The sequence below is a fragment of the Cryptomeria japonica genome, chromosome 2 (assembly GCF_030272615.1).
Source record: "Cryptomeria japonica chromosome 2, Sugi_1.0, whole genome shotgun sequence".
In the NCBI taxonomy this organism is placed as follows: Eukaryota; Viridiplantae; Streptophyta; class Pinopsida; order Cupressales; family Cupressaceae; genus Cryptomeria; species Cryptomeria japonica.
In genome coordinates, this window is record NC_081406.1 from 568355141 (window position 1) to 568427229 (window position 72089).

The window sequence follows — 72089 nt, forward strand, 5'->3', positions numbered from 1 at the left end:
ACTCATCAACCTTATAAACAAATCAATTAGGTTGATAACACAACAAAAACCTAATTCTCTCATAGAGATTACAAACAAGTCGGTTTAGGTATGACCGTTGGATTACATAATCTCTACACATCATTCAAGAAAGCCTTGACCACTCCTTGATCACCACTTCATCGAACTTAGTAACTCATCACGCGCTTTGCATTACATGCAATATACTTGCTCATTCCCAAGATTAAAAAACATTAACTCAATGTGCCAAAAACACTTTGAAGCTCTCTTCATACAATATACATACGTGTCATAATCATTACCGCTCATCATCATATCATAAACCAATATAACAAATTCACCAGACTTAATCAGTTAGGGTTTATCAAAACAACAGGTAGGGTTTACCAATTCAACTCTCCAACACTTAGCAATACCGGTTCACTCCACAAACTTACCGATCGGTTACAATTCCCTTCACTTATCTCTTCCTACCAGTTACAAAACAACATTATAACAATAACATTACCGGTTAATTGACATAAATGACAACATAACAAATCATTAATGCAATTTTTTATGCAAATTCCAACATACTCCCCCTAATGTATACAACTCCCTTTTCTTTTTCACATCAATATCTCTCCCCCTTGGACATCAATTCCATCAAAAATTCCAAAAATAATACCAAAAGATGGGATGAAGAATAGAAAATAATATACAATGAATATCCCAAAAATACCTTACCGAAGCTAGATGTATTTAAAACTATTTGGATAAGCCTTCTCCAATAGCTCAAGATAGGTATACCAACTTGATTTGAAAGTACCAGAAATAGATACAAGTCCATTTAGCATATGGGAAAATGACTCTTTCTCATTGAGCTCTGTCGGTGTGGGCTTACCAACCATATCTATACACTCCTTCTTATGTACACTAAATGAATCCAACTGGGGACTCACCAAACCTCTAAGACTTCTAGCTCTTCTTATGATTTTGTCTTTTTCCCTCTCAAGAGCTAAAACTTGAGATTCCAAAACCAAAATCTAACCATCAATAGATGTAGTCAAAGAAAATGAACCATCAAAAGAATTGACTATACCTACAATTTTCTCCTGATTTTCCTTAATCCTCTTATCCAAATCAATTGTCAGTAAACCTATGTTACAACATACTCTATAGATATTTGTACACAACCTTAAAGAATTATCTATCAATTTCAACTTATCATTGATTTCCTTTCTTTTAGATTCAATCATTTGATCAAATGTAGTCCTCTTTTCTTGTGTGAATCTCTCCAGTGCTTGTCGGTTTGATATCTGCTGCAAGGACTGAAAATCCTTTGAAATGTGTTCAGTGATTATCTTAAGCTTGTCGGATGGGCTCGCTTCTTTATCAACCTTGCACTCCGAGACTAGTCTATGCAAAACAATGATAGATTGATCAATAACCCCTTTATCCATAGATCCCTCCTTCAACATTTTTTGTGCAGCCATCATCATGATTGCAGTAGAGCTCATCTCGGTTATGCTTTTCTTTTCAACCTGTGAGGTGTCAATTGACAACAATGATGGACTTGTTATCGGTTCCCTACTGAATTCCCCTTTCTTCTCTTCTGATGTTTTAACCTTTATAGCTTCCTTACTTGCACCGGTGGCTTCACCACTTGGTGCAGTATCAATTGTTGTCGGTTCCTCCCTAGGAACTTTATCCTCATCCTATACAATCTAATCCGGAGGACTGTTGTCCTCAACATTAGTAACATGTTCATTATCAACCTTTACACTTTGTATTTTCCAATATCTCAACATTTGTTTGTACATTTGTATCTACTGGGGGCTCAATTTCCACTATCTTAATGTTTTTTAAAATTGAGGGCAAAGTACCCATAATACCTTTACCCTTCCCTTCAACCGAGATGTTTATAGTATCTGTCTTAGATTCTGGTGAAGTATAAAAACCACGGTTCTCTCCAACGAACTTAACCCATGCCTTGTGGGTCTCTTTGATTATCTCATTTACTCTACCTAACATAAAACTGATTATTCTATGTTTGTTGTTAAAGATTTTCCTATCTGCAACCTCAAGTGTCTTATCCATCTCCTTTGGAACAATAGAAACACAAACAGATAACAACTCTTGTATCTTTATATGCCTATCTTCTTGCATTGTTGATAGTCTTCTAGCATCTAACATATCATACAATTGTGTTGGCATTTGGTCTTCAATTTCTAACAGGGATTTCTTATAAATATCCAAATATAACAAAATTGCTTCCTCTACTTCTCTTTGTTCATCATTATCTAAATGTTCATAATAAAAATGTACATTCTTTAGCATACCATCTTTAGTAATTTCATCAACTAACTCTGCACAAGTCTTTGGTGGAATAATAGTTACATTACCAGATTCAATTGCCAGATCAATGTCATCCTTCTTCTTCCTTCTTCCAATATCGGATGGGGCTGGAGGTGTTTCTTTTGGTGCTTTCTTCTATGATGGTACCTTGATAGTAACTTTCCTAACCAATTGCTTTTTAGCCTCTACCTTAGTTTCTTCAATTTTCTTCCTTATTACCCTTTTGAATTCAAAGGGTGTGTCATCTTCGGATGCAGATTCAGCTGCAACAGGTTCAATAAATATTTGTGGTTCTTTTCTCTTCCTGCCTTTCTCTGGGACAACATCAATCAATGTTTTAATGTCCTATGAAACCTTTTTAACAAACTTACTTGCCTTACCTTCCTTCTTCTCTCTCTTCTTCGGATTGAACTCAGTTTCAACCTCTTGTGTCTTCTGCTTAGTAGTACCACAGGGTTTCTCAGCTTCATCAATAGGTGCATCAATCAACGTCTTTACATAAGCATCTAGAATTTGTGCATCAACTTCATAACCCATCTCCTCGATCCATATCTTCTGGGGTTTGACCACTTCCATGAGTGTTTCATCTTTCTTAATCGTGAAGCATATCTCAGTTGAATATTTCTCAACAATGTGCTTGGGAACCCTCATCCTAGAATTCATAACCTTCTCAAATGCCTTGAAGTATCCCCAAACTTTTTTCATCTCTCTAACTACCCAATGAAGCAATAGATTGTTTCAATTGCCTCCCTACCGGGATATCAAATGCCCATTGTCTCTTCCCAAAACCGGGAGTTTCATTGATGAAAAATAGCATCAAACAGACAATAAGATTCCCATATCGGAATGTCCCCTTCTTTTCTCCTTTGATTTTCCCTAAGTTAATTAACAACTCATCTAACATCCATCCACAAAGATCTAACTTCTCATTTTCTCTCATCATCTTATGTGTTGCATAAATGCAGGAGCTAGAAACAAAATTCGGCCGATTTGATTGAGTTACCTTGTAACCAATGACCACGCTACCAAATCAGATATCTGTGTTGGTGATAGTACTGATCCTCATTGATTGCATGTTTGAAGTTGCGTTGGTGATTTTGTTGACATGATCATTAGAAACCTTCTTCTTCGGACGTTGTCCAACCTGTGGTAAACTGGTGATTACCATGGTGGCCTCCTTAGTAATTTTATATGGTCTATCTAACCAGATAAACTCTTCATACACCCTACTCAAAACATACCTAACGACTTCATCTTCGAATTCCAGAATGTCCAGAATGCTGGTAAACCCTAAATTCACAATATGCTGGTATTCGAGCTTAACCTTTCTAGAATCTCCCATTAGCTCATTCATGTACATGCTCTTAATATTAGTTGTTCCCAAATCCTCAATGTGGCAGTGAATGTAAGCTCTAACATCTTCAACATATACTCCTTCCAGAACACGAGAAAATGTGCCAACCGAATCATCCAGGGTAGCAACATGTGGGTATCGCTTGAAAATCAGCCTGGGACGGTCCTTGACCTCAACAACAATCGGATTTGCAATAAATATAGGTACAGATGATGATCTTGCTTCCATGATTGAAGATAAATACCTGTGAATCACTGTCGGTGAAAGACCTTAAAGACCTCTTCCAATCACTGGTGAAATCGCTCAAGAAGATATCAGATCGCACTGAATTGCCTTAGACTCTTTATGAATCACACTTAATCGCTTTGAATGCAGGGTGATAAAAAATGAAGTAGATTCAACCTTTTAACTTCCAAAAAAAAACCCTAATCCGTCATTGTTATAAATGACTTTAGGTGGAAGATACCAAATCTTGATCAAACATTCCTATGCCGGATAAGCATCTCCAATGTCTGGAACATCTTACAGAACCTCTTCCCAGGGCATATGTAGTATCTTCATGAATTTTACCTACCCCGAAGGCATCTGCCTTAGTTGTCAGTTCAGGAGCAACCTCCTCTGTTGGTTGAGTAACCGGTGCATCTACTGATTGTTCTTCTAACTTCCTAACCCATCTTTGGGTATAATCTTGCCAGATTTCATTAACCTTTTCTTTCCCTTTCTCATTTGATCCTCCATTACCAACCGGTGTATTTCTACTTCTACATAATTTAGCAATATGTCCAACCTCATTACATGCATAGCATGTAACATTGTTCTTTTGAATTGCTTTGCTAAAACCGGTATAATTGCTAGACCTGCACTGATTAGCCATATGTGCAAATTTTCCACATGCATAACATTTAACATTCATTATGCAATCTTTTGTCTTATGTCCATACTTATTACATTTAGAACATTGACCGAGAGCATAATTATTGTTCTGATTTACTCTATTTCTACATTACCAAGCCATGTGACCAGATTTATTCCAAACAAAGCATCTACCATTAAATTTATAATCATTAAACTGCCTTACCAGTGCCTTATGGTTTTGATCTGCATTTGCAGTATTGAAGTTCTATCCTTGTTCAAATCCAAGTCCACTGGAATCTCCATTTTGCCTTTGTCTCTTCAATAACTCATCTAGCTGTGCTAAACTAATCTTGATTTTTTCTTTATACTCACTTGCAATAGTCAGATCATCTCTCAGAATTATCATTTGTCTCTCAAGCTATTGTTCACTAATCTGGGATTGTACTAAATTAGTTCTCAACATATCATTCTCATGAACCAATCTACCACATTCTTCAAATTTGTTTTTTAGAGATACAACAAGATTTTCTTCCTTTTTCTTCCAATCTTCAATCTCCTTAGACATTCTCATAGTTATAGCTTGCATTTCATTCCCCATGACCATGTTCTCCTGACTCAGCTTCTGACATTGTTCCTTAAGTGCATCTTTCTCTTCATCATCATGATTTTGCAAAAGTTCCTTTCTCCTAGCTTGAACAAATGATAGCCTCTCCTGTAGGACAAGAATGAATTCCTGAGCAAAATTCAATTCATCTTGTAACTACAAGTTTTTCATCCTTTCAGCATCATAATCTTCAAGTGCTATCTCAAGTTGCTTCTCCAAACTCATATCCATGGTTTCAGATTCAGGATCTTCCTCAAGCTATTAAACTTCCTCTGAGGCACAAGGCTCTGATACCAATTGTTGGAATCCAAGAACGCTGAGAGGGGGGGTGAATGTTCTACTGGAATGATAAATTTTAACCTTATTAAAACATGCATACACCAACCGGTATACCGGTACATATAGAATTGAAATAAGTAAAGCAACCAATAAGCCGATCACATAAATGAATACCATAACACACATAATTATACGTGGAAAACCTCAAAAAGAAAAAACCACAGTGGGATTTGTGACCCACAATATCAATTCACTGGCCATATGAAGAGATATTACAAAATATAGGGGCTTGCACTTGCAGGAAGGCTTACAACCTAGAGCACACTGCTCAGTCACAAAAGGAGCCTTACTGACTACATACAAATCCAGACAACAATCCGAAGAAATGATTGAACTGCAAAGATAGCATCTTCTATGCCTGAATACAGTTCCGGTTAAGCTCTGTCTGTTCCGGTCTGAAATCCTAAACCCTTTACCAAAGTACCCCTTTACATAAATATCCTCACATACATGATCTATGTCATATGTTTCACATTACATAACATTATCATATTCTCCTATCAATCCATTACCCAAAATGATCTAACCAATTGACCTATATACCCTTTACAATTCATCATGCCTTATGTTAGCTTACAAAGATAATTACAAAATGAACATACATGTCGGCTCAATAACATATATACATAAATATCAAAATCAATTGCTGATGTCGGATCCAAAAGATGTTGGTCTCCAATACTGATAACCCGATTGTAAACCATGTTGGCATGTATTGTTGGTAACCAAAAAAATCTATCCAACCTGTCGGTGTCGATGAAGTGTCTGTCAGTACACAACTAACCCAAAATATGAAGCTGAAACAAGTTGCCATGTTGCCATCAATGATAACATATTGAAACCAACCAATTGAGTGTCAATTGCCAACAATATATATATATATATCTGTGTGTGTGTGTATACACACACACACATACACGCACATATGTATGTATGTATGCATGCATGCATGTATATGTATGTATATGTATGTATGTATGTGTATATATGTATGTATGTATGTATGTATGTATGTATGTATATATCTATACACACACACACATACATACATACATACATATACATATATACATATATATATATCTATCTATATATATATATATATATATATATATATATATATATTTGTGTGTGTGTGTACATATAATACACACACACACACACACAGATGTCTGTGTGTGTGTGTGTGAGAGTGTGTATGTTTTTGTTTAGCTTTTGTGATTTAGTTATATTTTTATATGTATAAGATCTCTCTCTCTCTCTCTCTCTCTCTATATATATATATATTCATTTCTCCCATTTTTCCTATATGTCTGTGTATGTGTATCTTTATACACACGCACATATATGTAGGGGTATGTATTCATTTCTTATATTTTTTAGTTGGTGTGTTGTGCTTATTTTTGTTTGTTGGTCTTTTTGTTCTTCCTTTGTCTTTATTATTTTTACTTCTCTCTATTTGGGTTCTCCTTTTATTTTCATGTTGTAATTTCATTATTATTTTTTTGGTTTTATTTTTCTCTTTGGTTTTTTCCCTTTTCCTTCTTTTTATTAGCTTTCACTTTCTTACTTTTTTTTTGGTGTTTTTTCTTTAGATTTATACCCTCTATTTTTAAGGTGGTCTCTTTGGCTATTTGTCTTTTTCTCCTTTGTTTGTGTTTTGTCTATTATTTTTCTCCCTTGATCCTCATGCCCTCTCCTAACCCACATCTTTTTAGTCTCTCTCAAATCTGCATTTCACTATTTTTCATCTCCTTAGAATTCTTGTTCATCCTGATGATGAATCATAGAGTGTGATTCGAAATGTTGATGATAAAAAATACATACACAATCAAATCCAAAAAAATTACGAGTATACAATATGGATTGTGGAAGTCTCATAGCATTAAATGAAGAATACCATCAGACCAATGAAATCTTCAATAACACACACCACGATCAACGCAGACCATCAAAATGCATAGTACATGATCAGAGAACATCAACAAGCAACGTGAATTCCACCACAACAATTCGGATAACAAGATTCATCATTATTACATCACTGGAGCTTAAGATCGTCGACTGGTAAACTGAACGATATGCTTGTGAAGTTCCAAATCATGAACCATCCAATTAAAGGACACACATGAATGTTCCAAACACTCTCCAAAATCTGCAACTCAAGATATAATCATTTCGGAGCACTATAGATCAAATACTATAACTTTGCAACACATAATATTGAAAAACCAGTCTACATACCGGACCTCATAACTCGATCAAATCAACTCATAAAATCATGAAATATATATTGAAACAACTAGATATACTTATCTTAAAACCCATTAAACTGCATCAACACATCTGCAACAGACCACCAAAACAACTCTCTACAACAAACCAATTCTCTACAACACAGGAATATGTTGACATCAACGAAAACAACATATCCCAACAACTCTAATATCCAACAATCTCCCCCTTTGGCATTGATGGAAACATATGAATGTCAAAAAATAATCAATGCAAAGAAAGAAATCAACAACCAACAATCTCCCCCTAAGATCATAATGATCAGCTCTACCTTGACAAACAACTCAAAATACTTCAGGGTTTTCACATGCTCTTCTCCCCCTTTGACAGCAATGGCAAAGACATATACAAATAATTATTCTCTCATGTATATCTCCCACTAAGAAGAATAATTTCTCCTCCTTAGGATAAACTCACAAATCTGATTAGCGAAACCATACACTAACTACTCGCCCAAGGTAGCAGCACCAACTCATCAATTTGGATAACAAAATAAGACAATGAAGTCCATCGGATCGAAGCAACTCAATGCATCTAGTTCATAGCCGGAGGGGAAATCACCCCTAAATTCTCTCTCAGATATACAAATGTTTCTGCAGGCAAAGGCTTAGTGAAGATATCTGCAATTTTTTCCTTTGTAGACACATACTCCAATTCGACTTCCTTATCACTAACTTTCTCTCTGAGATAATGAAACTTGATTGATATATGTTTTGTCTTAGAACACAACACTGGATTCTTAGAAATATTGATAGCACTAGAATTGTCAGAATAGTTAACAGTAGGCTCATTATAAACAACTCTAATATCCTTCAACATTTGCTTCATCCAAATAACCTGAGTACAGTTGCTAGCAGCAGCAATGTATTCAACTTTTGTAGTAGATAAAGAAATAGAATCTTGTTTATTACTTGTCCAGGCAACCAACTTCTTTCCCAAAAATAATGCTCCACTGATAGTGCTCTTCTGGTCATCAACATCACCCATCCAATCAACATCAGTGCAAGCATTTAAAGTGAAATCATCATTCTTTGGATACCACAGATCATAATCAATTGTTTCCTTCAAGTATTTGAATATCGTCTTCACAATAGTAACATGACTTTCCTTAGGATTAGCCTAAAATCTAGCAACAAGGCATACAACACTCATAGTACCAGGCCTAGTCCGAGTCAAGTAAAGTAATGCACCAATCATAGATCTATACAAGGTCTGGTTAGCCTTCAGAGATTCATCATCTTTTGTCCTCTTACATCTACTCACCATAGGAGTTCCAACAAGTTTGGAATCATCTAGCCCAAACTTCTTCAACAATTCATTCACATACTTAGATTGAGATATGAAAATGCCTTTGTCAATCTGTGTAATTTGTAGTCCCAAAAAGAATTTCATCTCACTTATCATAGACATCTCAAATTCTTTTTGCATATCATCAGCAAATTTCTTACTCAAATCATCATCACCTACAAAAATAATGTCATCAACAAAGACTTTAACAATCAAAATATTATCATTATCAATCTTCAAGTAAATATTACTATCAACAGTACCTTTACACAATCCCAACTTCATCAAATACCTATCCAATCTAGCATACCAATCTTTAGGGGCTTGTTTAAGTCCATACAATGCTTTCTTCAATCTACACACCACATCTTCTTCATTTGTCAATGAAAATCCACCAGGTTGCTCAATGTAGACTTCCTCTTCCAACTCACCATTCAAAAAGGATGACTTCACATCCATCTAATATACCTTGACTTTCTTATGACCAACATATGCGAGAAATAGTCTAACAACTTCAATTCTAGCTATTAGAGCAAAAATCTCCTCAAAATCAATACCTTCCATTTGTGAACATCCCTTACATACTAATCTTGCTTTGTTTCTAACAACTTATCCATCTTTATTCAACTTATTTTGGAGACCCATTTAGTACCAATTACATTCTTGTCCTTAGGTCTTAGAACAAATTCCCATGTTTTGTTCTTCTCAATCTGATCTAACTCTTCTTACATAGTTTTTACCCTGTTCTCATCTTTAAAATCTTCAACAACATCTTTAGGCTCAATTTTAGAAATCAAACATGTCTCTTTAGCAACAATCCTTCTCCTAGTCATCACACCTTTATTTTTATCACCAATAATCAGATTCCCTAAATAATGTAATCTTACATACCTGGGCATCTTTTGATTATTCTGATTTTCAGCTTTATGAACTTCTTCACCGGCAACAACATCTTGAATTACTATCTCTTCTGAATCATTCTGCTTCATACTCGGACTCTGCACTTGCTTTGGAATAACATCCTGATCATCAGACTCGTATCTGCATGCTCTAATTTGCTTTTCATAATTCTCATCTACCTTCGCATTTCCACTTTCCACTATCTTTTTCAGTCTCTTATTGTAACACCAATATGCTTTTCTCTTAGTAGAATATCCCAAAAAGATTCCTTCATCACATCTTACATCAAATTTTTCTATATCCTCATCTCTTTTGATATAACATTTCCTTCCAAAGATTTTGAAATATCTAACTGTAGGAACATGACCAAACCCTAGTTCATAAAGAGTCTTACCAGAATCACCTTTTATATGCACCCAGTTCAATGTGTATACAATAGTGCTAACAACTTCTCTCCAGTAGATATGTGGGACATTTCCTTCAATCAACATAGTTTTAGCAGCATCTGAAACTATTATGTTCTTCCTTTCAACAACTCCATTCTACTAAGGAGTTCTCAAAGTAGACAACTGCCTTATGATTCCATGCTCTTCACAAAAGGAATTAAACTCACCAGAGGTGAATTCTCCACCTCTATCAGACCTCATAAACTTCAACTTCAATCCAGTCTCTATCTCCACTATAGCTTTGAATATTTTAAATTTCTCCAATGCTTTAGATTTCTCCCTTAGAAAAGTGACCCACATCATCCTAGAATAATCATCAATCAACAACATAAAGTATCTATCTCCCTGCAAACTTCTCGCTCTAGATGGACAACATAAATCAGTATGCACAAGATCTAATAATCCATTAGATGCATACAATTTTCTCTTGAATGAAATTCTTGTTTGCTTTCTCAATTGACATTCTTTACATACCGGATTAGTAGACTTCACAATCTTAGGCAAATCTCAAACAGCTTTAGTAGAACTTATCTTAATCATGTAGTCAAATTTAACATGACACATCCTCCTATGCCACAACCAACTCTCATCAATCTAAGAAATCAAACAACTTTTCTCACCAGCATTCAGATGAAATATATTACCTTTAGTCTTAGTACCTGATGCAATATACCGGAGTTATTCAATATCTTAAATTTCCCACTCTTAAATTGCAAATCATATCCCTTAGTAACCATTTGTCTAATGCTCAAAAGATTATGCTTCAGACCTTCAACATATAAAACATCATCAGTAATATGCTTACCATCAAGAGAAATAGAACCTCTACCACGGATTACACAAGCTTTATTATCTCCAAATCTCACTACACCACCATCATACTTCTCCATATTCACAAATTGACCTTTATCACCTATCCTATGATGTGAACAACCACTGTCAATCACCCATTCATCTTTCACATCAATCTTAGCAGCCAAATCTTTCTCTTCAACAATACAACTTGTAGAATCAGCAAGTACCAGATCATCTTCCTTGATGTAAATGAACACAAATTCATCTTCTAAATTCCCTTTCTTAGACTCTTCATCTGTCATACCTTCATTAGTAGCATAATAACATTTCTTCTGATATCTATACTTCTGGTTAGGCTTGTAAGGCTTATCATACTTTGACGCTTTTTCTGCTCTTTCAGGACACTTAGAAGCAAAATGACCAATCTTATTGCATGAAAAAAATTTCAAAGGTAACTTCCCTTCATACTTAGCAGATCCCTTAGGCAATCTTCTGAAAATAAGTGATTCAAGCTCTTCCAAATCTCTTTCTTGTTCTTCTATCTCTCTCATTTCTCTTTCATATCTGGATACCCTAGTTGAACTCTCTCTTGAACCATACTTCTGCTTCCCGGATACAGTAGTTGTAAATGCAGTCTTGGTCTTTCCATGTGATTCACCAAGTTCGTTCAATTCAAAAGCAGCAAGCTTACCAACCAACATATCTCTTGTCATAGTTGTCACAGTTTGGATCTCATCAATAGCAGCAGCTTTATGTTTATAAGTTGGAGGCAAGGATCTCAACACTTTATCCACAATCTCATCTTCTTCAAGGACTCCACAGGCACATCTGATGTTCAACACAAGATCATTCCACTTTAGCCATAAAGGATGAAATATTATCATCTCCCCCCATCCTTAGCAACTCATATTTTCCTTTTAAGCTCTGCAATCTAGCACCTTTCACATGTTTATCTCCTTCATACAAGGTTTCAAGCTTCACCCAAATCTCATGTGCAGTCTCCAACCCCATCACATTAGTCATCTCTACATCAATCAGGGCACTCAACAATGCTTCCTTAGCTCTTATATTACTTTTAGCATCTTTGATCTTAGTTGCAATAGCAGGACCATTCGGAGGAACAATGTATCCATTCTTTGTAATGTTCCAATAATCTTCTCCAAGACAGTTCAAGTGAACTTCCATTTGTTGCTTCCATATAGAGTAATTAGTTCCATCAAATCTCAGACTCTCCTTTTTAAAACAACAACTGTCATCTTGAATCTCCTCAAGCGATCAAGCTCCTTCCAAAGGATCTAGCTCTAATACTAATTGTTGATAGAAAGACAATAATAATGCAGGAAAACTAAGGGTGGGGGTGAATTAGTTTTTACCAAAATCAACCAAATTAACCTTAACTTCATATCTGATTAGGAATAACAATAACAGAAATAATCACCACATCAACAACACACATAACACAAGGATTTTTGACATGGAAAACCCGGTTAAAGAAAAAACCACAATAGGAACCTACCCACAATAAGATGATACTATGCAATAGTATGTGTAAATATTACAATGGAGAATGCACATGCATTTAGACACATTACCTAGAGCTCACTACTCAAAACAAGAACGAATACAACCCTGAGGAAGGCTCACTACCTTACAAAGATCAGACAACAATCTAGATTACATGAACTGAAAGAATAGCATCTCCAAATGCCTTATTATAGTTCCAGTTAAGCACATTGTTTGCACAACTATTCTCTGCTCTTTCACACTTCTGAATGATAGATTCACTTGTTCGCGCATATAATACTCTCTCAAATCATAAACACAATTGTAGACACATGACTAACATGATTACAATGCCTATATATACATATCATCAACCTTAATCTTAAGGTTGGCTCATCCCATAAGACCTAATTACAAAATTACATCACATGATACATAATCCATAACCAGACCAATACAATGTCGGTAAGGATATAGCATGGACCCAAATCAAATCCTCGAACACGCTACACCATCAAATAATTCGCCAAGATCATCCTCAACACGCTACACCAACGAATATGTCGCATAACATGGAGAATACCAATGAACCAATAAAATCTTCAATAACACGCATCGCGATCAACACGAAACATCAAAACTCATAGCACACGATCAATGAACATCAACAAGCAACATGAATTCCACCACAATCACCACAACAATTTAGATAACAAGATTCATCATTACTACATCACTAGAGCTCAAGAACATCGACTGACAAACTGAAAGACACGCTTGTGAAGTTACAAATCATGAACCATCCAATCAAAGGACACATGTGAATGTCCCAAACACTCTCCAAAATACGCAACTCAAGATATAATCATTCTGGAGCAATATAGATCAAATACTATAACTCTGCAACACAGAATATTGAAAAATGAGTCCACATACCAGACCTCATAACTCAAAGCATCATGAAACACATACTAAATTAACTAGAGATACGTATCTTAAAATCCCTTTAAACCGCATCATCACATCTACAACATATCACCAAAACAACTCTCTGCAACAAACCAATTCTCTACAACACAGGAATATGTTGACATAAATGACAACAACATATCCCAACAACTCTAATATCCAACATACATCACATACCAATTGGTAGCATTGGTAAGTTGGCTACACCTTCATGATTGTTATAATATAACTCATCTCAAATTCATTGTTCATAGATTTTTCAAAAAGCTAGGAAGGAAGATGAACAAAACTGCATTTAATAAATCTTTGTGAAGGGATGTAGATCAGTTGGAGTATGAGGAAGTATATATAAAATATTTACACATTCAAGAGCTGAGATTGCATGGTTATTATTTGTGATACATGACACTAATACAAAAGAATCTAAGTCTTCAAGTTTGCATAGTGTTCATTGGAAAAAGATGCTACATTACATAGGAAAAAGGTGAAGGGTTGACATACAATTTATCCTGACAAATAATTTTGGCATAAGGATCTCGAAGCTATATGTTTATAGTTGGTTAAAGATAATAAATTTTAAGAGGGATGACTTGTCATATCTGCTTCTATTTGAAATTGGATTTTGGCAAATTATTACCCATTTTATTCTCACATGGGTTAATCAAGCAAGCATAAGAAGAATAAGTGATTTAATATTCATAATTGTCCAATTATTTTTAATATCAAGAGGGAAACTAAATATTAAATTAATATTTATGAGGCTCAATCTAGGTGTTGGAATCTATGTCCTTTGGAATCGGGAAGCAAGAAGTCCAAAACAAAGAATTGAAGGGGCTTTGGGGCAACTAAATGGTCGAAAACTAAACAATCATGCATCCCAATAAGCATTAGATTTTGGTTGGTTATAAATATGGTGAGCTTGACCTTTAAAAGACATGTTGATTATTATCTCTTCACTCATGTTTGCAGATTTGTAGACAACTTCATCAATTAACGAAAACTCGTTGAAGGAGAAGACTTGTGGATGAAAACCCATGAGATTTGTGTAATTAGAGGACAAAAACCCTTTGATTGAAGAGGGAATTATCATCGAGAGATTGCATTTGTGATAAAGAAAATCTTGTAATATTGATTGGTTTCTTATTTTTTAGTGTGTAGTTGTTATTAATGTGTTGATTTAAGAGTTCTTCAAGCCTAATTGTATAATTTGTTGTGACTTTTGAGTCTTGTGGAGGTATCTCAACAATATGTTGTTTTCATTGAGTTTGTAATCAAATATACAAATTGGTATTCCATTTGAAACTCAAACTAATTCAATTTGTTGTGTTTGGAGTTAATCAAGTGTACTAGATTTGTCATATTTTGAGAGTTTTTGTGTAGAATTTGAGTGATGAAAGCTAAATTAATTAATTTTTTTGTAGATTAGATCTCAAAAACATGTTGATATTGAGTTTGTAATCAGATCTACATGTTGGTGTTTTTATTTGAAACTCAAACTATTTTAGTTTGTGGTGTTTGGAGTTAATCTAGTGTACCAAATTTGTCATATTTTGAGAGTTTTGTGTAGAATTTGGGTGTTAAATGTTAAATCAGTTGGTTTTGTTGTATATCAAATCTCAAACATGAATATTTGTTGTTAAATATCAAAAAAATCATTCCTTTAGCATTTCATGAAGTTTGATGTTCTTTTGGTGAAGTTTGGAGTAAATTGGGTAGTCCAATTTTGGCATAGTTTGTGGATTTGTGGGAAATTATGGAAGTGTGAAGCTATAGATTTGATGTTGTTATATAATCATATTTGCAAACCTAATCATCTATTGTTCATATTTGAAAAATCAATTTAATGATGGATTGATTTATTTTCCTCTCTATGCAGGACTAGTTAATTAGTTTTAATGTTCTCAATGAAATTGGCATAATTCTTGTAAATCTAATTTTTAGATCTAAAAATTATTTATTAATTTTTGGTTGAGGACATTACACTCCCACGTCCACAAACTCACAAAATATGAAGTGAAATTCTTTATTAAAATATTTAGTCTACGCTATTGGATCAACTTGATCAATGACTCATTGGTTTTAAGAAGAAAAAAAATTGAAGGCCAAAAAGCCCCACCATTGACTCAAGAGATTTGAGTTGTCATTGTTGAATGTTCCAAACAATAGAGAGGGGGGGTGAATCAATTGTCAATTAAAAACTTATCTTACTTTTCACATAAATAGATCTGTCAAATTAAATTTCAAATTGCATAACCATGAACATACAATAACATGAAAAAGAGTACACACAAGAGACACCAGATATGACGTGGAAAACCCAAGGAGGAAAAAACCACGAAGAATGTTAGTTCTCGGAATAAAAACACATGTTAGGGTGACATTAGTTAAGGTGATTTTTACAAGATGGCTCACTGCCAGAATTGCTCACTACAGGTGGGCTCATTGCCCGACTAAAACCACTAGAAAAAAAAAGGAGGGCTCACTGCCCAAAGGAAGAAAGAAATATTCCACCATAAAGGCACAACTGCCACTCTTGATGCAATGCCAAAAGAAAACTTAGGCTCGCTGCCACCGATACCAAATAGCATCAACAAACAACCACACTAATCAACCACTTCGCATTACCAAAGATAGATCTTCCTTTTACAATCAACTTCCTTCTACAAAAACTTCTTGATTATTTTTCCATTACAAGCGATCTTTATATATACTGATATCCAAAATAGATTTCCAGGTCAGCCAAGGAGATAATAAGTCATAACTAAAAAATAGGTCTTCACTAAGCATTCCCATGATGGAGAGGTATGAAAAGTGGACCACACCACAATCCAACATGATGTTATCAAATGTCGCAATCACCAGACCAAGAAGATAGAGCTTCTGGGGTTAATCGGACTAGGTAAAAATTGATAGTTCTGATACTTAATGTAAGTACAAATCCAATAGCCAACAAGATGAGAGGGGGGGGGTGAATCATACAAACTTAATCATCCATAAAAACATCAGATTCAACCTCGGTAACATATACTTCAGTAATAAAACCAAAACTGTTAAACATGCAAACTCAGAAGCATATAAACATCATAAACCTCATAACACCAGATTTAACGTGGAAACCCAAATAGGGAAAAACCACTTTGGGATTTCGGACCCACTAAGAAATATACTCTTCTAGAGTATGCTTGGTTAAAAGCAAATCTTGTTAAAGATTACAAACACATTGATAGATGTGACCCGGTTAAGGGATTTCCCTCAAATCTGTTAGGATCTTCACCTTGTTAGAAGTGACCTTGTCAAAGGATTTTAAACACTCAATCAGAATGTCACCTTGCTAGAGGGTTTTACAAATAAGACTGTTAAGTCCACTCGGTTAAGAGATTTTCTGTCACTTTCACAAAATAACAGTAATAAAAAAATCTATCTACAACTTCACATCTAAAATGCTAAAGCAGATTCCTATTTGTTCAATACAATCTAGACATAGAACTAATCTTGTCTATCTGTTGGGCTTCTATACTCTGTTATTCAAACAGGTCCTCAAGCTTCTGTGCTCGGTAATCACTATGTTGTATCCATGTGCATACACTTGCCCGCATGCATTGTTCACCAATAGTTTCCTATTTATAAACAATTAGCTAACCGCTTAATCTCCTTGATCACATTTCCTATGATCAATCATAGCCATCAAATCTTCAATCTTGTCCAAGTTCAATGTATCTTTCGATCTAAAAACGTTTTACCCCGCTTTGGAACTTGCATACATTTCTTGGAACTTGTGCCAGGGTATTGCGGTTCAATCTGAGCTGTAGATCTTCATGTCGACTTTCCTTTGCCTTAGATTCATTAACAAACTTCATGCACGACTCACCAATCATTTAAACAATTCTAGCTCATCAACTTCCTTCATTAAATATCGCATGTAAACATTTAATGCATTCTGTTATAGCTTGGTTACAACTCGGTAACAACTCGGTGAATACTAAACTTCACTCAGTAGACATTCCGCCTTCATTAACCGATAGCGATAACCTTAGGGTTTACCGACTAGGTTCCTTAGGGTTTACTGACTAGGTTCCTTGCTTGATAACATAGTATAGTATTAACCTTTACAATTTACAACATATGTATGATGTTAAAACAATCTAAACATCGTGATCTCATCATTGTTTGACTCGGTAATAGTTGCCCATTGAATACCTTATTCATCCCCTTATTCATCATATTCTTTCCTGTGTCTTTTACCGTCATCTTTATACTCTTCAAATCATACTTCTCAAGATATGGCAACATCATACTGAATTAGAAAATCAATTTCTTGACATCAATGACAAAATAATAATATCAAGACAGTAAACGTCTTTAATCAGTTATATCCATAATCATCAACAACCTTCTCAATATCCTTAATGAAATGCCAACAATCTTTCATTGTCTGTTACAATGCTATATTGCCAACAATCTCCCCCTTTGGCATTGATGGCAAAACCAATTGATTTATCTTTGAAAGATTCGGATTGTTGTGATTCTGAAATGCTGAAATGCTCTCCCCCATACATTAGACTTCTCCTGTTTTCTTCAGTCTTCTTTCCAATCTGTAGTCTGCTCAGTTTTCTTTTGGTCTTCTCCCCTTTATAGTAGTCTTCTCCCCCTTTGACAACAATGCCAAAAAGTAAAGAACTAAAACATAATTACTTTCAGTATGAAGTGATTTCCTGCGGTTGTGTATCAATTGAGTCTCGGTCAGAGCATTTTGTCTTCAATTCTTGTTCCCTGTATAATTTCCTATAATAATTCTTGTACACCTTTAGAAAACATCCTAAAGTGTATAAATCAGCATCAACTCCTAAAAGATATTCGATAGAGTCATCAGATTGATGCTTTCACCGAACTCGGTCAATGAGTACAAGATAGGGGTAGGACCCCTAACTTACTTCTGAGATATTCAAAAGTGTCCCTTGGTAGTGGCTTGGTGAAGATATCTGCTATTTGTTCCTTTGTGCTAACATACTCCAACACCACTTTCTTCTCTTGAGCTTCTTCTCTAAGATAATGATATTTGATAGAGATGTGCTTTGTCTTAGAGTGCATAACAGGATTTTTTAAAATATTAATGGCGCTAGTATTGTCACAGAATATAGTTACTGGCTCTGTAACTTTCTCATTTATTCCTTTCAACAGTTGTTTGATCCATGCAATGTTGGTACAATTTAGTGCTGCAGCAACGTATTCAGCTTCTCTTGTTGACTGTGAAACACATCCTTGTTTCTTGCTAAGACAACTCACTAGTCTTTCTCCTAAAAAGAAATCTCCTCCACTTGTGCTTTTTCTGTCATCAATGTTGCCGGCCCAATCAACATCAGTATAAACTTTTAAATCAAAATCATTTCCTTTCTGATATACTAAACCATAATCCTCAATGCCTTTCAAGTATCTAAAAATTCTTTTGATTGTTGTCATGTGTGTTTCTGTAGGATCTGCAGAGAATCTTGCAACTATACCTACTACATGTGCTATGTTTGGTCTGCTGTGAACAACATATTGTAGCTTTCCAATCATGGATCGGTAAAGTGTCTCATCAACAGATGTAGATTCATCATTCTTTGATAATTTACAGTTGGTAGTCATAGGAGTACTTACTGGCTTCGAATCCTCCATTCCAAATTTCTTCAAGATTTCCTTTAGTACTTGGATTGAGTAATGAAAATGTCATTTTTCATTTGCAGTATTTGTAAACCTATAAAATACTTTATCTCACCGATTAATGACATCTTAAATTTTTTGCTCATTTTATTTCCAAAGTTTTTGCATAGAAAGTCATTTCCACAAAATATAATATCATCAACAAATATGGCTGAGATCAGTATTCCATTTTCATCATTCTTCATGTACATGTTGTTGTTCTCACTTGTCCTTATAAAACCAATTTTAATCAAATAAGAGTGCAATCTTTCATACCATGCTCTTGGTGCTTGTTTCAAACCATATAAAGCTTTGTTCAATTTACATACCTGATCTTTATTATTGTCTTCAACAAATCCTTCAAGTTGTTCAATAAAAACTTATTCTTCTAATATTTCATTCAGAAATGCAGATTTGCCATCCATTTGATATATCTTGAAGTTTTTGAAAGCAACATAGGCCAACAACATTCTTACTCCTTCAAGTCTAGCAACAGGTGCAAAAGTTTCACCATAATCAATTCCTTCTTCTTGAGCATAACCTTTGCAAACTAGTCTTGCTTTGTTTCGAATGACCTCACCTTTTTCATTTAGCTTGTTTCTTAAAATCCACTTTGTACCGATTACATTTTTGTCCTTTGGTCTTGGGATTAGTGTCCATGTGTCATTCTTCTTGATTTGATCAATCTCTTCTGTCATAGCATTTATCCAATCTTCACTGTTAAATGCCTCTTTCACTATTCTCGGTTCAAATTCAGATATCAAACATGTGTTCTGTCTCAGTTTGTTCTTTGTCATCACTAGATCATCCTTATCTCCTATAATCTGACTTGGTGCATGATGTCTTCTGACATACTTGGCTAATATAGGCTCGGTAGGCTCTGTATGATCTTCTTCATCACTCGGTAACTGGATATTCTCTTCATTTTCTTCAACAGTCTTCTCGGTAAGACTTCTCAGTTGAACATAGATAAATTCATCATAGTCTTCTGGTTCCTTGGAATTTCCTTCATCATTTCTTTCTGCAAATTCATCAATTTTTACATTGGCACTTTCTACTATTTTGTTAGATGATTTGATCAGACATTTAAATGCTTTGCTTCTAGAAGAATAACCTAGAAATGTTCCTTCTTCACTTTTCTGATCAAACTTGTCATTTCTATCATCTTTATGAACATAGCATCTACTTCCAAAGATTTTAAAATAACTAACATTAGGTTTCTTATCATACCAGATTTCATATGGTGTCTTCAAAGTACCTTTCTTCAATTGAACTCGGTTCAAGGTGTAAACTGTTGTGCTTATTGCTTCTCTCCAAAATGTTTGTGGCACCTTCTTTTCAATCATCAGTGTTCTAGCACAATCCACTATAGATCTGTTTTTTCTCTCAGCTATTCCATTCTGTTGTGGAGTTCTCGGTGCAGAGACTTGTCTTATAATATCATGATCATTGCAGAATAAGTTGAACTCATCAGATGTGAACTCTCCTCCTCTATCTGATCTAAGACATTTCAGTTGTCTTCATGTTTCATTTTCAACTCTTGCCTTGTACCATTTAAACATTTGAAAAGCTTCTGATTTTTCTTTTAGAAACATTACTGACATCATCCTTGAATAGTCATCCACAAATAATATGAATTATTTATCGCCATAATAACTTTGAACTTTCATAGGACCACAAATCTAAAATTCCCTTAGAAGTGTAAGACTTACTTGTAAAGCTTGATCTTGTCATCTTACCCATCTGGCATCCTCGGCACATAGCATTCTCAAGTTTTTCAAGACTCGGTAGACCTCTTATTTGGTGCTTCTTACTTATTTTGATCAGATTATCAAAATTTACATGACAAAACCTTTTATACCATAACCAGCTATCATCTAACTTTGCATACAAACACTTATTACGAGTTGAGTCAATGTGAAATGTGTTACCTTTTGTTTGTGTCCCGGTAGCAGCTAACTTTCCATTCTTGTCATGAACTTTGACAATTCCCTTCTGAAATTCTATTCAGTAACCTGTGTTGTTTAGTTGTGCTACACTTAACAAATTATATTTCAAACCTTCAACCCAATAAACATCATTGCATCTTGCATTATCAAGAAGTGTTGTAGATCATTTACCTCTTACCGGACATGGAACATTATTACCAAATCTAACATAGCCTCCATCATAATCTTCTAATATAACAAACTTGTGTTTATCTCCTGTCATATGATGTGAGCATCCACTATCTATGATCCAAGAATCATTAGTGTTTATGTGAGATATTAGGGCTTTTTCTTCATACCTTTCTTCATCTGATCCATCTTTGATAGCCACATAAACTACTTCCTCTGTATCAGTTTCATTTGATTTATCATCATTGGATTCCTCATCAGCTATTAAGCACGTCTTTCTATCTCTTCTTCTGAAGTCTCGGTGTCCTCTGTAATGATTATATTTCTATCTGTCATCTCGGTAATCTCTCTTTTTAGTAAAATCTTTGTTAGGACAGTTAGAAGCCATGTGTCCTATCTTATCACAATTGAAACATTTCAAAGATAGTTTTCCTTTATACTTACCTTTGCCTCTCGGTAACCTTTTGGCTAGTAGTGCTTCAAACTCTTCTTGCTTTCTGATTTCCTCATACAGTTTGTGTACTTCTTCCATGTTCTTACGAAATCTTTCACTTGCTCCACTGTGATCTCCTTCAGAGTACTTATACTTTCTTTCATTGTAATCATTAGATTCATCAAGATGAAAAGAACTAAATGCAGATTCAACTTTATTTACCGAAGATCCACTGTTATCAAAATTACTTAACTCAAATGCATGTAGCTTACCGATAGTAGCATCTAAAGAAACTGGCATATTAGGTACAGACCTCAGTTCATTGATTGCAGAGACTCGGATTGCATAAGCTGGTAGAAGGGTTCTCAACAACTTACTTGTTATATCCTTTTCTTCAATAGTTCCACCTGCTCCTTTGATTTGATTGACAATCTCCTTTAGTCTTGTACTGTACTGAGTTATGTTCTCACCTTGATTCATCCTCATAGATTCAAGTTGTCCTCTTAGACTATCTACTTTTGCTCTTTGAACATGTTCATCTCCTCCATATACTGATATGAGCTTATCCCACATTGCCTTTGCATCATTGCAGCCTTCTAGATCATTAAACTCTGAATCGGTCAATGCAGATGTTATTTCAATCATTGCTTGAATATGTTCTTGCTATGTCTTTATCTCTTCCATAGTCAATGGATAGGTGCTCGGTGTAACAAAATCATTCTCCAGATAGTATACAACATATTCTCCAACTCCCGATAGATGCAGCTTCATCCTTTTCTGCCATGTAGAGAAACTTGACTTGTTCAGCTTCGGTGCATCCCTCTTATACATCTTTGGATCTTTAACTCAAGTGCCTTTAAACTTTTCTTCCAAAGTCCAAAGCTCTGATACCAATTGATAGTTCTGATACTTAATGTAAGTACAGATCCAATAGCCAACAAGATGAGCGGGGGGGGTGAATCATACAAACTTAATCATCCATAAAAACATCAGATTCAACCTCGGTAACATATACTTCAGGAATAAAACCAAAACTGTTAAACATGCAAACTCAGAAGCATATAAACATCATAAACCTCATAACACTAGATTTAACGTGGAAACCCAAATAGGGAAAAACCACTGTGGGATTTCGGACCCACTAAGAAATATACTCTTCTAGAGTATGCTCGGTTAAAAGCAAATCCTGTTAAAGATTACAAACACATTGCTAGATGTGACCCGGTTAAGGGATTTCCCTCAGATCTATTAGGATCTTCACCTTGTTAGAAGTGACCTTGTTAAAGGATTTCAAACACTCAATCAGAATGTCACCTTGCTAGAGGGTTTTACAAATAAGACTGTTAAGTCCACTCGGTTAAGAGATTTTTTGTCACTTTCACAAAATAACAATAATAAAAAAATCTATCTACAACTTCACATCTAAAATGCTAAAGCAGATTCCTATTTGTTCAATACAATCTAGACATAGAACTAATCTTGTCTATCTGTTGGGCTTCTATACTTTGTTATTCAAATAGGTCTTCAAGCTTCTGTGCTTGGTAATCACTATGTTGCATCCCTGTGCATACACTTGCCCGCATGCATTGTTCACCAATAGTTTCCTATTTATAAACAATTAGCTAACCACTTAATCTCCTTGATCACATTTCTCATGATCAATCATAGCCATCAGATCTTCAATATTGTCCAGGTTCAATGTATCTTTCGATCTGAAAATGTTTTACCCCGCTTTGGAACTTGCATACATTTCTTGGAACTTGTGCTAGGGTATTGCGGTTCAATTTGAGCTGTAGATCTTCATGCCGACTTTCCTTTGCCTTAGATTCATTAACAAACTTCATGCACAGCTCACCAATCATTTAAACAGTTCCAGCTCATCAGCTTCCTTCATTAAATATCGCATGTAAACATTTAATGCATTATGTTATAGCTTGGTTACAACTCGGTAACAACTCGGTGAATACTAAACTTCACTCGGTAGACATTCCGCCTTCATTAACCGATAGCGATAACCGTAGGGTTTACCGACTAGGTTCCTTGCTTGATAACATAGTATAGTATTAACCTTTACAATTTACAACATATATATGATGTTAAAACAATCTAAACATCATGATCTCATCATTGTCTGACTCGGTAATAGTTGTCCATTGAATACCTTATTCATCCCCTTATTCATCATATTCTTTCCTGTGTCTTTTACCAACATCTTTATACTCTTCAAATCATACTTCTCAAGATATGGCAACATCATACTGAATTAGAAAATCAATTTCTTGACATCAATGACAAAATAATAATATCAAGACAGTAAACATCTTTAATCAGTTATATCCATAATCATCAACAACCTTCTCAATATCCTTAATGAAATGCCAACAATCTTTCATTGTCTATTATAATGCTATATTTGCCAACAAAAAATATGACCAAAAACACAATTATGGAGCACATCAACACGTGCCAAAATAGAATAACAGAGATATATGCATGAGAAACATAAATCCAAAAGAGCAACAAAAGAATTGAAGATGTGAAGCAATGCGGAGCTCTGCAAATGTTGTTAGATGAACATCATCAACACAACAGAGACTTTCGGAAAAACACCTTCCGGACCACCAAACCACGAAAGAAGAATCTCAAAGCAATATCTGACAACACGCAAACATATCAGGAATATATCTGTAATAAGTCTGAACATCCAGAGCAAAGACCAAATACTAAAACACGGAATCAGTACATTGACATCAATGACAACCATACTGAAACATCAATCAACTTCACATTTGCAATAGTCACATTAATTCATTTTTTAATGTTGTAAGTTAAAATACATTTGTCAAAACTATTGTTAAATTCAAATCCTCCCATCATGCTCGAAATTGTGTATGTCGTTGTGGCACTTCCATTTACAACAATAAATTCAAATGAAATTGCATATGTCGTTGTGGCAAAATTGAGAGCCCTAAAGCTAAATATCATTTTTAATATTTAATGCGGTAAGTAAATTCAAATGAAATGAGTGAGAATAGAGGTAAAAAGAAACCGATAAATTATTAAACTCTTTAATTCATATGAATGCAATCTATGAAAGGAGAAAAACTAATAAAAATTTAGGTGAATGGATTTTACATAGAAGCATGATGGAGTCGAGAATGAACGATAATGTTGAGATCAAATGCTAGGAGAAATATCAAAATACAAACTATTAGAGGAAATATTTTACATGACTATTATAAGGAAAAAATATTAAAGTGTGAGTTCAAATATTTCACAAGTGATAGAAAAAGCAAAACTATTTGTGCATGGGTGAATATAAAAGGGGAAAATTTTTTCAACGTTTACAAATCAAATCTGTAAATAAGTATCATTATTCACAAATGGTTTCACAACAAAGTGAAATTAAATGCAAAGAAGAAAACACATCAATGGATAATATTTATAAATGACGATTTACATAGGAAAGTGGATTTTAGGTAAATATTTTCATGAGAAGGCAAAAACAATGTAGCTTAATAATTAATATTTTAGTACTTAATGGGTGAAGTAATTTTTGTTAACTATTTGCCTTCATACATATTGCACAAGAAAGCTTACATAGGCTAGGAAGGTGAAAAATAAACCATAAAAAAGGAACATAGCTAGAAATGTGAATGCACTCCAACAATTTCTATGATAGTAAAGCCAATCTAATCAAGGGAATCAATGTAAGAGAACTTGTCCCTTGTGACTAATTGACTAATTGACTTTTCAAAGGTATTTTCATGGAGGTTTTTTCACCCACAAAGTCAATCCTAACCTCATCCCTTATGATTTCAGAGCCTTGCACCTAGCAAGACTTGATCCCTAGTGGGCTCATTAAGAACCAATCAACTTCACCAATAGAACAAGGTCCCATTAACTCCAAGGTATTTTTATATACCACTAAATCTTAAATGACAGTAGAGAGAAAATATCCAATGAATTGAATTAAAAAAGTACATAGTACACCAAATAGGATTTGTGGGTTATTGAGAAAATATATATTACACAAAATTAACCCATAAACACAAAATTGACCTATAATGAGTTAAAAGTTTGCAGAAAGTTCTAAATAATGATTATATTGTAACTACCTATTTTATGTACCCAATGATCAAGTTTTGCATTACATCTGACCTATATCTTCATCATAATTGTCACAAATAAGTACATTGTTCCTTTGCATTTAACTGTCTAAATTATTATTTATCATTTTACTTAAAACTCCTTAAAGTTGTACAAATTTCCAAACACCAGAGTGCATATTCAATCCAAAGAGTTTAGAGTTCATTCCATAGAGCTTAGAGTGCATGTACATTGGCCCATACAAAATATTTGACACTTGGAATTTACACAACTTCAATCTCTTTCATTCTAATTTCTCTACCTGTTGCAACTATTTAAGTTAATTTTACGTATGTTCTAATAATTAATTAGCCTAAATAGCATCTTAGGGAAGTGGGTTTCTCTTTACAACTTTATATTAATAAATATGCTTTTCAATTTAAAAACAATAAAAATATTATAACATAAAAAATTATGCATAAGTATTTATTATATTATTTTCAAAAGAATTTAATGAATGGAATGGAATCATATTCACAAAAGTTGAGACAAGACAAAACATTAAAATTATATAGAGTAGAATAGATTTTTTTTTAATGTCTACAAAGCCAAAGTCTATATTAATAATAAATTGTACTCTTCAATTTAAAATATTTGTAAGATTATAACATAAAGTTTTAAAATTCTTTTGTGTTTATTATATGAATTTAGAAAGAAAGTTCTTAAATAGATTAGAATCATATTCACAAAAGTGGAGACAAGACAAAACATTAAACATACAGGAATAGAATAGAAAGTTTTTCACTATCTTAAAAGTCAAATATAACCTAGAAGAAGTAAACCAATCCTTTTAAATGTCTACATTGCTTGTCTCATATGCAATTATTTATTTGAATAAAAATGAAAAACAATTGTCCTTAGCTTGAAACTTTCTATGGAGCCTTGAAGGGAATCTAATAGTGTTGTAACAAAAACCATTTTCTCGAATATGAAAGAAAGAGGATAAAATATCTCCAACATTAGAGAGATCGAGTTTGGCAATGTTTTGCTCTCAAGGCTCTTAAGAGATTGCCACAAAATAATGTAGCTTGCAAGAATTGAGAGACTTGAAAACAAATAGAGGCCTCCAATAGAATTCACCTACCCATTCAACATGTTGGAATATTTGATTCATCCCCATGATGAATGGAATGCAAAATATGCCTATTGACATGTTTACACTACTTTCAAATGACACATCTTGCATGAATGCATTCATTCTTGCTATACCAAATGATGCAGACGATGAAAATTGAGATAGTATTATAGAGGAACTTGACGTTCACTTGTAGGTCTATACAAAACATTCATAGGATTAATGGGCTCTAAGAACTATTCCATAAAATTTTGGTAGGTTTTTTCTTCCAAGGCTCTTGAGAACTATTCCATTTTACAAGAACTCATTCATTAGTGACATTGGTCAAATGGTGTAAATTTGACCAAAATCAAGATAGAGTATTATAGAGGGACTTATGTCAACCTATATGTCCATATGGAACATTTGGAGGTTCCAAAAACTCTAAGAATTACTCCAAAGTTTGGTTTTTTTTTTTTCGCTCTTAAGGCTCTTAGGAGATTACCATAGAATAATGTAGCTTGCAAAGATTAGGAGACTTGGAGAATAAAATGAGGTCTCTAGTAGCATTAACCTACCCACCACAATATTTAGAATAGTTGGTTTAGCCTCATGATGCACTAAACACAAAATATTCCTATTAACACATGTATATTTCTCTCAAATGATGCATTTGACAAAAATATGTTCATTGTTGATGTGGTCAAATGGTGTGTATTTGATCAAAACAGAGAGGGCACTATTAGGAGATTTGATTTCCACTTGTAGGTTTAGATAGAACATTTATAGGTGCCATGAACTTTGATAATTTCTTTGTCAAAGTTTGACAATTTTTTGCTCTTAGAGATCTTAAGAGATTGTCATGGAATAATGTAGCCTACAAGGATTGAAGACTTAGATAACAAACCAAGATCCTCAATACAACTATAATCTCTTCTATTCTAATTTCTCTATCTAATGCAAATATTTATATTAATTTCGTGTCTAATGATTCTATTAATTAATTAGCCTAAATAACATCTTAGAGAAATGGATTCCTTTACAATTTTATATTAATAAAGTCTAATTGTCAATTTAAAAATAATAGAAAGATTATAACATAAAAAAAATAATGCATAGATATTTATTGTATTATTTGTAAAAGAATTTGATGAATGGAATAGAATCATATTGACAAAAGTTGAAACAAGACAAAACATTAAACATGTAGAATAGAATAGAAAGTTTTTTTTATGTCTACAAAGCTAGCTAGAGTCATATTAATAAAATATATTGTTCAATTTAAAAATACTTGTAAGATTGTAATATTAAGTTAAATATTAAACATATGGAATAGAATAGAAAAGAGTATATTAATAAAATGTACTTTTTAATTGTAAAAGAGAATTCTTAGATACATAAATATGTATTATATTAAAAAAAAATTTAAATGAATAAAATAGAATCATATTCACAAAAGTCGAAATAAGACAAAACAATAAACATACAGAATAAAAAGATTTCTAACTTCCAAAAAAAAACAACCCAAAGATAAACCAGTCATTTTAACAGTAAACCAGTCATTTTAACTTTCTACATCGCTAATTTGTCCTTAAAAACATTTGTCCTTAGCTTGAAATTTTCCAAGGGAGCCTTCGAGGGAATCTACTAGTGCTGCAACAAATACCATTTTGCGAATATGGAGGAATGATGACAAAATATCTCCGACGCTGGAGAGATCAAGTTTGATTTTGCTTTTTAGGGCACAAAATCAATCAATGTCGTCGATCTTTTCCAGCGCTAAGATTTACAAACAAAATATTATAAATAAAGCAAAAGTCGCACGGGGCCACTCCTTCCCTTGAAATTGAAACAACCGAGAACCAGACGCGTGTGAATTGCACCACCGCCACTTGTTAAAAAATCAGGCGTTGAGCCACGTCTTTACGTCATAAATCAAATATTTAAAACAAAAGATTCTTTTTCAGAAGATAAGATAAGGCCAGGAGTGAAATTCGATATTTTTTTTGAAAAAAATAATGCAGAGTTGGCAATTATTGGGAGGGAGGCTCACCCAATGATTGCCAAAATATATAACAACAAACCCAATATTCCATCATTCGGAGAGCTCTCAAATCCCGGCTATTGGAGCTCCTCCACGTCTCTTGCCGCAGCTGCTTTCATGCGGTGGGTCCACCCATCGGTTCTTTGATTGGATGTAATGGGGAAAAAATGTAGGAAGCTATATCACTCATATATTATTCTCTGACCAGAGATTAATGCGGAGTAGAAATTGGGAAGCAAAGATTATTGAAGAAGAGGAGCATTTAGGAAGCAAAGATAGTGAAGAAGAGGAGTATAGATGGAGGAGAGGCAGAGAAAGGATGATGGTCGCCGAGCAGCAGTCATGGTGCGAGTGCACGGACCTGTAAGTCGCTAGCTATTGACCTTTTATTAATTTTTATACAATACCCACAATTTTAATTCAATCAATTATGCATCGTTTTTCCTTTTCTCTTACCTGAGAATCGATGTGCTGTATATGAAAACTGAATGATAATATTTGAAGAAACTAAATTTGAAGTTATTCCTTGGCATCAGGATCCCAAGGGCAGAAAAATGCGTAAACATGCCTTCTATCACTCCGAGTAAGCACCGACTGTTACTTCTCTTTTGCTTTGTTATTTTTTAGCACTTGGGATATATATATTTATTTATTTTTACTATCTTTTAGGGTTTGCTTCAGCTCTGGTTCTAATATGCTGCACAAATTTGTAATTGTTATTTCTGGTCCATTTTGTTCGAATATGTACACTAAATTGCATCTATTCTTGGGCTTGACAAGCCCCTTGAATTTCTAACTTATTTTCTTAATGCCATATTGGAAGGCCTTATCGTTTGAAGTTATTAATAACATGCTTCTCTGTCTACCTGCTGTTAGACTGGCATCGATAAATTCTACATTGGTGTTCACTTGCTTTTTCGAGTTAAGAAACGATAGTTTCAGAAGAGGAAAACCTACTTGTCTTGGAAGCATTATTTTTAACATGAATGGCTTAGGTTGAAAAATAATAGGTCGGGAGGAGTGAAAACCCTTTGTCTGTGAACATATTTTTTATTATGAATATGTTTGGTTAAAGAACAATAAGCCTGGAAGAAGGAAAACCATTTGTCTTTGAGCATATTTTTTAATATTAATGTGTTTGGTTGAAAAGCAATAGGTATAGAAGAAAGAAAGCCCCTTGTCTTTGAGCACATTTTTTAATATAAATATATTTTGAATCTCAGATCTGGCGACACTACTCTTTCTGCCTCGGGGTTGTTGTTGCCCAGTTGCTCCAGCTGGTTAAAGAATGTGAAAAATTCAAATGAACTGATAGTTGTTACCTGTGCATCCATCATTGAGCCTTTCCTGTCTTCACAGGAACGTGGTTTTACTGCACAGGTTTCAGAAAACGCGTTTATTTGCAATACTAAGTAATTTTTCCTTGGACTTGATTCTACATTAATAGGGGATCTAGTTTTAAAATGTGGATTTGATGCATGCCCATATTCTTCATTTAGGGAACTCCAACACTGATATCTGGTGCAGAAATTGATGTTTTGACAGAGGTAAGATCTTTCTCAACACTTTATTGTAAAATGAACCTTCAAAACAACAGTTTCATTTTGTTCTGAATTCTAGCTGGATTATTAACTATCTCCTAATGATTCAGATTTCCTCAAGTTCTGGTAACAGTGATGTGGGCCATCCTAACAGTAGTTATGAACTTTCTTGGTTACCAGCTCATCTTCTAGCTCTGGTGAGTTCTTCAAGATGCTATAATGGTAAGTTTCTTTCAATGTCTTTCTTTATGTTATACATATAAAGAATAATAACAACATTAACTTTGGAGCTTTAGAGTGGTTTTATAAGATACAATAAATTGTAGCAAACCTGAAGTTCCGAGTGTTCATATGATACTAGGATTGGGGACTTACGTGAACTCGTCTCTTTTGCCAACACATTAGGTCTTATTATCACTCAGACTGACACTCGATAGTCCAAAAGGATTCTAAAGAACCAAAATCAGATCTAGTTGGAGACCTTGCAAACAGCTTTAAGTATATTTTGAGTTGTTAAAGGCAACTGAAGCCCTACAGATGCATCCATGTATCAAATTTATCTTTAAAGGGCAAATATTTATATGATCTTTCAAGTTCAGATTGACACTTGAGAGTTTACACGAACTTAACTTGTTAGGAGGGCTCAAACATTTATTTGTAAAATATTTGATTTGATTTTGGATTGAGAACACATCAATCATTTTCACAATTCCAAATGTTTCAAGAATGATTAGTAAAAACTAAAATATAAAAGATAATGTTACTTTTGTCACGAGTGAGTAAGAACTTGGTACAACAAAATTAATCCTCGTAATATCAGCAAGCAGATTAGAAATTTATGAATGCACCAAGAGTGTGGCGAAATTTTGCAGAGATTACATTAACAATATGCAGCATACTTTATTCACCATGTAATGAGCAAGGAGCTTTGTTTGTTTATATACAATTTTGATATAAGTTGTAAGGGAGCATGTTTCTAACGTCCAAAAATTTTAAAATCAAAATGTAGAACAACTGAAGTCATGAATATTTTCAGAAATTTATAGAACTTGAGGAATTTACTACCATGAGTAATGATCTACAGAGAAACTTGAAATAAACCCCTTATTAAAACGTTCTCATTCAAAACTTCTGCCATGTTGCAACCTGAAAATGAGAGGAAAGTTGAGAAGGGTGAGAAGATGTTCATTAAGGTATTACCAAGCATGGCAGTATATTGGTCATAAGTGCCTATGTCAAATGTTGGTATGCTGCAGATGAAGTCCCTTTATAGTTGAAGAAGATCCTGATTATGGTTACAACTTACAGTAGGCATTATTTGATGATTGTCGTTAACTCTATCTTCACTCTTTGTTTTGATTTTTCATCATCCCACCACCGGTGGTTAATTAATATTTTCCCTTTTTATTTTTCGAGTCTCACCAAGAAGAAAAATGTGGTTTTCCACTATCCTGTCTTGATTGACACCAGCCACCATCCCAGGTGGGATATATGTCCATATTCGCAAATGAGCTTTGAAACCTGTTTAAAAGAGATTTTAATATCACATGGCTTTGGTGACCATGGTAAACAAAGTATTAATGTGTCAGCTTACATTACACCCCATCAGTTGGGATTTGTATGCAACAATGAAGTGAGTTATGACTAAAACTTTGTTTTTTCAATTTTTGATAACAATTTCCATTTACAATATTCATGGCTCAAGGTGAATCATGGTGAGGCAAGTTTTAGCGTGTTGCCCAGACAACATGATACTTGGTTTGTTTAGGGAGCCGTGGAAGAAAGATCAATCTCCATGGAGGATGATTTGGTGGGAGTAGAGGAAGGAATCCTTTCAGCAGTTGCTGGAACTTCAGTGGCAGCAAGCAGAAGACTACTAGTAACTTCCACATTCCTTTGAGCAAAAACTTCTATAGGGATTAATGGTGTTGTGATTTCAGCCATAGGATTGTCCTGCATTGGAGAGTTCCCTGCTTCAGTTATCTGATTGGTTTGTTCTGTTAAGTGGCAGCTTCTTTATGCATGCTTTTATCTTTATCTTGAAGCCTGTGCCATAAAGGTCTCCCCTTTCTGTATGGTACTTCGCTTATGCAAGAACTTTGGCCAGCTGATGAAAGAGTCATTTAACAAATGGGGTAAGATGGGTAAGCTGAAAATCTGATCAAATTTTTTAAAATGGCCTTAGTTGCCTATGTTGTTCCTTCTATCTTATTTATTAAAACAAAGTGAGCCTCTGTCTCACTGCCTCAGACCTTGACCTATATTTTGTTGATAACCTCTTCAATTGTGATTTTCAAGAAAACAGCATTGCCAGTGAGTTATTTACCATTGTAGCATCAGAATGGCCTCAACTTGATGTGTTTCTGGAAATCATTTCACATGATATAGAGTCTGTTTCTGATGAATTCTGTGTGTACAATTATCAACTATTGTAGGATTTGTAGGAGTATAAGCTCAATGATCTTGCAATGCCCTCTTCTGAAGCTATCTTCCTTAGTTTACCTTTTGCCTGTTCAATCAACCTATACACATTGATCGAGTCTCAAATCTCCATTTTGCACCTAAAGGCATCGTGACCATTGGCCTTCAAGTCATTGATGATATTGTCTTTAAATTGCCCCTATATATGTCTTACCTCTTTCATTTTTAAGTTTTAACCCATCTAGAAACTGATACAAAGGTACATTGCACAAGAGAATGAACCTCCTTCAAGTTCACAAATCTTTCATTGTAATATAAATTGTGGATGTCAAATCAGATACTTGCCTTCTGTGTAATGTGAAGAGGGATATTAGAATTTTCTTCAAACCCTCTTCATTTCTCTCATCTATTTGTAGGCTTCCCTACACTTTGTCAGTCAAAGGATCAAGTGGTAAAAATTGGTGTGGAGTAGGGGGTGCCTTAGGTTCTTGCCATAACTTGTGAGCTGGTTAGCAACATTTTGTTCATCCTTTCTCACACCATTATTTTGTTGGCATTGTATTGTCATTGATGTCAACCGGTATGGTCAACCGGTATGTAGGCAGGTCAGTAAGGTATGTTACCAGTATGCAGACAAAAGTATTATCTACCGGTAAGCAAGCAAGGGACAATAGAAAGGAACATGATCACCAATATGCAAGGAGATGTGTAGTCAACCAAGATGCATGAGGAGATTGATGCATAACAGTTGGAGACAGTTGAAGACTACAGACTACCGGTATGTAGGCAGGAGCAGTGTCAACCGATAAACAGGACTACCGGTATGCAACAAAGTGCAGAAGAGATGGACACAGTGACTCGCCCTGGATACCTGTTGTGGGTAGGCAAGTTTGATGGCTGGGCTAATATGATCCAACCGGTAGAACAAAGAAGAGTTTGGCTCAAAAGACCGATAGGGTAAGAAGACCAGTAGTCTAAGGAGAAGTATTGGTTGTGTGATTAGTCGATGACTGAGTCTAAACCGACACAATGGACTGAGTTGAGTCGGATGTTGACTGAGATGCCATGTAGTCTCCAAGTGGCAAGTGAACAGTGCATCATCGAAGTAGTCGGTGATTGGTAAGACATCTAATGCAGTTTGCATAAATCACGGGATGATGACAGAGTTTTGCGGCTCGAAGTAGAACAATAGAATAAGATTGAGATTTGTGATGTAAGGATCGATGCAGGACGTCGAGTAGCAGATCAGATTTGGTGAAGAAAACATCCAGAGCATTTATGGTGATTGACAAAAAGCTGAGCCGTGTTTGCCAAATATAGTAAGCGTGTTCTGGAAGGAATGGAAATGGCGGTGAAGCTTGATTTGTTGCAGGTTGTCAATCGTGGAGAGGAGATCCAATGTGATCTAATACGGTTTGTGGTAGGTAGAAGAAACCCTAACCACAGATAGTTTGAACCTCATTTTGGCGAGAAAGCTTATGTATAAATATGCAGATTGAAGAGATGATATGTGATGCCAATTGCAAGAAGAGAGTGTGCTTGAGCAAGCAGAGAGATAATCAGAGAGTTCATTGCAAAAGATTGAATTGACTGAGTACTTGAAAGTAGAACCGGTAAGAGGCTTCAACTGGTAGAGACAGGGAAACTGGTGAACTGTTATAGAGTTAATAGTCAAGGGTACCGACGGTGTTTGAATTGGTAGGAAGGCATCATAGAGTGAAAGAGTGCAGATTGAGGAATAGGGGAAGTTAAGAAAGGCAGAGGCTGACCGGTAAGGGATCAGAGAGAGTGAATTGATAACCGGTAGTGAAAGAACCGGTGAAGCAGAGAAGAGTTGTAACCGGTAGAGAGAAGTTGAATAGGTGTTACAAAACTCATTTGTAACAAGGTATTTTCATTGTAATAAGTTGTTATTTCATTGTATATCATTGAGTTGGTGCTCGGTGCAGGGGTTGGTGCCCATAAACAATTAGGGGTTGGTGCTCCTTGGGTTGGTGCCCTAAATCAGTGTAATATTGTTGTTTCATTGTGAGGCTGGATTGGAGCAGTAGACTCCAGTAGCTTTTCTCACCGAGGTTTTTCCTACATTGGGTTTTCCTCGTATAACCGGTGTTATGTGGTGTGTCTTTTGTGTATGATTGATTGTCAGTGTTCTCATTGTTACCAATCACACACACACTACCCGAGTTTGTTTGAAATCACTATTTCACCCCCCCTCTTAGTGACATTGTGTTCTACATATTTTGTTTTCAAATTTTCCTTTTTTAATTCATTGATGCAAGATCCTTTCATAGTTCTTCATTTGTTTTGTTAAATTGTTTCTAAATTTTATAATCATATAATCAGTTTGTAATTTGTACAAATCATTTAGCATGCATCAATCAGCCATGAGAATACTCTACTATTATCCACCTTTAATTCATTAAAAAAATTCTTCTTGGTTGGATACCAAGACCATGTGGCCACCGTACATGACTTCTGATTCCATAAACAATTGGCATGAATCATTTCAATGTGTATCTCATTTGAGGATCATTGCATCCATTTATGAATACCATTATTCTGGTTTTGATGAGAGTTTTGACCAACTTGGGGTCATTAACATCCACTTTCTTGAGCTCTTCTAGATGATAGTGGGTCAAAGGAAGGTTTATACCTTGGTGTCTTCAGAGAAGGACCATTTTCTCTAGATTCTGCGGGGTTTTTCTTCTTTTCCTCTTTCTTTTTGCATTAATCAATCTTGGCCAGTATCTTTGAAATGAAAGTTTTTGTTTCATTCAATTCTTAAAAAAAATGTTCATGAAGATTCATGTTCTTCTTGTAGCCTTTTATCATCCAAGAGGTTCTCAACAGGATCTTCAAGATATTTTGATTTTCCCTCTGCAATAGGGGATTTTCTAATTGGGTTGGTAAAACCAAATTTTATCTCTTAGTTATTTTGATATCCCTCTGCTTTCTTCCCTTTCATAAATATATCTCAAGCAACAACCTGAATCTTTAGCAACATCTGAGTATTGGCGAGTTTTTGTTTGGCCAAATATCCTTCATAATTTTTGCCTAACTTTATATGCCAAACATAACCTTTTATCTAATTGTGTCTTATATTCACCAGTATTTATTTCATCGGAGGTTTTTATGACCTGATCCTTGATTTCATCATAGGCATGAGCACTCGTGACAATATATGCTTTTCCCCTCAACTTTGTCAAAGCTCCCTCTTGATCTTGTTACTTGAGTCTTCCTAGGTCAAATTGGTATTCTCGCATCATTGTTGATGTCTTTCTAAGGCATGACTATTACTCAATTGAAATTCTTCAAATTGAAAAGGTAGCTTGATTCAGGATGCTTTTCCAACAGATGTGAACTTAAGCTTGCCTACAATAATTGTAGGAACTCTAGGCAAGCATCTTCGTTATCAATAATTTTGGCATGAGGCATGGAGAAGTAGAACAAGCACATCCCTAGACTCTTATATACACAAAATCTTGGCAAATCTTTTTATCACCCCATTTTTAAGGGCCTTTTGGAACAAACACAGTCTATGATTTTTTTCAAAAAATGCATTGATGACTCAAGATGATATTAAACCGCTTTACTGGTGCTTGTGAATGCTCAAGTATTGAACACATCACATCTTCCTTTAATCAATTCATCAGAATTTTTCCCCATTATCTGACACTCCATTAATAATTTGTTTTGTAGCTGGGGATGTTGAGTCATGGACCAGCTAGGACTCGAACCTAGGACCTTCCATACGCTGCTGGAGTGCTCTACCACTGAGCTACTGGCCCCTCTTGGACCAGTCCATCATCAGTTCGGGTGTGGTTTATTTCCAACACCAACACCCCCCCTTAAGCCACACCTCTCGTGTGCTTGGGGCTCCTAGCCTGGACCTGGCTCTGATACCAGGTTGAGACATGGACCAGCTAGGACTCGAACCTAGGACCTTCCATACGCTGCTGGAGTGCTCTACCACTGAGCTACTGGCCCCTCTTGGACCAGTCCATCGTCGGTTCAGGTGTGGCTTATTTCCAACACCAACAGTGTTAAGTTTGGATCAGATTTATATGATTAGGTAATTTTATATTTTTAAATATTGAACACAATTAACTTAATTTCAGTCTGATTTAGGTTCACTCCTAAGTGATTGTCAGAATACAGTTTTCGCTTTCAATCTGATATAGATGCAGATTACAATGTGTATATATATATATATATATATATAGATTCACACAGATAATTTATATCTTCCACGTACGTAGTTCTTTTCACTGATTTAGTATTTCGATCTGTTATATTCTCCTTCATGCATTCTAAGGAAATCACGTTATCCTTAAATAATATATCTACGGACTTCCATAAGGGCCGTGTCCCTTTAACATGAAGAGGTGGCTAGATAAACCTGTATCGACTCATTAAAGAATCGAAACACTAACTAAACACGAAGTTACATAATAATATTATTAATTAAATATAGTAATAATTATTATTATCTAATCAATTTAACAATAATAATAATAAATAACATAATGATATATATTATTAAATGTTGAAGGCCTTAAGGCCAATTTAACATTTAATTTTATCCGACTGAAGCTATAAATCATCAACAGGGGAGAAATGATTTTATGCTTAAACAGAGGCTTTATTTTGCTAGGTGGTAAGTATTGGCAGTTGAGGATGTTCCTCTTGAAGCTCTTGACATGTTTGGTGTCAACATGAACCTATCTCCAATTATTCTGTTTGAACTGCTGCTTGAGAAATTCAGAAGTCAATATCTGGAAAATTTGGGCAACTTGCATCCAATGCTACATCGTCATTGCCTCTGGCTTTGCATTGTTTAATCTCCCTTGACATTGCATTGTTGCATCTCTTTATTAAAAGTATTTAAAAACTTTGCAAAAAAACTCCGAGGCAGGAATGCATTCTTGGATAGTAGCATGTACAGTCTGGCTCTCAACATTGTTCCTCAGAGGAAATCTTGCATTCCTCTGCTTAATGTTCTTGCAAAAAAGTCACAATACTCCATCCTCTATGAATTTGCAAAATATTTCTTTTTTGTTGATAACTGGGGCATCTGCTTCCTTGTGCCCTTTTTCTATTTTTCTGCATGCTACTGGGATGCGTTCTTCAACACCATACTTCACATGGCTTTTCCTTTTTATGCATAAATGATGAATGGCATCACTCGCTCATTTGGTTGGGAAATAGTAAGCTTAAGCCAGTTTAGACTGTGCAAAGACCTATATACACATGGATAGACGTGAGGATGCCAAGCACAGATGACATGAAAGTGACACTGAAAGCAAAGAATAGAGCCATTAGATCAGATCTGATGATTATTGTCTTTATTTCTCTTATTTGAATTGGCCCACAATTGTTAACAGCAAAATAGCAGTGAATGGTTTAAGATTAGATAACTCCTAAGCATGCCCATCATGATCAATGATGGAGATGAATGGTGACCTAGATCAGATGGCTTGAGGTCTAAATGGGCTAACATAGCTGTACATCTCTTGTCAATGATGAAAGGGTGCAACCAAAACATGGGCACAAAATTATTTTGGTTGACCAGGGTCGACCCTTTGGTAATTGACAGTTAGTGCCACTGTGGTTTTGGGAAAGGGGCCAATAAATTAAAAATGAAACCCAGAGACCAATTAGATTTGAGGACTTAAGGAAAGTCTTTAAAGTTTAATCAAAAAAATGTAGCTATCAAGAACAACCCCGATTAAAGCAAATGATCCAATGGTCCATGCATCTTTGGACTTAATGATTTGTGGCAAGTATTGGTTAATATCAAAAGGAGCAAGCATCTATTGGCCAATTAAAAAGTGGGTGCTCAAAAGCAAATCACTGGATGATTAACAGTGGATGGCTTCTGGGTTAGCAGAAAAGATTGGTAAAGATTAGTGCAGAAAGAGTTGTTGAGCAATATTGATAATACTTCAGGTTCTAGGAAGCATTAGATTATACAGAAATATTTATGCTCGGGCTTATTACACTTGTGATTTTGATGCTTAGGGTTTACAATGTATTCCTGAAATGGCAGTTGTCAAAGTAATACATAGCCACAGTCAAGAATGCTATTACAAAAGTCCCTTGACATGCAGCTCCCACCAATGCCAAATGACATGAATAGGACATGATTCACATTGCCAGAGGTTTAAATACTAGGAATAAAGATTTTAATGGCAGAAGAAATCAACATTTACAGCGTTTTAGAAGTTAACGCTCTAAAAAATCTGAGGGTAACTGATTACCATAATTATTGAAATTGTTGTAGTGGTAACTTCTGCTACAATCATTTTTCTGGTTTCAAAACATTTAGTCCAGATTTAATTTATAATTTATTTTGAAAGGTGGAAGTACCAGAAGCTGCAGCTGCCTTGCAAGCATTATTGGAAGCTCATGGGGGCACATCTGAACAAAGTTCTTGGGAAGTAGGTTGGGCTTTAGCTCCAGCAGACAGTGGCACTCAAATGTCTGGAGATATTTCTCAAAGTCGAATAGAAAGGAAGCAGACATCGAAGGTAAAATTTATTGACTTGTTATTAAACCAACAAAACTCCTCACTTTATCCCATGTGTTTCTTGTCTTTGATAAAATTAATATGTATTTTCAGGATGACAAAGAAATTCAACACTTCAGCAATGTTCATCTGTCAGCAAGAAATGGATCAAGTCATTCTAGCTCGGGCATTGTGGCTATGGCAACAACAATAATTGCAGTTCTTATCGTGTCATCTTCAGCGAACCTGAAGGTAAAATATTTACTAAAAGCTGCTAATGTTAAGAATGCATAATTAAATGATCTCCTATATGTATCCCTATGAGGATATTTCCATTCTATGTTTAAATGATGCTGATTTGAGTTGGAAACTAATGTAGGTTTCCTCTTAAGGTGCCTAAGGGTCCATATGTGTTTGGTTGACTTGATTAAAATTTCCAGAAAGATGATAAAAGGGTTGGTGTATTTTTTTATCTAGGATGTGCATAAGAAGGCAAATGAGAGCTCCTTTGGCATTGACAACTGTACTAGGCACCAGTTGTTTTTGATGGCCATGGAAGATACTGACATCAATGTTCAAATTATTACTAGCTGTTTTCTGTGTAATAACTGGCAAATAATAATGTGGACATCCTTAACTCTTTGTTTACTTGAGGGAGACATGCTTACTGGATTAATGTCGATGCAGATAATGCCTGAAATAAGCATATCGGAGCCTCGGAAGAGAGGAGATTTTCTCTTAGTAATAGGTTCTCCATTTGGGGCCTTGTCTCCATTGCATTTCTATAACAGGTTTCTTTCTTTCTTTGATATTTCTGTTTTGTAAATAAAATTGATCCTGAGGGTTGAGATCAAGTGGTTAATGTGTTGGCTTAAATGTGGAAACCCAAGTTCAAATCCATAAAGTGATATCTAAGGTCTAATTCTACGTGGTGACTTGGTCTTCCACTTTTTGGCTTCTAGTAGTAATTTCTAAGTTGTTATCTAAATGTTAATGCTTGTAAAGAGCTAAGTATTAGTATCAGTTGGCTCAGATGCTCTTTGAGATATATTTACAGAATATCATAAAGTATTAAAAATCAACAAAAATTGGAGTATGTCATTTTAACTATTTGGAAACTACCTCCATAGTATGCAAAATACAGGAAACTTTTAGTTTCATTTTTTCTGATCTTATTTTGCTGGTTGTTATCAGCATATCAATGGGCATTGTTGCTAATTCATGGCCTCCAGCTTCTAGCCAGACATCATTATTAATGGCTGATATTCGCTGTCTTCCTGGTGAGATGTGGTAGCAATGAGTTCCTTAAATCATATGTTAGTCAAGGGATGATCCCTTTAGATTTTTAAAGCTTCTGCAATCTGTAATATTAGAATGCGATTTTTTGAAAAACTGTGAAAATTTAAATTGACATTTCAGATCACACCATGTGATCCATTAGCAGGAAAAATATGACAATTTAAAGTTTTGATGCAATTTTCTCCAATAATCTGATTCTAACCATTCCTGTATTGCTAATTTGTCTTGGTGATTATATGATCCAGGAATGGAAGGTAGCCCAGTTTTTAGTGACCTGGGCAACCTCGTTGGGATCCTTACTAGACCTCTCCGACAGAGAGGTGGTGGTGCAGAAGTTCAGGTAACTATGATCATTTTATTTGGCAGTATCCCAAGGAATAGAATATACAATATATTATATATGGCCAGCTCTAAGCAAGACAAACAGAATTATAATATTATTTACTTCAGTGACATGATTCTACTTTTTTGGCCAAATACACTTTTTGATTTGTTTAGTATGGCTTGTTTTCCAATATCATATGTCTGAACTTCCAAAGTGCATGTTTTATAGGGTCACTACTGTTGTAAGGTTAAATAATCAATTTGTTAAGACAAGACCTTGTACTGGTTTAGGAATTGACCTTTCAAAATGTTTGTTTAAATGTCATACCATCAAATATATATTCTAGGGCACTTATCAAGATTAGGAAGTTTACAAATGGCTGTACCTGCCTATGCTTAAATATATATTGTTTATATTATTATTATTTATTTTACATATATTTTCTTTTCCAGCACCAAGGCCCTATTGACTTTGGCTTTTTGACATAGTTACCTGGTGAAGTGGGGCTATCAGTATGAGGACAGGGGTGGGAACACCATTCAAATTAGGTTACATGAGTAGATTAGGTTCAACTTACTATATATAAAGATAGTCACCAGAAATTATGGGTACAGGGATGGGGACATGAACGTAGTGCTCCTTCCTATACTAGAGTTTCCTGGTAAATATGCTTTTCAAATTTTTGTAATTGGCTATAAACAGTTAGGGAACATGAAATGCTTTTGGGGTATCATTTCAGTATATTACAAGGCAAATTTTTTTGGCAGCTTGTGGTAACGTGGGATGCTTTAGCACCAGCCTTAGGTGAACTGCAACTAATGCATCCAGAAAAATTCAGAATGCCAGAAAAATTGCAAGTAGTGCACCAAGAAAAAGTCAGAATGCTGGAAAAGAATATGCATCTTTGTCCACCAGTTTGTGAGAAGGAGAACAAACAGTTCCAATCTGTAGCTTGGAGCAGTGAGCAAGAAGGACTTCAATGCTTTGCATCCAATTTTCCAAGTGCTTCTTCTGAGATTGATCGTGCCATGGCATCAATTGTGCTTGTCACTGTTGGTGATGGTGCGTGGGCATCAGGTATAGTATTAAATGATAATGGTCTTGTATTAACTAATGCTCATCTTTTGGAGCCTTGGCGATTTGGCAAAACACCTCCTTTAAATAAGCATGAAGATGTTAGACAAAGAACATTTGACAGATATTCAGAGAAATCTAGGTCACAACCCTTGACTGGTGAATGTACTGCTTGGGGAGAAAACCAAGTCAACAATTTACCATATTCTGCGGCACCTCTAAATGAACATTGTGATAATGTTTTTTCTAGTGACCAACTTATTACACATTCAACATTGGATTTTAGTTACCGAAGCTACAGAAGGATTCGGGTGAGGCTGGACCACATGCATCCTCGTTCTTGGTATGATGCCAGGGTTGTGTATGTCTCTAAAGGACCTTTGGATATTGCACTATTGCAGATTAATTTGGTTCCAAATCATCTATGCCCTATTGTTCCTGAAGAAAAATGCCCATATCCAGGTTCTAAAGCATTTGTAATTGGACATGGTCTTTTTGGGCCCCGTTCAGGTAACAATCTAGTTATATATGTTAATTTATGACTTTCCATAAGTTATTCCCTAATAGGATAGACCTGATTTGCTTGAATTTGGCATAGATCTATGTCCTTCTGTCAGTGCTGGGGTTGTGGCAAAAGTTGTTAAGACTAGAAAGCCAGCCATATCAGAAGAGTTCAGTGAGGAGTATCCTGCAATGCTCGAGACAACAGCCGCAGTACATCCTGGTGGCAGTGGGGGTGTGGTAGTCAATTCACAGGGAAGAATGATTGGGTTGGTGACAAGGTACATATTTATATTCTTCAAGATGTCTCCAGAGATTATCTTGACAGGAAATTTGTGTAGAAAGCTATATATTTATATTCTACATTGACCAAATTTTTTAATAGTTTTAACTCTATTGCAGTAATGCAAGGCATAGTGGAGGAACAGTCATCCCTCATTTGAATTTCAGCATACCCTGTGCAGCACTCAAATCAGTATTTACATTTGCTAAAGGGGGTAAGTAATTTTAGCAAGTCTGTTGCAAAATTGTTTAAGTACCAGAGGAAGCTTGTAGAACTTCAGGAGTATTTCTCAGGTGAAGATGCAACGATTTTATTAATGAGTTTAGTTTCCAGTTATTTATTTGTATATTGTGGTTTTCTGTGACTTGTCCAAGGTTTACTTGTTTTTGGTTAAGCACCTCTAGTTAGTGTGTATTATGTTTTAATTTAGATTTTTTTTGTTTAATTTCCTTTTAGCAATTGTCATTATTATAACTTGCTGTACTTAGAAGTTCCATTGCCTACTTTGGCTATTTGAGGATATTAATATTTTCTTTCTCCTTCCGAGCTTCGCAGACACAAAGGACCTGTCCATATTGTACAACATTGATAAGCCAAATGAATTACTATCTGCCGTGTGGGCATTGGTACCTCCAACACCTCCAAGGCCATCACCATCTCTGCCTTTTTTACCAGATGTTTTGAAAGATGAGAAAAGATCCAGAGATGGTGTGCAGAAAGGTTCTCGCTTTGCAAAATTTGTAGCTGAAAAGGGTGCTGAGCTTGCTCTCAAGCAGGACAGGCACCAAAAGTTGGACAGGCGGCATAGCTTAGAGGAAATTCCAATTAGAACCTCAAGGGCAGGTGATTTTTTACAGAGTAGATTATGATATTGCATAAAACAAATGCAATAAGCATTTTGTATTTCCTGTATAAAATAATGAAAATTAATTTTAGAACCATACAAAATAATTTGTAGGTTGAAAATTTTGAATGAGAACCAAGCTTGCTGTCGGCCAATGTGTTTGTTGATTATTGAAAGTGATGTGCATATCTTGCCACTTCACAGGCATTCTTGATATGGTGGTACCCTTTGCATAAGCATTTTACCCATTCAAGAACAAAATCAAGTTATTCGAGAAACTAAGCATTTTGGCATTATTTGCATCTGTATGTGTTTCCCCAAAAATATTAAAAATCACACAGAAACCCAAGGTAAAAAGCTTTTGAAAACAAACATGAATTGCATTTGTCAAATTTATTTACTTTGAAGATATTATAAACATTAATAGGTAAATCTAGAATTATAATTGTTTGTCTCTCACAAATTGAAACTGTGAGCAAGCCTTTGTGTGTAAATAACAAGGTCGTGATGCATAGTTGGTCATTTTAATTTAACTACTTTTTTGTTTCTTTAATGTAGGCGACAGCTCATGTTTTACAACTTTAATAAAATATCGAGTTGCTGTTTTTGCATATTATGTATCTAATATATAGGTAAGCAGGGAGATGATACATCCTCTGGTTATTACATGGGGGCAAGTTACTAGTCAAAGGTGGGTCTTTGTTATTTGCCATTTGATCTATACTTTAATTTTGAAATCAATTAATTTGCCAAAATTGATAGAGAGAGATTTATATTTTGTTATTTTACATAAATCCCCCATGATTATAGAGGTATGGCTGTAATGTCACAAAATATTGATAATAATCACTGAATGACATTTACTGACGAGAATTTACAGTTGCAGTTTAATTTTAACATTGAAATTACAAGCAATCTGAAAATGTTGAATGTGAACAAGGCTGACGTGCTCCTCCACTCTTTTGGTAAATAAATACTAAGATTGTATAGATGACAAGCACATTTTTTCAATTATCAGTGTTGTGAATTAAACAGACATGGGGGATTAACCGAAGATTAATTGGATAGAGTTGATTCAAAGAAAGGAGAGCAAGCAAATGGAAACCACTGGAGGAAGGGTGGATTAAATGCTATTTTGATGGTTGTTCTAAGGAGAATCCAAGGTTATCTGGAGCAGGGAGCGTGTTAAGAGATAGTAGGGGTATCCTTATTGAAGGGTGCAGCAGGAACCTAGGCATAGGTTCCCATAATAGAGCAGAAGCTTATGCTGCTTGGCAAGGCCTAAAGAGACTTAAGGAAAAGAATTATCAGAACATCATCCTTGAAGGGGACTCGAAATTGATTGTGGACTGCCTTAATGATAAAGCTAAATGCTGCCCATGGGAAATAACAAGGTTAATGGAGGACAACAAGGACTTGCTTAGAAACTTCCTTCAATCCAAAGTCCAGCACGTCTTTAGGGAAGGAAACATGGGAGCGGATGAAATGGCAAATTTAGGCCTCAAACATACAGATTGGACCTTCTTTTATTTTCCTAAATTTCCTCCCAGTCTCAAAGAAATTCTTTATATTGAAAGAGGACAACCCTCTTGTTGTGACGTTTTCACACATCACCCCATTGCAATGGAGACCCCCTACTTTTTAGGCCCTTCCGGTCTTTTCGCAATAGTCTTGCCAGTCTCTCTGCTTTGCAAGTGTTTGAGGGCATTATTGGTCAAGTTTGCCTTTCGTTTGAGCAAATTTGGGTTTTTGCCTTTTGTTCTAGATTTTAAGGGTTTTTGTTAAGGCTTTGGAAAAAACTGAACATACGACTGGAATCAGGACCCTTCAAGGAACCTCTCAGTAAAATTTGAGCTAAAACGGAGCAACTTCCTATTTTTTAGGGATTTTACTGAGTCCCATAATGTCATCATTTTGTCAAAAATCAAACTTATTATTTTTAGTAAGTGCTTTTCTAACCTTGACATTTTGAAACACTTACTATTTGGAAAAATCTATTTTTGGTAGGTTCTTCACAGGAAAGCACTAAAAGTTGAATATCTCTGAAGATGCTGAAGACTGAACATTCCTGAAGACCATTTCTAAATCTGGAAGAGTTAGTAGGCAGACAAGTTGGATCAAAAAATGGTTAGGTTTGGAACTCCTATTCCAGAAGAGGGAAGCATGCAAAATCATCCAAGTCTAGAAATTCACATCAATCCACCAATGTCATTCTGATCCGAAAATGCCCTGAAATTTGACTAAGTCTGAAAACTTGAAAGATCTTTCAAAATCCAGAATTTGCATTATGATTCCTATGGACCTGAAACCACTCTCAAACATCCTAACAATATATATGAAATATAACTTAAAGTATAAGAAAGGAAAAAGACATATTGAAGATGTATATTTCATATATATATCCTGACGAAGAGCCTGGAACTTGTGAAAAGCATCAAATTCTCCATGCATGAAGAATTGCGCCCAAGGATGCAGTTGGGCGCCAAACTGAGGGAGGCAAGGACAAATGGAAATTTCCATAGCATAGTGAAAATTGCGTCCAAGGATGCAGGTGGGCGCCAAACTGAGGAAGGCAAGGACAAATGGAAAATTCCATGAATCCATGGCATAGTGAAAATTCCACCCAAGTATGTAGTTGGACGCCAAAATGGGATTCCCATGGAGAGAAGACAAATTCTATGAATCCTTGGCCAGAGCAAAATGCCGCCCAAGCACTGAAGAGGGTGCCAAAATGGGATTCCCATAGATAGAAGGCAGATTCCATGAATCCTTGGCCAGATGAAAAATCCGCCCAAATGTGGACTTGGGTGCCAAACTAGACATTCCATGGAAGGTGTAAAAAAGTGAAAATTCCAAGGCACAGTGAATTCAATGCCTAAGCTAAAAAGTTGAAATTTTGCCTAAGGCATGGAATCCACAAGGGGTGAAGGAGGAATAGAAAATAAAATTCCCCTCGGGCAAATTTTTGAATTTGCTATTGTTAGACACCGAATCTCGCCGGAATGAGGAAATGGTTATAGATTCGGAATCGTGGCAGAATTCTCCATCCAATGAACTTGGCTCCTAAATTTTAGGAGGATCCCTAAAAAATAGGGATGTTGAAAAAGAAGACATGGACAATTCACAAAACAATGAATTTCTTTCTCAAGAGGAATTTCTGCCCCAGCCTTGTGGAGGGCGCCAGAATGAGGAGTGCATGGAGAAACAGACAAATTGCAAGAGTCCTTGACCAAGGCATTTTAGTGCCCAAGTGAGAGAAAGAGCACCAGATAGAGGGATGCAAGGAATCCATGGAATTGAAAGAATTCCCCACCAAGTGTAAAATGCCGCCTAGGAACACAGGAGTGCGCTAAAATGATCTTCTCATGGATAGTGCACAAAGAGATGAATTCCTTCATCGGGGAAGAATTGCACCCAAGAAGAAGAAATTCTAGGAAAGGTGAAAAATTGACTGTGTTTTTGAAATTTCTTCCTTCAGGACATAGTTCTTGGAAATCATGAAAATTGGCTAAGGTATGAAGAATTTCCTTCCTCAAGGTAAAAAACAAAATTTATTTCCAAAGGAGAATTCCTCCACAACAAGAAATCACATCCAAAGATGAATTGAAGATAAAATTTCTAAGGCAAGGAAGGAATCAGGGATGAACTAAACAAGAAATTCCCCCCAGGAAAAATTTTTAAAAATCCATTTCCGAGCATCAAATCACATCCAAATTTCAAAAAAATTTACAGATTTAGATTCGTAGGAGAATTTTCTCTCTCCTAGACCGTGGAACCCTAATTTGGATTTTTTCCTAAAAAATAGGAAATGTGTAGAATTGATGAAAAACCTTCTTCGAGCAAGGAAAGTTGAAGAGACTTCAAGAAAATTCTTCCTGAATCGAATTTTCCCTCTCCAACAATTCCAAATGTGCAGGAGCGGATATACGACGGCGGGGTCCACTTGCATGGCAAGGATCTATTGAACACGTGGCAGTAGAGTGGTGCATTCATTGCCGAAATATTTGACCAAATGGTGACCCGGTCATTGCATGTTGAATTTATGGCAGATTCCTTTTGCATGCAGCCGCCGCATGTGGAAATGATGGATCATTTATGACATAATGGGGTGATTTTTGCATGGATGAATGTTCAATGAATGGGCGAATTTGAAGGTGGTGCATTTAATGTGCAATGGATGCTATTTTGGGTACTTTTGAATTAATTGTATATGGGCATGATGGGTTATTGATTTGAGATTCCCACCTTGTTGCATCTTGAGTGGAGAATCTATTAGGGAAAACCCTATTTAGGGTTTGCATGTAATCAAGCCCTGAGGCCTATATAAAGGGGTGAACCCCCTCATTTGTAAGGGAGGGAGCTTTGTATGAAATTGTTGCGATAAGATTTTGAAATAATAACAGTGAAACATTGTTCTCTGATTGTGTCCACTTAAGTTATTTTTTCAAAACTTGCATGGTTTCACCTTCCTCACTTAGATTAGAAATAGTAAAGTGCTTTGATTTCAATGGAGAATGTAATGGTGTCTGATGAATTTCCCTGGTTCATACTTTTTGCATCTTGCTGATTGTAAGTTGCAATGTAAAGTTAGTCTGAGCCCCCTAAATTTGTGCTAAGTTCGATTGTGGATAGTCGTTTGGATTGCATCGTTTTTGGGTATTCAAATGTACTTTCTCGACTTGAAAATCCTCTAGCATCCCCAGAATATTGCACCGGTTCTTGCGGAGTTGTAGTTGATCTTGGCGAAGCAGAGCTTGGTTTATTTGGAATTTGTCCACCAGAGCACTATTCATTGTTATCACTGCCCCTAGGAGTAGATTTAGATCTTTCTAAACCCTTTCCCTTTTACTTTCAGTTCATTTTAGTCTGTTCGAAGCAACAACATCGCAAAATTGTCATATTTGATGATGGAGTTCCAGCCACAGCAAAGAAGTGAAAGAACGATGCAAATGTAAGGCCCCTTGGATTACCAGCAATCACATCAGCGAACTGAGTCACTCCACGCATTGAAGGAACCTTGGAGTCGATTGTTTGAACTTCTTGCAATCTTAGCATGCAATTGTACTTTGATCAAGAGAGTGAAGTGACCGTTAGGCAACTTTATTCTGTGTTAGACATTGTCCTAAAAAACACGTCAACACCTCTCAATAGGGTGAGTTTACTCAAACTAGGGCTTCATGGCTATGTTTTCCATGTTAATCACAAGGAAGAAAAAAGAAAGGTTTGGAAAAGATAATAATCTTTCTAAATATCAAATTCAAATTTGGTTGAAGAACGTTATGATGACATGGCTTCTTGATAGGGGTTGTGGCCGGATGTTATTAATGGCCTTTTTTGGCATGAGCGGAGTTATTACCATAAAAGGTACAATTTTTTTGAATTGGCCTTGTTACAATATCGCCATCATTGCCATTAGTTGTGATAGGATTTGTGGGGATGGCAACACCTTGCAAATATATTACCGAAAGGATGGATATTTATGGTATGGTCATTTCACATGTGTGATCTTGATCGATTGGAAAAAAAAATTCGTCCTCTCTAACCTTATTTGCACCATTATTACGTCCTCTTTGAGTTGTCAAATTCTCGATGGGCCTATTCTATTTTTTGTCTTCTTTTCTCTTCTAACTGTTGTGATTAAGAAAGCTATGGGAGGTGCTTTGAAATGCTTTGAACTTAGGGATTGTAATGAGTTGAGACAAAATGAGGATTTGTGGGACCAATTTGACAAAGCCAGGATTTGGATGATCCCCTACTTTCTAGCCATGAAGGGTTACAATAGCTTGTTGTCGGCTAAATTCTGCAATTCATGGAAAAAGGGTGTTGTTTCTATTCACAATATCAATTTTATTGTTACTCCTAAACTTATAACAAAGGTCACAGACCTAAAATGTGAATGGTAGAAAGCTGAAAAGAAAAGCTCAGGGATGTACAAAGGGTTTATCAAGATTTTTTTTGAAAAAGGGGAGAGGCTGACAGTGTTGTAGAATGGGTATCAATCTTATCGTCTCTGTATGGTAATCTTCCATGTTATGAAATATTTTACTCTTGAAGGGCGTTATTCTACTGTCCATGGTTATCACTTTCACATCCTAAATCATATTCGTCATGTTGAAAAGATTGATCTTCCATTCTACTTGTTTTCTTCTTTAAGTGCTAGTATTTGTAATGGGGCCTCTCCCGCTTTGCACTAGGGGTTAATTTTTGCCCTTTACCACTATGCTTTTGAATGCTCTCCCCATTGCATCTATTTTATCACCTTTCCCAGTAGACCTAATGACAATGTTGAAGCCTGTAGTAGCTCGATGCATATTAAGCTTATCGAAACCAACCCACTGCCTTCTAAGAAAAGCAACCCTACTCCAAATAAGAAAAGCAAAAAGTTGAAAAACCTCCCTACTAATGTGGCTTTGGAAGTTGCGCTCCTAAAATCCACCCTTGAAAAACAAAAAGTCCCTACTCTTAAGCCTACTTCCTCAGAAGTTAGGAAAACCGAGAGCAAAGGGCTTGCCAATAGAAGTATCACCATTGACCTTAATGAGTCGGGCTTTGATGACGAAGATGAGGCCAAGTAGGAAGGTGACAAACATGAAATTAGCTCGGGTGAAAGACACACTATGCGTCTAATTGCAAAGGACAATAAAAGCAAAATTGTGGTGAAGGAAGAAGCCCATGTGTTTGATGAGGAGTATGCCCCAAAAGAGGAAGAGGATAATTCTTCTGAAGATTCAGATAATGAGGATTATTTGGTTGAAGATGAGATTTCGAAGGATAAGAGTGAGAACCATATGGCTGCAATGAATGAACTTGATTTTGAGAGTGAAATGCCAAAATAGAGAACCCCTTCTCCAATTAACACTGGGGAAAGAGTTATGGAGTTAAAGACTCAGGATCTCCCTTTATGAAGAATGAGGACACAATTGCTTATCTAAAGTGCCACATCGTTGATTTACAAGCTCATATGGTGGGCCTAGAAGCCAAAGCTGAAGAGTTTTGTAAAAACAATACTCAAAAGGGTAGAGCTATAAGCTTGCTCTGTGTTATTACAGATGGGATTATGAGAAAGGCAGCTATGGGCTTTGTCTCAGGGCAGAGCAAGTTAAAGAGGAAAGCTAAGAAACAACAAGGCTCCAGACAACAACAGGTGGAGGACCGATTGGATGAGGGTTCGGACCAAGATGCTTGGAAGGACCAGATGCAGCGGATTGCCAAGAACTATGGGCTTCTCAGTAGCAAATGATGTTATGGTTCATGATGGATTGCTAGACTTTCTACCTTTTTGCTACGACCTTGATGGTTATGCTTACTGGTTTTGATGGCTCTCATAGGTATAGTAGCCTCTTAAGGCTTAGGGTAGATAGGTCTTATGTTTCTAAGTTTAGATATCTTTTAGTTTTGAACTATAAGGTTTGCATGCCTATTAAGACATTGCATATTTTTTATGGTAATACTACTAGTAGTGTTTTCTTTGGTTATGTATTATATGACTCTATGATGATCTATGGTTATATGTTTTTGATGGGGGAGGATAGGCTTGCCTGGTGGGCTATGTATACGATTAATAGTATTTTTTATTACTCTCGGGTGGGTTAGTTGCAAGGTTGTTCCTTTTAGTCTTCTGGATGTGTGATGCTAGTTGTTGTTTTGTGCTTGTGCTCTAATGTGTTGTTAACCATCTTATCTCTATGAGGGATCAAGGCCCTTCCCCTGCTTAAGTAATTAAAAACATAGTGCTATGCATTATATTAAGACAATTTGCAGTGGATGTGCATGTGCTGATGTGCATGTCCTTAATAAAGCTTTCTTCATGAGCACAACTTCCATAGCGAAAATTCAAGTATTCCATTTATCCTTTCTTGAACTTGGTCCAAAAAGAACACTCTTCTTAACGTGATAAACATAATAACGAAACCATTGGGTCTCATATTGAGATATTTACATTGAACCATACAACATGCTAGCTATTATCAGTATTAACATCAAAGAGCATTTTAATTGCCTAATATATATTAATTCAAGTTATATCATACATTGAAACATCCAAACTAGGTACTAATATGACAATGATGTCATTGCTTATCTATTGGATCTAGGCATCATGTAAATACACTTGTAACTGATAGTATGTTTTATGCCAATCTTGTCTTCACAAATAATAAGTTTACTCAAGGACGAGGTTTGAGATTTGTCAACCTTGAGTTTGATTTTTGTCTTCACAAATAATATGTTTACTCAAGGGCAAGGTTTGAGATTTGTCGTTCCTTTGAGTTTGATTTTTGAGGTTTTCATTTTGATTGGAAAACTACATAGCTCCATAGTTGGGGATTTGTGGAAATGTATGCCTAAATTACCAAAGGTACAAGGTTTGCAAGTAATTCTTCTTTCTTAGAAATGTTTAGAGGTAATAGACACATTCAACTTGCCCACATTTTAGTTGTGGGTGAAAGTCTATCCAAGAATGCTAGTAAGTCTAGATTCTATTATAGCTACACCAAATATAATAATCTACTCTACATCAAGTTTACCATAAATATAAAAGAATGTGTTTGACTAAACACCTTGTTTTAGGGTTGTTGGTGCATGGAATTGCAAGTCCAAATCCCTAAGATATTTTCGTAATTTCTAGGGGTGTCAAATTTAGGAAGACAATCACAAACCTATGATCAAGTTGGAACAATGGATGAAAACATGGGGTAGGTAAAACCTTACAAACTTATGATCAAGTTGGAATGATGGACGAAAATCTAAGAAGGGTAAAACCTCAAAAAACCTATGATCAAGTTGGAACAATGGATGAAAACATGAGGTTGGTAAAACCTCTTTCGACTTTAGCTCTACTAAACCAAGGATTCCATTTATCATTTCTTGAACTTGGTCCAATGTGAGCACTCTTCTTAACCTAATAAACATAATAACTCAACCATTGGGTCTCATATTGAGATATTTACATTGAACCATACAACATGCTAGTTATTATCAGTATTAACATCACAGAGCATATTAATTGCCTAATATATATTAATTCCAGTTATATGATACATTGAAACATCTAAACTAGGTACTAATATGACAATGATGCCATTGCTCATCCATTGGATTTGAGCATCATGTAAATACACTTGTAACTGACATTATGCTTTATGCCAATCTTGCCTTCGCAAATAATAAGTTTACTCAAGGACAAGGTTTGAGATTTGTCAATCCTTTGAGTTTGATTTTTGTCTTCACAAATAATATGTTTACTCAAGGACAAGGATTGAGATTTGTCATTCTTTTGAGTTTTTTTGTTTTAGGTTTTCATTTTGATTGGAAAAATGAAAACTACACGGCTCTATGTGTAGATTTGTGGAAATGTATGCCTAAATTACCAAGGTTTCCAAGTAATTCTTCTTACTTAGAAATGTTTAGATGTAACAGACTCATTCAACTTCCACACATTTTAGTTGTGGGTGAAAATCTATCCACGAATACTAGTAAGTCTAGATTCTATTATAGCTTCACCAAATATAATAATCTACTCTACATCAAGGTTACCAAAAATTTAAAAGAATGTGTTTGACCAAACACCTTGTTTTGGGTTTGTTGGTGCATAGAATTGCAGGTCCAAATCCCTAAGGTTAGATTTTTTCATAAGTACTAGGGGCCTCAAATCTAGGAAGAAAAACACAAACCTATAATCAAGTTGGAACAATGGACAAAAACCAAGGTAGGTAAAACCTTACAAATCTATGATCAAGTTGGAACGATGGACGAAACCCCAAGGCAAGTAAAACCTCACAAACCTATGATCAAGTTGGAACAATGGATGAACACAAGAGGTGGATAAAACCTCTTTCGACTTGTAGCTCTCCTAAACCAAGGATGGCTTTCCTAAGTTGATGAGAAGAATATGGCATGTAAGAATGAACATTTACCTTAATATAAACCATACCTTATGCATGACTTGATAAAAAAACCCTATTCAGATTGTCACTTCATATTTATGGGTTGGTTTGAACATAAAATGTAAAGTGCCTTATTAAAATAGATAATTTGCCATGCAAATTGTCTAGAGATGTGATCTATGATAACCCCTATCATTGGCATACATATTAAGATATGGCAATGAGTAAAATTAACTATAACACAAATTGAAAAGATGCTTAAATTTAATATCTTGGGTGTGTTGGGATGATGTAAGAGGTGGAGCCTCTAGTAGATAGATGCTTATATCCAATTGAGCAACATAGTTATAGAATGCAAACATGTAATGACTAAAATCACATGGTGATACCTTAATGAAGATATCACAAAAGATCATGTTTTTTCATATGCATACATGAGCTAAGCTCTACATATGCATATGAGAATATAAGTGAAATTGTAGAACATTATAGAAGTCCAACTTAGTAATTCAAGAATAAACTTATAAGTTTCCTTATTTATTTTAAAAATACATTACAAAAGTTTTATAAGGATTTTACCGCCATCCAGATGGCCAACTTATTAGCAATACATGTAGAAATGCATATAATATTGTGGAAATGCTCAAACAATGTGGAATGTGCTTATTAAATTCATTCTTCAAAGGTTACAAGAATTCATTATGTATTGTGGGATGAACCTCAATGGATTGTGGCATTCATATTGGTAGCTAGAGAGTTTGAACTCGCAAGAGAGTAGGTGGGAAAATGTGCACAAAGCTAGGGTTTCTTAATCAATCCAATAACACAAAGGAGTTGAGGTGAGATTAGTCCCCTATGGATGATTGAATGGGCTCAAATCGCCTAGCCGCTAAGTAAATCCAACAGGTGAGAGTTGAACCTTGGACCTACATGGGACAAACCCAAACTCTTAGCACAACATTACCAACCATTTGAGCTAGTAGGTTTTCCCACTATGATGAAATTTTACAATGAATTATATCAAATGACACCCCAACAATTTACTTTTTAGACCTTTTAAAATACATTGTTGGTTTTTGATAGACTAAGAGGCTAGGGAAACTAAAGAACCAGGGACCAAGTGCAAATGTTCCTAAGAACTCTAAAAGTCCAAAAAAAAGAACTTCAATTCACAAGAGCAAGGGCCATGCCATTGCACATTTACCAAAAACAATTTCACTCAAGGATTTTGGACAAAAGCCACATTAATTATCCTTAGGCAATACATAACATAGGGGACCCAATTGAAGAATTCTTAGAATGGTTATTGATAATGGATGAAAGAGGTCAAATACACAAACTAGGAGCAAAACGTAAAGAAAAGAGACATATTAGAATGAAGTGCCAATAGGGCTATTGGTTTAAATGTAGGTAAAAATGTAGTAGTAAATATAGCACATTTGAAGTATCACTTTGGCTCTAAGTGGACTTGTCTCATAAGTTCCACCAAGGCAAGGTGGATTGTCTAGGTACATTAACAAGGAATGATTTTGAAGCTTGTGAAGTAAATAGGTACTTATCTGATGGCAACCAATACTAACAAATAGGGCAGGAACGAAAACAACAACACGATGGAACAATAATGACCAAAAGTTCAGGTTAACAGCAAAGACTACATTAACAAACCATCAACACTCATGTGCGATAGGAAACAATCCTCTATACAAAAGAACAACATTCAATTGTTATTACTTCTCTTCAAATTTGTTTACATGAACAAACAACAATCTTCCCTTACAGAGGAAGGGTTTAGACTCCACTGACAGAGTCGACTTGAATGATCCCTTTCCAGCCTACCTTTAGTACAGTCGACTTCTTCTTTCACCTATCTCTTCTCATCTATCTCTTTGTCTACTCATGATGGTCCAACCAGCCTCCACAAAAGCAATTCCCCACACTTAAAAAGAAGCTAAAGGCACAACAACCGTCGACCAACGAACTCTACCAATGATCTGACTCCCAATTGTCATTGGTTTGGCTTCTCGTGTTCTGCCTTCTTGTGTTATGTTTCATGCTAAACCATCTTCAATACAATGAGACAAGAACCCGTGTCCAAGCTCTTGCCTGTAGTGCCTACAACCTAGGTTCAAACCCCACAGGTTCGTCTCTACTGTGTTAATATTGGAGCATGCTTTACCTTGGGGAAAACCTTGGAGAAATAGTGGGGCTTCTTGCTTGTAGTGCTTACATCTATAGTTCAAACCATAAAGTTTTTTTCTCGCTCACGATGCTTCCGTTGTCGCTAGGGTTTCTCTAGATGGTGTGGCCGCTCTTGGGTTAGCTGCCACTGGAATCTTACGCGGTGGGGCGGACCCTTTTGTGCCTGCAGCAGATGGTGAAAAACGTTTTGTGTTTGTTGTGGCTGCCAAGGGGAGTAATGGTGAGTACGGTCCGCAATTTTTTTTGGAGGCTTGTAGGGGGGGGATATAGTTGTTTGTTTTTCCAGCCCTTCCATTGTCGCCCCTGGTCATAAGGTGCAAAGACGGTCTGGGGAGAGGTTTGTCCTGGTCTCGTACTCCATGTCGATTAAGTTGTCTGAGGAGTTTGAGAGAGAGAGAGAGAGATTTGAATGATTATATCCTGTCTTCTCGTGGAGTGATCTATAGGTTCAAGGATTTTTGGTCCAGTCTACCTAATCTGCATGCTTGGATTTTTGAGCATTGGGTGCCGCTCATTTCTGATAAGGTACATATTTACCCTATGGGTAAAGGATTTTTTATAGCTGAGTTTGAGAATGTAGAGGATAGAAGAACGATTTTATGTGATAATTTTTTTAGCTTGGAAGATAAATTTGTATTGATGATTAGACCGTGGCATGTTGATTTCAATCCATCTTTGGAAACGTTTAATAAGATTCCAATCTGGGTGCCACTCCCTAATCTCCACCTTCACTTTTGGGTGGGTCATCTGTTTGAAGAGGTGGGTGATGCGCTTGGGGATTTTTTGATGGTTGATAATGATTCTAATGAGATCTATCATTCCACTTTTGCCCGTATCTTGGTTGAGATAAATATTTCTAAAGGGTTGTCTGCTGAGATTTCACTGAATACTTCTAAAGGGTTGTTGGGTTCAACCCTTAGACTATGAGGGAATCCCCTTCAGATGCAGGAGATGCATCAAAACTAGTCATGCAGCTTCTCACTGTAGTTCTGAGAAGAAATCTTTGGCAGTGTCATGGTGGAAAGGGGCGTTGGTTCAACACTACACTGCTCATAAAAAATCTGAGCATCATTTGGTTTCTCAGGAGGCTACGCTGGATTCTTGGCGTGATTCTTCGATTGTGCAGGATTCCCAACATGATTCTTCGGTTGTGCAGGAGCTTTACGTTGGGGCTGCTGGTGCTAATGGGCTTTGCGGGCTTCATTTGGAGACTCTATTTGAGTCCCCTATTGATCAGGGGAATGGGCCCCAGGCATCCACTCCCTGTGTCAATGTCTTGGGTGATATTGGCTCATCTGTTGGGAGAGATTTTGTCAATGTGTTGGTGGGTGTTTCTCCTGCTAGTTTTTCCTCTCAAGTGGGGGTGGTTATGTTGATTGGCATAGTAAGGCCGCACAAGTGGAGGAGGGTTGGGTCACTGTTCAAGGAAAGAAAGCTAAGCGTTCTTCGCCCTCTTTTTATATGACTCTTTGTTCCACAAGAGCAAAGTTAAAGGTAATTCTTGATGGGTTGTCTTTTGGTTGGCTATTGGTTCTTGTTTCTGGCTATGGAAGCCTCTTGTCTTTTGGTTGTCTATTTATCTAATGCTTCATCTTTAAGACAACTTCTCTTTTGAGTTTTGTTGATTCTAATTCTTTTAGAATCTCCTTTGTAAAGGGTTTTGGGGTCCCCTTCAAAACCTATTTTTTCGTTAATCAAAAACATAATATGACAGGAGGTTGTCAACAAGGAAGGAATGTGTTGACAAACTAGAAGACCTAGACACCTCAAACCAAAATCTACTAAACTAACAAACAAAACAAAAACCAAAATTGAAGAGAAAGCTATGCCCCTGCATCATTATTGCAAAGTAAATATTGAGAGTAGTCCATGCACTTCAAGCTTTATGGGATGCACTAGAAGCTTTTTTAATAAATATAGAGTTTAAGAATATGTACTATTGTGATGGTGAAATTTGCATATCAATGTTAATTTCCATTTTATTTTTTGAGGATGATTTGTATCATTACATATCAACAAATGACATTTTTGTGTGAAGTTAGGCTCATCTCCTCATGTCATTGCTCATCTATTTATAAGAATTCCTATAAGATTTGAAATTACATACTTTGCAATTCCCTCTATCATATTTTGCACTCTTTTTGGTTATCTTGTCACGTGTGTGTTTTAATTTCCTTTTCAACCTTTTTTTGTCATCATCCCTGGTCATGTCCCCTTGACCAATTTCATGTGTTTGATTTTGTGATTTATTGCTTGTTGTCTATGGTCCTTTGGTCTTAGGTGTTGACCCCCTTTCCATAACCTCACCCACTATACCTTACAACCCTTTTATTTCATTTAGTCAAACTATTTAGTGAGATTCCATGTCTTAAACTTAGTGCAACAACCAACCTTTGAACTCCTAAAATCTTGCTTTGCAAATCTCTTTATGATTGGGAACCACCACCCTTGGATGGCAAACCTTCTTCTTTAGTAGTCTTAGAAAATTTGACTCATTTTGGGCTTATGGACGTTGCCACGAGGTTTTGCAATAGCTTGCTTAGGTGTTACATTTCAATAGTTTGATTTTCATTAAATTTTGTTGTCTAATTTGTATACTATTCCTTGTATATCATCTATCAAGAATCTTCATTCATTATGGCATCTCATAGCAATTTCTCCATTGTTTGGACTTTACACATCTCCATCTAACTCCATTGCAACCCTCTTCTTGACACATTTACTTATCTTTTCCTACCAAACTTCAAAACCCCTTGCATCCCCCTTTATGATGGCAAAGGCAATCCTACTTCAACTAGGATAACTTTTTATTTATTTTGCCTTAATTACGTGTACAAAGATTACATTTTATGCAAGATCTTGAGTGTTTTACTCTCTTCATTGGCGCAAGGTGTGTCATTCATCTTGTAATTCTTAAGTCTTGCAATTGTGATTTAATTATGTAGATGAAAAATAGTGTCTAGACTCCAAAGATCAATGGGGCCAAGTTGGATGCTCATGTGAGGGAAGGCATTTATTTATTATACATTTATTCTCTAACATATTTGGGATATTGTGTTCACAAACATTTGATAGAGAGGTTACAAAAAATCAGTCAAGACTATAAGTTGTAAGAATATCTTTCATATTCGATGCTATGATAAGACAATCAATGCCCTCATGCAACACATAGGACTAGAATCTTGATCGATTTTTATTTTTTTATGACCAAATCTATGATATCTCTGATGCATAAGGGATGTGTGAGAGGTGTAAAAGGAGTTGCATACTATTCTAAGATGATTACCATGACCATAGGGGTGTCGGTTTATGTCATGGCTCATAGTTTTGGATACCAATTGATGATTTCTTGTTTCTAATTTTCCTACACATTGGAGGCATGGGATTTTTGGTTACATGATACTTTGCGGGTATTATTATGTAGCCAGTTCCTACTATCAAAGTGATAAATGGATTGTATTATTGTATTTCATCTTTTGGTCTCTTTGGGGTGGATTATTTTCCAGCACGGGTATCTATATGTATATTGATGTAATCGTTTGTATTTTATGAGTTTGTTGATTTGTTATATATTGAATCTTTATTATCTTATTGGCAAGCACATCATAGTTGGAGATTGAAAAGTTTAATGGCTCTAGATATGGGTTGTAGAAATTAAAAATGGGGAATCTCTTGAAGGAGAGATATCAATGGGGAGATATGACAGAAAAGGATAAGCATGTATATATATTTGATGTAGATTAGACAAAGATGGACAAAAAAACTCAAGGGATAATACAACTGTCTCTCCAATTTAGTCCTAAATGTCTCTAAGGATACTACTACACATGATCTATGAAGAAGGATAGATGATATTTTCCTGAGAGTCCAAAAAACATGTTTTGTTTTTTGAATAAATGTATTCCTTAAAAATGAAGGAAGAAGACTTAGCAGTCAAGCATTTAAATGCATTTGATCTTATTTTGAATCAACTAAGAAGCATTTATGTCAAGTTAGATGGGGAGGATAAGTATATTTTATTATTATGCTCTTTAGTTGAATCTTGAGAGAATTTAATAGTTTTAATTAGTGGTGGTATTATAGAGCCTAAGATGGATGTTATTATTGCTACTTTTCTTAGTGAAGAAGTGTGATAGAAATACATACACAAGGGTTTAAAGGATACTCTATTTGTACTAGGTAGACCCAATGAATAAGGTGGTAAGAAAATAGAGGAGAGGTATACGTCTGTCAAAAAAAAAAATCTAAAATCCTTGGTAAGAGATTTATGATAAATAAGGACATGTAAAAAAAGAATGCAAAAACAAGAAGCCGCCTTATAATGATTAATCTTCCAATGATGAATGATTCAATAATCGAATAATCTATTCAACAATATACAAGTGTATATAAAGAGATTACAAGGACGACATTCTAAATTAAGAACAAGTCGTTTAAAGTGAACTACTAAAAAGCTAAACGCTAAATAAAACTTAAAAGCTAAATGTTAAATAAAGCTAAAAAGCTAAATGACCATTAAACAAGGAACTAAATATAGGTGACTAAAATATAATTAAATATTCTAATACCCTCCCTTAATGGTCATTCTATCTACTAACTACCCTACAGAAGACACTGCAAGTCTTTTGATCACAAATGAAAAGAACACTCTGTTGCGGTGGAGACCCTCCCTAGATCTAAAAAGTGTTAATGACCAAGAATACCAAAATCCATCCAACCTAACGTTGGGTAACCAAACTGAAGCCTGAAACCATGATTTTGAGGAAAATTCGGCAAACCCTCCAAAACTGAAGATACAAATCATCATTTTTGTGGAAAAAAAGGTAAAAACCCTTGAAACGATTTTTGTGGAAAAAATCGAACAAAACCCTGAAACTTCGCATGGCAAGACCCAAAACACCACGTGGTATGACACCAAACATCACGCGGCAAAAAATCAGACATCATGCAGGAAAACACTAGACAACATCATGTGGTAAAATACCAAACATCATGTGGTAAAACCCTGATTTTTGAGAAAAAAAAAATCAAGCAAAACCCTCCCATAATTTTTTATGGCGAAAAATCAGAAAACCCACACAAGCTTTGTAGATGACAGATAATGATTTTTAAGGAAAAAATTCTAAACCTCGCGAACAATTTTTGAGGAAAAAAAAATGTGAAAACCCTAGGGCTTATAGGACGAGGTCTGGCCTAAATCAATCTGATCAAGGCAATGATATTCAGATATTGTGAACATGCACTGTTTCCAGGTGTTGTGGTAGGTGTTGAACTTTTGATTGTGTTCCAACATGATGTTGGTCAAAGATGCCATCACGAAAATGGAGGTTGAACGAGGTCAACCTAGTGAAAGCATGAGACAAAAGAATCTGATTCAAAAATCAAAATAGAAGCAGCTGCACAAAAAATCTGAAACCCTGGAGGAGAATTCTTGCACAAATTCCAAGGTGCAAATTTTGAGGTTTGGAAGAAACCTAGAAATTAAATTTTCTGCAAACTTAAAACCTAAAATTTTACCTGAAAATAATAAAAAAATAATAATAATTTGCGGAAAATAAAAAAATACCTCTGATTTTTTTGTAAAAAAACCAGAAAAATATTGACGATTTTTTTCCCCAAAAAAACGCAAAAAAAATAGGGGCAGAAACCCTAGATCGGATGTACAACATAAATGGCGCCCAAAAGACACCAAAATTCCTTACGTCCACAGAATTAGCAAAATTTGTTGCCTGTTTTTAAATTCCAAGGCAAATTTGTTGGCACAAAATTCGAGGCACATAAATTGAAGCACCCAGAAAAATTTGAGGCCAACCCAGAAAAACTCTCGAAAAACCCACCAAGAATCTGAAATCAAAATGTAGATCCGACAGTTCAAAAATTGAGTCACGAAAAACGATGCACCCAAAAAAATATGACACCGACTCAGTTGAGGTCTCAAAAAACCCACCAAGAATCTACAACCAGAATAAAATTTTGACTTGAATTGAAGGGTCAAAACCCCAGTCGAAAATTGCAGAAACCCTAGGAAAATTTTCAATATGCAAAAAAAAACCTCTAGGTTGCAAACACGAAAATCTCCAGAACCCTAAAAAAAAAATGAATTGCTGCCCAACACAAAGAAATTTGCCCACAAACCAAAAACCCTCGAAACCCTCAAAAAGCCTTCAAAAAAGCAAAATCATTTTTTTATAAAAAAACAATAAAATAAAATCTGGAAAATATTCGAGAAATAAGGCCATGAATTTTTATTAAAAATTTCGCCAAACTTTAAAGAATCCCATCGACCCGCTCTGATACCATGAAAAATAAATTCAATGAATGATTCAATAATCGGACAATCTATTCAACAATATACAAGTGTATATAAAGAGATTACAAGGACGACGTCCTAAATTAAGAACAAGTCGTTTAAAGTGAACTACTAAAAAGCTAAACGCTAAATAAAGCTTAAAAGCTAATTAACTAAAAAGTTAAATGACCATTAAACAAGGAACTAAATATAGGTGACTAAAATATAATTAAATATTCTAATAATAAGGACATGTCAAAAAGGAATGCAAAAACAAGAAGTCGCCTTCTAATGATTAATCTTCCAACGATGAAAATGATGCTTTGATTTTTTATGTTGAGATTGTTAACAATGGCTCATCTCTTGTTGATTCAAGTGTCTTCTATCACATGACTTCTCACAAGGAGTGTTCCTCTTTGTGCAAAGCATATGATGGTGGTGAGGTTTCCTTGACAACAATAGATCACATTAAAGATTATTGGCATAGTGAAAGTAAAATTTGTGTTTAGTGATGGGGAAATTGGGTATCTCATAGATGTATTGCACATTCTAACATTAGCACAAAATTTACCTTCAAATTATACAATAAATGATATTAGAGTGCGTGCCATCTTTGACAAGAATAGTTGTAGGTTGGAGAGAGGGAATTTGGTGATGATTAGGCTGATGCATTTGCATACTATATATTTACCTATGTCATTGAAAACTCAAACTCAACGTTGGATCACATTGGTGAAAAAGGACTTAAGACCCTTGTTAATAAAAATTTGGTAGATGGTTTGTTTGGTTATTTTTTGCAAATTTTAATTTTTGTGAGCATTATGTGTTTGGTAAACAAAATAGAATAAAGTTCAGCAGTAGGAGCTCTAGAGCAAAATGATTAATGAAAGTAATTCATAGTGATGTATTAGTCTTGTGAATGTTCCTTCTATTTAAAAATCTTGATACTATGTTTCCTTTATCAATGACCATTCATGTTATACTTGGTTTATTTTCGAAGGCATAAAACTTAAGCTTTTAGGAAGTTTAAGGATTTAGATTTTTCTCTATTTTCTTGAGAATTTGATGAATTTTGTAGGTATGCAAGTATTATAAGACGGAAAACAACTTCATATACACCACAACAAAATGGTGTCACAAAGAGGATGAATACAATATTAATGAATAAAATAAGAAGCATGTTAAGTAGTCCTCAATTGGATCAACCTTTTGAATTGAGGTTATACATACAAATTGTTATTTAAGTGCTAGATCATTGTGTTTTGTTTTGGTTGATAGAACACCATATGAAGTGTGGATAGAAAAGAAACCATCCATTTTAGATATTAGAGTATTTGGCTATGAGATTTGTGTTCATGTGCCTACAGAAAAATAGTCTAAGTTGGAAATCAAACTAAAAAATGTATTTTCATTGTTTAAAGTAATAATGTTGGAGAGTTATAAAATGTGGGATCCTATAAACTTGAATATAGTATATTCCAAAGATATAAAAATTTTGGGAGCTTTGAGTTAAGTCTAATTAGATACAACATGAAAGAAAATTATGCATTTTGAAATCAAAATTAAGATGAAAAAATATGCGTAAGTGAAAAAAAAAATGAGTTGGACATGAGAATATAGAGGAGGTAGAAGGTTCAAATTGAAAGGGTTTAGAGGAATAACATGAACCTTTTACTGCACCCTTGACAATCCACAAGGCAACACAAACTAGTTAACGAATATATCCCACTATATTCCTATTATGTGTGCTTTATCTTGTATTGATAATGAACCTATATCTATGAAAGAAGCTCCTTCAAAGAAGCATGAGTCTTGAATGGAAACCACGTAAGATGACATTATGTCCTTAGATAGATCTAAGACTTAGGATCTAGTTAAGCTTCCTAATGAAAGTAAACACATTGGTTGCAAGTGGGCCTTTAAGAATAAAAAATGAAGCAAATGGCAATAAAAAAGGTACAAGGCGAGACAATGGCCAAAGGGTGCTTTGAGCTTTGAATGAAATTCTCTCTTTTCACTGAAAAAAATATTAGATTCCTCCCTCGTATTACTGTTGTCTATGATATAGAATTAGAGTGAACATAAGTTAAAATCGCTTTCTTGTCTAGGGGACCTCGAGGAAGAAATTTATATGAAACAATTTGATGGTTTTATGATAAAAGGGAAAGAGAACTTGGTTTGTAGGTTGAAGCGGTTAGTATATGGTCTAACATGGTCACCACATATGTGGTATTAAATTGATGCTTTCACAATGGATCTTGGATTTGTTAAAAGTGAATGTAATCGTTATGTTTATTTTAAATTAATCGATGACTAGTTGTTAAATATAATCTTCTATGTTAATTCAACATGTTCATTGGAAATAGTAAGTAAATGATTAAAGAACTCAAAACTCAATTACCTAGTGCCTTTGACATGAAATATTTAGATGTTCAAAGTATATTCTAGATACTGAGATTATCATAGATTAGATTAGTAGAAAGTTTTAGCTCAAACAAAGTGTAGACACCTAAAAATGTCTCATTGATCATGTACTAGTTATTCTTCTAATTGATTAAATAATTTTTTAATTATTTAATTAAATTAATTAATCTTATTCTTCTAATTTCATATTTCCGCGTCATCTTACTAATTATTCCAATTTCTATCTATTATCATTTAATCATTAACCCTTTTCTAAATATTAATTAAATATTTATTATTTAATTAATTGTGATTTTTAATTCCTTTAATTTAAATAATCTTTATTAATTAATTAAATTCAATTTCTAAATAATTAAATAGTTTCTTTAAATTATTTAATTAACTAATAATTCTACTAATTCTTTTAATTTCATTCTAATTTATATTTCTTCTAATTTCAAATTCAAATTATTTTAATTTCTTCTAATTTCAAATACATGTGCATGATTTCAAAAATCAAAGTCAAGTTCTAAATATATTCAAATAACAAATTGAATTTAAAATAAATTCCATATTTGAATTAAATCTCATGCAAAGATTAAATTGAAAATCTAAGTCAAAGTGCAAGCACATGCTAAATTAATTAATTTAATTAATTATCTTCCACTTTGCTTTTTTCTAAAAAGCTTTCAATCAATTAACTATTCCATCTATTTTAATTGATTAATTACATCATTTCTTTAATTCTCTTCAATCATTCTTTTTCTATTGTCTAGTTAGCTTTTTCTAAAATAAAACTTTCTATTTCATTTCTTTAATTCTCTCCAATCATTTTTTTTCTATCATCTAGTTAGCTTTTTCTAAATAACGCTTTCTATTTCATCCTCTTTATTTCCTCCAATCATTATTTTTCATCTTTCAATCAACTTTTTCTCAATCAGTTAACTCATTTATCTATTCAATCAATTTTGTTCCACCTCCAAATCAACAGTTCAACTATCAATCAGCATGTGAGCTCACCTGAGTTGCACCTCTTAATCATTTTGTTCCACCTCTCATTCAATCATCTCCAATAATCTATAAATTGAGCATTCGATCTCCATTTTTCAACAATCACAATGAATCGCGAATTTTGAATCTTTGTGTCAATTGCAGGTTATCAGCACGATATCTAAGAGCCACCATACCACAAAGGGAGTTTTACATTGTTTTTTATTTATTCTATTATGCATTTATTTTCATTGGTTTATTTAGAATTCTTTGATTGGATAGGGATTCGTGATTTCCCTTTGTTTCTGATTGAATTGATGATAAATTTTACATACGACATTTTGGTGAACCCAACGAGAATCAACAGCTAATTAACCTTCTTTGTTTTCTGTGTGATTTTTGCAGATCGTACGGAATTTTCATTTTTTTGAAAGTTTTGTATGGATTGCAAAGCGGATTCAACAATCACGCAATCGTGTTTACAGAATCACGCAATCGATAACTTAGGGTCACGCATTCGTGCGGAACTCATCACGCAATTGTCTAGATCCTGCCACGCAATCGATCAAATCTTGTTACGCATTCGTCGGCTGGTTTATGCATTATGTTTATCTTATTTTTCTCATTATCTAGGCTCTGTTCTATCTTGATTCTGTATTAAATTCGTTAAATCTGAACATTGTTTACCCTTATTGCATGCTTTGGTTATGACATCTTATGGCACGTAAGGTACAATTCAAGATTTCAGGTGCCAGGAGGACAAAAGAACAAAGGAGGCAAGCTAGACGTTATCAGCAAATCCTAAAGGCAGAAAATAAGATACAAGATCTAAAGGACTAACCAGCCATTGATAGATACAACAGCCTAGTTCTCTCATATAGAGTGAAATATGATTTGCTTAATATAAAATGGATGATGAGAGATCTTGCTAGGGCATCACAATCTGTTTTGCAGGTTCCAGATCAAAGTTAGACTTTGTATTGTTTTTGTTTTGTTTGGTTTGTCTCTGATTTACGCATTTGCCTAGTTATTTTCACGCGATCGCTCTGTCAGTATCACGCATTCGCTTTGTCAAAACTACGCATTTGCTCTGTCAGTATCACGCAATCGCTCATACAGAATCACGTATTCACTCAGGTAACATTACGCATTTGTATATTTCATAGTTAAGTTTTATGTTTTCTCTGGATTTTCTTGAGTTATTTATTATCTGTCTGCAGCATGTGGCGAATTTACAGAGAAGATCGGATCATTACTGAATCATAAACACTCATGTTATCACACCTCAATTTTTGGCTTAAAATAAATTGCATGCTTTCACACTTCAGTTTGGTGTTCTAAAATTGACATGCACATGCGTATCTCACACCTAAGTTTGGGTTTTTAAATGAATGTGAATCAGGCTTATCAATAGAATAACTCACACTTTGCTTTTTTTAAAGGAAAGAACTTTTTGTCGTGTTTCCAGTGGACCTATTGTTGCATCAACTACCTTTCCACCCGCCTTCGAGGTCTTGGGAGAAAGGAAGAAGGTGATAACATCACCCAATTTTTCATTTTAGTAGTGAGGGGTATCTTTGACTGGGGATTTCATCACCCCACAGAGGTACTTCAAATTGGGATGTGTTGGGGATATCATCTCTCCCAGCGTACTCTCGAGCGGGTTCTTCAAGCTGCTATATAAATATATTGGTCAGGCAGCTAGAGTGTTGAGTAAATTCGACATATGTGGGGCCTTCCCGGCACCGATAAGCTCAACTAAAGTCTTAAGTGGCTTGTTCTGAGAATCCGTCGTTGGATCAAGATCCCTCAAAACTTACAATAAGAACCAACTTAGTAGCCCAAATCCCACATTCAGTGATTCCGGGAGTGCAGATCGTACCCCATAGATACCCCTCATGTACCTTGCATTATGAGACAGAAATCCCTCGGTGATAAGATCTTTGGATCTTCGAGGTAAGAGAGACTGGCATGACCGAGAAGTGTGTGTCGTGGAGTGGAGCCAATGCTGCCAGACTCTCTATCTATTCCTCTTGTTTCGGTATTTTACTGTGGAGGCCTCATTGAATGGAGTCCACTTTCCAGCCTAAGATTGTCTTCTGTGCTTTTATGTGTATCGTTGTTCCAGACCAGTATTGAGTCAGTATTTGGGCTATTTCAGGCCCTACCTTGCCTATCTCTGAATTCTCAAAGTTGGTCAGAACACAGTTTAGTCAACTATACCTACCTTCAAACAATTATTCTCAAATTTGGAAAACAACAAACTTGTCCTACAAACAGAATTACTGGAAACAAAGTTTATCTTGAAACATCAGACGGTCCTACAAACTCAAAAAATTTACATACTTGTGATTGAATCAGTGAGGGTTTGTTGAGGAAATGATGAATCATCCTTTATTAAATGATTTTGGAAGTGATTTTTGATGGGTTTTTGAGCAAGCCCTACCTCATTTACGTCCTCATTATCGTTCTCATATACGTCCTTAGAAGTTGCATAAGTCCTTGCATAGTCCTCATTTACGTCCTTATTATCGTCCTCATATACGTCCTTCGAATAAATCCTTGCATTTACGTCCTCGTTATCGTCCTTATATATGTCCTTAGAATAAATCCTTACATAGTCCTCATTTACGTCTTCATTATCATCCTCATATACGTCCTTAGGTTTAGTCCTTATTAGACCTCATATACATCTGTCTTAGTCTGTCATCATTTGCATAATCATCCTAGAAAGTCATAGCATGCATCTTAATGGGTCTCCCAGGTGATGGTTTGCTCCCTTTCGAGCAACCTAATCTAGTGCCAAATGACATTCAACGAGAAATCCTTGTCGGTTTAGATAATTTAGCTTGGGAATTAAAGACAAGTGCACCTCAGTACATAGGAGTCAAGTACAAGCTAGATAGAGAGTATAAAATTGCCCGTAGAATTGATAGAGAAATTGTTGTAGAACTTCTAAGAGAAGAACTTGAAAAACTTGCATTGCAAAAATCTCGAAATACTCAACAAGTCTCGCGTCCAAATCCCCAATAGAGAGTTTGGTCTAGTGTTGCAAATTCTATATTTAGGCCTAGAGTCTTACATTATTGTCATCTTGCATTAGGTTCTAAACCATCCTCATATAGAAGTCTTAAATGCCCGTCACAAGGTCACAAAAGGCAAAAAGTAAGATGGACCCAAACAATGACCTGTTGGTTAATCCAACTTGGAACATGGACATATCAAGTAGTCAACAGTCAAATCCTCAGGCAATGCCCACAATACATGAGCTACAACAAAATTGAACACACGAAGAGATTGAGTCGGCTCAACAAGACCCACATGTCCTTATGATCCTAGACGCTCTTATACATAATGATAGGGACAAATATCTCTCGTTGTTATTACAAAATGGTGCCAAGTTACCTAAAGATTTTGATGTCACAACAATCTTACCACCGGGAACTACTTTAGGTCCAAATAACAGTCAAATACCACATATGACACAAACACAAGTGATGACCTCAAGTTTTTCTTAGAATGCACCAACATCATCTATACAAACAAATGTTGTTTCAAACGCAACTTCTCAATCAAGTGCATCATCCTCAACAATAAACGTTAGCGCACCAACACAGGCTATCCTAGCCTCTCACACCATACCAATAATGTCAAGTGTGTCGACACCTATTCAAACACAAGTTTCTCATACAACAAGTGCAACTCAACCCTCGGTTTCCTATTCCATAGGATCTACATACAGTCATCAGAATACAAACCCAGGTTTCGCTAATACAATGAGTACAACCCAGTCAAACATGGGTTCACATTTCGCTTATTTCACAGTACCTAGTGGAACCCATAACACGCAGAATTATAATTATGGTACCTTTCAACAACATCCTAGTTATACTACCACGAATCCTTTTGTGGGAAATATACATGCGCAAAGTGTACCCCTGACTCAAACAGATATTTTGGCCCAGCAGGTACAAAATCTGCAACAACAAATGACAACTATGCAAACCGGTAATGATAAAAAGAGCTATACAATGCAGGACTTACGTCTTTATCCTTTTGATCACACATTATCCATGTCGCCTTTCCCACCACAATTTGAAACACCAAAATTTGACAGATACCGAAGGAAAGGTGATCCTAGAGATCGCATCAGAGAGTTTTTCAAAACATGTATAGAGGTTGCAACTGAACACACTTATCTAATGAGATTGTTTCCAAAAAGTCTTGGAGGCTCAGCCTTGGAGTGGTTTTCACATCTACCACCAACTATCACATCATGGGGTGAATTAGTTGAACATTTCATTGCTAACTTCTCACATAACATTGAAACCCCGGTTACTTTAATGGACTTATGTGTCGCAAAATAATATGAGAATGAAACATTCGTGTCCTTCATACAAAGATGGAGAGCTCTCTACAGAAGATACAAGACTATTATTCCCGAAACTGAGCAAGTTGACATGTTTACAGAAAACTTAATCCCTAAAATTAAGTACCCGATACAAATGCAATGTTTGACCACATTTAAACAAATCACTAAAAAGGTCTCATAAAATATGGCAATAACAACAACAATGATAAATCCAAGTTTTGGTCAAGAAACAAAAATGTGACCAATGATGGTGTTGTAGACGCCCGTGTAGTGAACAGAGCTCAACCGATTTTGTCTTTAGAAGGCCCAAGTCAATCATTTAGTCCACATACAGAGAATAACACTGTATCGACCAACGCAAACACAGCACAAACTACGAACACGAAATTCCCAAGGGTAAATGCTCCAAAAAGGAATTACACACCTCTAGGGGAACCTATTGAATCAGCGTTAAAAAAGTTAATATAGACAGATATGATCACTTTGCCAAAAGTTAGAGTATATGAACCAAGTCCTTTCAAACCTACATGGTGGAATGATAATGATTTATGTGAATATCATCGTACAAAAGGTCACAAAACTGCAAGTTGCTATAAATTGAATAACTTAATCTAGTACATGATCAATCAAGGTGACATCACAATTGACACAAACAAAACTTCAACAAACACGAATCACACCATCTTTAAGGATCCATTTGTCAAATATGATAAAGAGAAGGCATCTACATCAAGAACGCAAGACAACATAGCTAACTACACAAAAGTCTCATATGACTATACTATTCATGCCATTAGCTCAGGAGATGTAGTAAGTGATGATTCACAAGAAGCACTTAATAATGATGAGCAATGTCAAGAGACTTACGATTATGATAACCAAATTTGCATGATGTCAGAAGCACCAAAATATGATGAAGACAAGAATCTTTGTCTTATGGATTGGGGGCATGAAGAACCGTTTTATTCAGGATGGTTTGAAGATGAACTTATAGCACATATCATGGATATCAGACTTGCACATAATGACTATAGGAAGGGATATGAAATGTACCTTGATAACACAGCATATGCTACAAATAGTTCCCTCACAAGAGATAATACAGTGGCTACAATCACAATAAATCCCAGAGACAGAGATTGTGCAGTAGTTACTCGCATATCAAAAGTAACTTTACAAGGAGTACCATCCAACCCACCACCAGCAGTAGGGACCTATAATGTTATTGAGCAACTCAAGAAAACCTCGGCCCAGATATTTGAACTATTGCGTATATCACCAAATCATAAAGCTATCCTGGACAAAGCACTTCAAGATTCAATAGTTGACAGAGATATAGATGAAAATGCCTTCCAATCCATGGTGGGGAATTTGGCTAATGGTACTCGTATTGCGTTCATAGAACAAGATGTTCCCAGTGATAGACTTCTCCATAATGACCCACTACATCTAGAAGCTTACATACAAAGAGAAGAAGAGCAATGGAAGCCATGATGCACAATAGGGAGTTTTACATTGTTGAGATTTATTCTATTATGCATCTATTTTCATTGGTTTATTTAGAATTCTTTGATTACATAGGGATTCATGATTTCCCTTTGTTTCTGATTGAAGTGATGATGAATTTTACATACGACACAAAGTATGTTCAAACTATTTTGTAGAGATTCATGCTACATGACTATAAGCCAATTAATATTCCTTTACCAATTAGTACTAAGCTATCATTGGATTAGTGTCCTAACTCAAATAGTGATTTGGAGGAAATGTTTAATGTTCCTTATCGTAGTGTGCTATAAGAAGCCTAGTGTATGCTATAATATGTACAAGCCTACATAGTGTCATAGTAGTGGGAGTTCTTAATAGGTTTATGTCTAAACCCAATAGACAACATTGGATTTATTTAAAAAGAGTTTTTATGTATTTGTGAGAGGCTTCTAATTATTGTATTTGTTATGATAAGATTGATTATATGGGTAAGATGCTTGATATA

General features: G+C 35.3%; 1 protein-coding gene across 3 annotated transcripts; it reads left to right on the top strand.

Moving 5' to 3' along the window:
- Positions 1-29156: 29156 nt before the first annotated feature.
- On the top strand, positions 29157-44114 carry LOC131043554 (glyoxysomal processing protease, glyoxysomal). Of its 3 annotated transcripts, none has more exons than XR_009105537.2 (14): positions 29157-29523; positions 29697-29743; positions 30384-30540; positions 30660-30707; positions 30812-30898; positions 39485-39655; positions 39748-39885; positions 40321-40424; positions 40828-40913; positions 41178-41272; positions 42025-42841; positions 42930-43113; positions 43235-43408; positions 43671-43806. XR_009105537.2 is itself a non-coding variant. In XM_057976769.2 (14 exons), exons 1-14 carry the CDS (start codon positions 29458-29460, stop codon positions 43982-43984), a joined length of 2409 nt encoding a protein of 802 aa, XP_057832752.2. In that variant the 5' UTR covers positions 29162-29457; the 3' UTR covers positions 43985-44114. The 3 variants fall into 3 exon arrangements, 2 of the variants coding, with proteins under 2 accessions (XP_057832752.2, XP_057832753.2); XM_057976769.2 differs by having other exon boundaries at positions 29162-29523; positions 43235-43329; positions 43671-44114; XM_057976770.2 differs by lacking the exons at positions 29157-29523; positions 29697-29743 and having other exon boundaries at positions 30443-30572; positions 30812-30923; positions 43235-43329; positions 43671-44114.
- Positions 44115-72089: the final 27975 nt, after the last annotated feature.

What these genes read in the sequence shown, in the direction of transcription:
- LOC131043554 (XM_057976769.2), top strand. Translation starts at nt 29,458, where the DNA reads ATGGAGGAGAGGCAGAGAAAGGATGATGGTCGCCGAGCAGCAGTCATG. An exon ending in AAATTGATGTTTTGACAGAG is followed by an intron (nt 30,708 to 30,811) that starts GTAAGATCTTTC and finishes CTAATGATTCAG; the next exon opens with ATTTCCTCAAGTTCTGGTAA. An exon ending in CCATTGCATTTCTATAACAG is followed by an intron (nt 40,425 to 40,827) that starts GTTTCTTTCTTT and finishes GGTTGTTATCAG; the next exon opens with CATATCAATGGGCATTGTTG.